The 72,089-nt window shown below is 40.2% G+C and overlaps 1 long non-coding RNA gene across 1 annotated transcript; it reads left to right on the plus strand.

Moving 5' to 3' along the window:
• The first annotated feature begins 21,684 nt into the window (after positions 1 to 21,684).
• LOC119619303 (uncharacterized) lies at positions 21,685 to 56,891 on the plus strand. The gene is made up of 3 exons (XR_005235701.2): positions 21,685 to 22,013; positions 22,705 to 23,060; positions 56,684 to 56,891. It is a non-coding gene; the product is annotated as an uncharacterized lncRNA (long non-coding RNA).
• The last annotated feature ends 15,198 nt before the right edge of the window (positions 56,892 to 72,089 follow it).

The following is a 72,089-nucleotide window of genomic DNA, read 5'->3' on the forward strand; positions in this document are numbered from 1 at the left end:
GTTAGTCTACACTCCTGGTTTATCAAAATTTCCATTTGAGTGTTCCTATGAGTTTATGCCTCATGTGGTTTCTGCTCCAGGTAAGCAAATTTGGCTATATTTCCCCAGATTTGGGGATGGCAGTTTGCCCTAAAGCCACAATTCTTTCATTGTTCCAAGAAATATAATTGATTTTCCAAGAAAAAGTCCAGCTTTTTTGTTGTAAGAATAAAACGATGATTTCCAAAGTATTTACATGTCAGAACGGGAGCCAGATGTCCCAAGTCATTTCCTTTACCCGAAAGCCGTCACCAGCTTCTAAGCAAGAAAAAGAAAAATTTATAAATAAGCCACCATCTACCTGTTGCTATTAGTAAAACCATTTTTGTGTTACTAGCAAAGAGGAAGGAAATGCCGATGTATTGACTTCTCTATCTGCCCATCCTCTATGGAGGAGGAAAGCCAGCAGAAAAGTGCTGAAAAATAGCTTTGAGGCATAAAAAGCTAAGGCATACCATGCTGCAGGAGGATAGCAATCTGTCCAGCAGAAGGCTCAGTCTGACTGTGGCCATCAGGGGTGTCTTAGGAGGGATCCAGGCCTCCAGAGATAAGGACGATGACCTCCATATATTTCCCACTTCTGGCTAGTTATTGATCTGCTGTCCACAAAATCATGGCAACTCATAAAATCACAAAAATTTGCATGTTGAAACTGGAAGATTCCCGGGGCTTGCTTTATTTATTTATTTATTTATTTATTTATTTATTTATGTTTTACAAATGAGGAAACTAAGTCCCAGAGAGTCTGGTTCAAAGCCACACAGGTAGCTCTTGACAGATTGTGGGCTGGTGGTGGGGGAGGGGGGGCAGTCTACACGTTTTTCAATGCCTTTTGCTCCTACTCTAAATTACTTTTATTTTCGTTTTATCCTACCCTTTGGAGCATAAGATTTCTATGTACTTGTATATATTCTTTTCTCCTTAGTATGCTGGCTCCCTAAGGAGGGTAGAAACTGGCCCTTTATGTTATTACTAAACTCCTCTAGGCATTTATAAAGATGAAAAATGTCAAAAAAAGAGAGAAAAATATAGCAGTGCTGAAGATGGGGAAAAAGAGGTAGGCAAGACTTATTTATTTCCCTTCCACCTTGTCATCTAGGCATTTTGCAAGCATATCACAACAGTATAAATCTGATATATCTGCTGTCACCTCCAACACCTGAGATCATGTTAGGAAAAGAAATGAGGAAGACATTTGTGTTCTTCTTGCTCATTGTTTCAAATGATGAGAAAGTCTTTGATGAGACAGAAAGAAGAATGAGGCAAAGCAAGAATAATAAACCCAAGTGCAATGATAAAACCAAGTGTGCAGTGGGAAAATATGCAAGACTAAATCTGAATCCTTCAACGTGAGTCATATGAGGATACCTTTGAAAATGGTATTTTTATTTGGTTCGTCTGAAACATTATGTAGCTTTTGTCCTGTGCTTGGTTATCTCGGAGTCTTAGCTGTCAGAGAAGGAAGGGACCTGAGAGCCTGCCTTGTTTAACGTTCCTCATGCTGCACTGGAATCCACTGAATCACCAGGGACCAGCTGACCTCTGCTGAACTCAACCCCACCCACACTCACCCCTAGTGGGGCACTCATTAATCCTCAATCCACTTACTTTACGTTCTAGGGCTTTGGATGTTAGAAAGTCCTTTGTCTTGTGGAACTGAATATGATTTCCTTATAAATCCATGAATTGGTCTTAATTACATCATAAAATAAATATGCTTGACAATTCAGCTATTAAGCAAAGTATACATTTTGTATTAATTGGATGAAGTCTTTTTGAGGAGAAATCTTGGACAAAACTTGACAATCTATTCTTTTATTTTCATGGATCTCCAAACAATATGAACCAAAATGGCTAGCCTGAGTGATTTAAGCAGTTCAGCAAATTGACCTATAAATAAAGCAGAGGCTAAAGTAGTTTGAAATACAGGACATAGAAATGTCTTTACTTCTCCCCAAGTAGTGAATGACCACATGTCCCTGTGGGGTACTCAGGGCAGGAATATGCCCCCAATTTGTGGAGATGAAGGATCACTTTCTCACCTAGAGTGGTAAATTATATTAATTGGAGAAAGTGGTGAATTATATTAAAGGAGGCATTTCCACTTCCAACTCTTCAGATACACATGGAAATGAGCAGTTCTGAGTATATTTAGAGACACCATGTTGCACTAGACGTTAGAGAATGCAAGTGTCACATTAAATGGTGATAGGTGAAATTGAAATTAGTTATCTGAACATTCTCTTTTTCAGAAAGATCCTGGACTTTGCATTAGAAAAACTTGGAAGAAGTCACAAGGTATGGAGACATTATTGATATCAAACGTGATTTCAGGTAGGCTGTTTGTTCTAACCTCAGCCAAATTCTGGCCCCACTGGGGAGGCAGCAAGCTGATAGCAGGAGGAATGTGGAAGAGACAAAGTCTTGCGGAAAATGGACCAAAGAGGAAACAAGGCAGAAGTTCTCCATCTCTTTTGATTGGGGCCAACTATGAGAAGAGACAGCCCCAGTGAGAAAAAGTGAACTCCAAGCTCCATGGATCAGCAGGGAGACATGAGGGGAAAGTCTTAGTACCTGAGCTCTGTGTATATACAAGAAAATGCAAATACAAATTAAGCACCAAGAAATTAAACATCTATATGCACAAAGGATAAGAGAAAAAGGCAAATTTACAATGTGACATCACTAATTAAAAGAACTAGGGAGGGGCAAGAGGTATCCTACTGTTGTAGATCCCAGACCCTTTGAGTTTATTAATTTGTAAAACTAGAATGTTGAGTTCATTTGTTTAAAATATTAAATGCAATTCAAATAATGATATCTTAATGATTATTCAGAATCAAAATTTTATTTGTCAAAAAGAATGCTGAAAAAGGTCACATTCAAAGAAAATAATGATTATATGACTAAAGATAGTAATTAATTTCTCAGGAAAAAAATGAACCACCCACACATAAAATCCTTCATCTTTGTAGAAACTCATTTGAAGTAAACCTATTTTACTCCTTTAAGCTCACCTTTGATTGAACAAAGTAAAAATAGTCTTTCTTTGTCTATGCATTTGCTTTAATAAATACGCATCTAGAAACATCAGAGGCAATAATATATCAAAAGCTAACTGAATTCCACCGAGTTGTTTTGAAAATAAGATTTCTCCATCTTCGAATTTTCAAAAGCAATTTATCTCCTTCATTGGCGGACAAAAAAAAAGAAAGTTTTTGATGCCTTACTTTGAAGGAAAATTTCTTGATTTCAAATATGTAAGGAAAATAATTATCTGCATATTTTATCTTATTGTATATACATACATCTATCACTTGGTTTCTTTGTCAACCTCATAGCCTGAATTACTGACATATGATCATTTGATGTACCACACTAATTTCAATGAGAGTTGTACAAATGAGTGTTTAATCTCATAAATATGTTCATAGTCTCTAATAAACTCTGTATGCAATTCCTTAGTGAATTTTCAATGGTAACGCAAAGCTAAATATCAATTAATTAACGAGTTTTGGGGGTGGAAAAGGGGACAAGGGGAAGGAACCACTCTTGGTTCTTACGGGATGGAGTCTGCAATGAGAACTTAAATTACAAAGGGAAAATGGCATTAAATTAATATCTAATTTCTAAGCTAGTTGACCAAATTATTTGAGGCTTATTGGTTTTTTCTTGCTTAATGTTGATATAGTACTTACTTAACTTTGCTATCATCATAAACAAAAACAAACAATTATGATATGCTCTTCAAATTGAAAAGTGGCAGGTAGCACTCCCCACCTTCAATAGTAGCTACCTGAATGTGTATCTCTCCATATATCCTTTGAAAGCAAACTGATCAATGAGGATATTAAGAAACATCACCCCTAACCCTCATGTACAACAAAACTAGAAGACAAAGAATAGTATAGACTATATGTGTAATGGGAAGAACCTCTCAAATCAGCAGAGTCAGTTTCAGACTCCAGACTAAAGAGAGAGATGGACAAGGATAGAAGGGGTGTGACTGCATTTAGGCTGTAGCATGGAGGAAAAGAGAAACCATCCCCCCAAGAAAATAAGAGTGTCCTGAGATGGGACATAGAGGACAGGTCTGAGGCCTCAGGGATCCACTGTCTACTGTGGAATTGAAAGAAAGGGGCTTGATGTTTCAAAGGACCAGAGGTGTAAGTCTTCTAGGAAAGAAGCAGGCAACATGGAGCCTTGCTGGTAAAGGGGAAAAGATAGCAAAAGCCAGAAGTCATAGAAAGAAGTATTACATATCAGGAAGCACTGTGGCCACCTCCACCCAGTAGAAGAAAGCAATGAAAAAATATACCCCACTTACAAGGGCAACAAAAAAATACAAAATACTTAAAATAAATGTTGTGGCCAGGTGTGATGGCTCATGCCTGTAATCCCAGCACTTTGGGAGGCCAAGACGGGTGGATCACAAAGTCAGGATATCAAGACCAGTCTGGCCAATATGGTGAAACCCTATCTCTACTAACAATAAAAAAAATTAGCCAGGCATGGTGGCATAAGCTTGTAATCCCAGCTACTCAGGAGGCTGAGACAGAAGAATCACTTGAATCACTGGCGAAGTTTCAGTGGGCCGAGATTGCGCCAGTGCACTCCAGTCTGGGCAACAGAGCAAGACTCTGTCTTAAAAAAAAAAAAAAAAGTTGCAAGAAATATGGAAAAAAACTCATGAGTAAGCCTTGAAAACGCTCCTGGAAGACCCATGATGAACCTGAACCATAAGGAAAATGCCCCTTGTTCATGGACAGAGCAAGTCAACATTATAAACTTCCCAATTTTCCCAAAATGAATGAATAAACAATACAATCACAATAAAGTTTGAGGTTTTTTTTTCCCCCTCGAGCTAGACATTTGGTTCTAAAATTCATATGAAATATAAAGATGGGATAATAGCTAAGAAACCCCTGAAAAGGAAGATAAACTGGGTGGGGGCAGCCCTAACCCTATCAGGTATTAAAATATAGCATTGAGCTGCTGCATTTAAACCATTCTGGAAATGTTCCACGAATAGACAGACCAATGAAACAGAATAGAAGGTAGATCCAAGTATATAAAAAATTTATGTTTGATAAAGAATGAATGCATCCTTTGTTATACACAAACTTTCACTTGAGAATTTATAAATTTGGGGAAATGAGGAGCTTTCATTCATTACTGTAGAAATTATGAACTTTCATTATTTATTGGGGAAATTATGAACTTTCTTGTAAATGGTGTTGAAATAATTCGTTTCATTTGTAAGAGAAAAACGTGGACCCATACTTCACACTATACCTAAGAGGAAATTCTAAAAGATCTAAGATATAAATGTAAAACTGAAACAACATAGTACTCAGATAAAACAAAACTTTGAAGGGAGGAAAATACTCAAAATCCAGAGTCAATAAAAATAAATGAAAGAACTAATAAATTCTATTCTCTGTGCGTCTGTATGTTTTAATATAACAAATAGAAAAGGAAAAATAATCAATGCTAAAATAAAAGAACATGTTTTCACCTGAATAATTTAAATCTGTGAATCAAAATACTTCATCTGTTATCAGTTGACTAAAACCATAGATCAGTACCCGGACACAGTTTTGTAAAATTTATAAATCTCAAAACAAAAGCTCACTCCCCATATATTTCAGCAGAAAAGTCAATCTACCTACAATTTAATAAAAATAATATTTGTCTCAGACTTTTCCATAGGAATGAACATCAGACATAAATAAAAGTAACATTTACAGAGATTTTAAAAAGAAAGGTTGTAACCCATGAATCTAGACTAAACAAATTTTCACTCATCTGTAAAGGTAAAAGTAAATAGTCAAGTCTTTAGGAAGTAGTTCACTTCCATGCCATTTTGGAGAAAAATAAAAAAAAAATTGAATATGTGTTGCATCAGAGTAAAGTAAAAAACTTGATAATATGAAAATTGTGGTAAATAAAGAACATTCAGTTTCATTTTTAAAAGTTGCAATTATTGAAAATACTCTTGAAACCATAGGGTAAATGTTTTGAAAATGCTCCTGAAAAAGAAAAGTCTCCAGTCTTTCCCTCTCTCACAAACACATAGCTGCAAACACACTTATTATGCACTTTTAAAATATTAGATAATTGCAACCAAAGTTAAAAATTAGATGGAGAAGAAGGGCAAGGAATGAAAAGCAGCCAGTTTCCTAATTTTCTATAAAGAAGCACCAATAGAAACTGTCTTATGTTGGCAATACTAATTAGATAAATATTGCTTCAAGGGCATGTTCTAAGATTTGAAGAAACTTACTAGATAATTAAAAACAAAATATACACCTTTCTAGTTATTAGAAGTACAAAGACATTAAAAATAACCAACTTACAAAAAGAGAAAACAAGAAGATAAAAGCACACAAGCAGGAAAAAAAAGATATGAAATGCCAACTCCCTAAAGTCTATTATTTTCTGATCTATAAGATGTGGGTTATAACAAACCTAACCATAGGTTAATTTTGAAGATTAATAAGATAATGTTTAAAGAGTATTTGGCAGTGTCTGGCTCACAATCGAAGCTCAAACAATGTTTATTATTATTACTAGTATTTATAATAAAATATGACAGTTATCAATTATAAAAGTAAATTTAAATAGTTAAAATTTAAAAAAAATGGCCAGGCACGGTGGCTCACGCCTGTAATCCCAGCACTTTGGGAGGCCGAGGTGGGTGGATCACGAGGTCAGGAGATCAAGACCATCCTGGCTAACATGGTGAAACCCCGTCTCTATTAAAAATACAAAAAAATCAGCCAGGCCTGGTGGCAGGCACCTGTAGTCCCAGCTACTTGGGAGGCTGAGGCAGGAGAATAGCATGAACCCAGGAGGCGGAGCTTGCAGTGAGCCGAGATCGCACCACTGCACTCCAGCCTGGGCGACCGAGCAAGACTCCGTCTCAGGAAAAAAATAAAAATAAATAAATAAATAAAATGTTTAACCTTTCTTATTAAAGGGAAAAATTAATACAATAAATAAAACAACCAAGAGAATTAAAAATTTAGGCATGTGAAAAGATATCTCAAACAACACAGATCAAAAGAAAGTAACAGTGTAGAATTCCAAGTAAAAAAGCATTAGATGATGCAAAGATGGTCATTTTATATGGACAGATTTTTAAAAATCACAGTGATGATAAAATTGTCAAAAAATTTAATTCATTAAACATTTATCTTTAAAATAAGTGAAAGTATTTGGAAATACAAGGGATAAGAAATAATTTTTAATGCTTTGCTCTCAGTATTTATAAATCAAGAAGACCAAAAACAGGGCAACCCTCTTTTGGGCCCCCTGTCTGTGGTGGAGAGCTTTCTTTGATTGCTCATTAAACTCTTGCTCCAACCTCAAAAAAAAAAAAAAAAAAAGAATAATAATAATAAATAAAATAAATCAAGGTGACCAAAAATATACCTAAGATAGTAGAGGACATTAATAATGTAATTAATTAGATTTAATTAGTGTACATTAAACAATATACCTTTCCAAGATTTTGGAAAACCTTAACAAAAACTGTATCTTATGTAGTCTACAGGATTTTAAAAAATTTTTATTTGTACATGACACACTCTATCATGACTATGTAATAAAAATAAAAACTAATGGGAATAAAACATTTCAGAAAATCCAGTAACTTTAGAATAAAAAGAAAACCTTGTAAATATTAGCTAAAAAGAAAAAGAAAATGAAAGTTACTACTATGAACCATTTAGAAAGTAATGACCATGTAAAAGTATATGTTAAAATTTCTGTACCAAGACAATTAAATGGTAAAAGAAAAGGCCTTTTAGTAAGTGGAGCTGGAAAAACTAGATACCCACACATGAAATAATGAGTTGAAGTCCTATCTCACATACAAAAATTAGCCAAAATGGAGGAGCTAAAACTCTAAAACTCTTAGAAGAAAATAAGCATAAATCCTCATGATCTTAGAATGGTTTCTTAAATAAGACATCGAAAGTATAATCTGCAAAAGAAAAAAATACATAAATTGGACATCATCAAAATTAAGAACTTTTGCGTTTCAAAGAATGCCATCAAGAAAGTGAAAGGAAAATCCACAGAATGGGAGAACATTTTTATAAATCATGTGTCTTATAAAGCAGGAGTCCCCAAGCCCCAGACCACAGACTGTACTGGTCCCTGGCCTGTTAGGAACCAGGCTGCACAGCAGGAGATGAGTTGAGGGAAGTAAGCATTACTGCCTGGGCTCTGCCTCCTGTCAGATCAGCAGTGGCATTAGATTCTCATGGGAGTGCAAACCCTATTGCGAACTGTGCTTGCAAGGTATATTAGTCCATTCTCATGCTGCTATGAAAAAATATCTGAGACTGGGTAATTTACAAAGTAAAGAGGTTTAATTGACTCACAGTTCAGCATGGCTTGGGAGGCCTCAGTAAACTTACAATCATAGTGGAAGGCAAAGGAGAAGCAGGTCCCTTCTTCACAGACTGGCAGGATGAAGTGAGTGCAAGTAGGGGAAATGCCAGACACTTATAAAACTATCAGATCTCGTGAGAACTCACTCACTATCACAACAACAGCTTAGGGGAAACCACCCCCATAATCCAATTACCTCCACCGGGTCTTACCCTTGACACATGGGGATTATAGGGATTATGTGAATTGTAATTCAAGATGAGATTTTGGGTGGGGACACAGCCAACCCAAACCACAGGTTGCACACTGTTTATGAGACTTCAGTGTCTGATGATCTGAGGTGCAACAGTTTCATCCTGAAACCATGCCCCTTCCCCTGCACTTCCCACCCCCAGTTCCAATTTTGTGAAAAATATCTTTCATGAAACTGGTCTCTGGTGTCAAAAATGTTGGAGACCACTCTTATAAGGGACTTGTACCTAGAATATATAAAGAATTATTACAACTCAATAACAGAAGGGCAAATAACTCACTTTTAAAAATTAACAAAGGATTTGAATAGATGGTTCTTTTAAGAGGATATACAAATGGCCAGTAAGCACATCAATGGTTGCTTGACATCATCAGCCATTTGCAAAATTGAAATCAAATCCACAATGAGATACCACACCTGTGATAATGCCTGTAACAAAAAAGATGGATAAAAACAGGTGTTGGCAAAGATAATGGATGGAGAAACTGGAATCGTACACTGCTGCTATGAATGTAAAATGGTGCAGCCACTTTGGAAAACAGGCTGGCAATTCCACTCCCAGGTATATACCCAAGAGAAACGAAAACATACATCCACATGAAACCTTGTATACAAATGGTCATAGTAGCATTGTTCATAATAGCCAAAAAGTGGAAACTACCCAAATGTTCATGAATTGATGAATGGATTAAAAAATGTGGTAATGAAACACGCTTCCATGATAAAAAAGAAATGAAGTACTGGCATGTGCTACAACTGAGACAAACCTTGAAGACATGATGCTAAGTGAAAGAAGCCAGTCACAAAGGACCCCATATGGTATGATTCTGTTTATATTAAATTTCCAAAATAAAGGAATGTATATAAGATGAAGTACATTAATGCTTGCCTTGGGCTAGAGGGGCTGGAGTAATTGAGGGTGATTTTTAAGGGGTGCAAGGTTTATTTGTAGTGTCATGAAAATGTTCTAAAATTGATTGTTGTAGTGATTGCAGAACTCTGTGGATATACTAAAAGTCATTGAATCATATACTTTAAATGGGTGGATTGTGTCACCCATTTAAAAAAAAAAAAACAACTTGTACTATGACTTCAACTTCCAAGTGGAATGTAGATGTTGTGATTGCCCAATGTTTCCAACACAATTACTGGACAAAAAGCCAGATAAATGACCAAAATCTTGTTTCAAGTCACCATAAAGTTGTAGAAACAATAATTAAATGAACTGGAATTTCACAGGAGGAGACTTCTAGGGCAGTAGGAATTTTGCTCATGTTTAATAAGGACTCATGATCAGATTTGGCCCACACCAGGGAGAGAAACCAGAGACGTTCTTGTTGGTCACTCAGGGCTGGTACGGGCACAAAAGATTATATAACTTGAGAAGAACAGACTTAACTGTTGTTTTCCCCAAGAAATTCTCTGTGTGCTGGAGATGAACATGGAGGACTCGAGAGCTAGGCTAAGGGTTCCTAGAAGACAGAGTAAAATGCTTTATTCTCCAAGTGCTTGAGAGACTGTGTTTCCCCAGAGGGACAGGGCCTGCCATTGGTCCTTCAAGATTTTTGCCACATTTAAAGCTGCAGGATATGGGAGCTAAAGATCCAAGCTCAAATCTAAAAGGTGGATTTGCCACAGTCTTCCCTGTTTGAGGGAGAGTTACCCACTAGTCTCTCAGCCCAAATCCTTGAAGGGTCTTCCTTGAGAAACAAGGAAGGACCAAAGACGGATGAGTCTTAGTAAAACTGCATATGTGTACTAGAACTAAGAGAGGAAGCGGGAGAGAGACAATGGGCCAAAAGCAACAATTGAAGATTTAATGGCAAAGCATTTGCCAAAATGGATAAAATACCAAAACATCAATTCAAAAATTCAAGCAACCCTAAGGAGCTCAGTAAACCCCAAGTAGAGATTAAGAAAAAAGAAAATCATACTAAGGTACATTACAGTTAAACCGCTAAAACTTAGCAGATGATGTCAAGTTTCTTTTCTAAAGCAAATTCACACCTTTAAATAGCATTATTAAATAACAAATATTTAAAAATTTTAAAACTACTTATTCATTATAAGAAATTAAGAAAATAACAAAACTTAAGATTCACAGGAGATTGGGTTACCAAAAATAAATGCTGAAATTAAATTATCAGAAGAAGGGAAAACAGTTAAATTGATAGATTAATAAAACTTAAAGATGGTTATTTTAATAATAAAAACCCAAAAAAAGACATGTGTTTACTTTCAATGCTTATTATTTTAATTAAATAAATTTGATTCAAATTAAAAAGCACAAATGTGAGAGTGAAAAAAGGACATGACTACAGATTCAAAGGAAACTAACTATAAAAATAAGGGAAACTGTAAAAATATGCCTTCCATAAATAAATTTGATAGCTTTAATGAAAAATATAATTTCTGGCCAAATATAAATTATAATATTTTACCTAAGAAGCAGAATATCTGAAGAAGCCTATTACTATGCATATTACTAAAAGGATTATTCAGAAATTTTAAAATTTACTCCAAGATTTTACAAGATTAGGTTGTATCATATAAAACTACTTTATGCTATATATAATAGAGTGCATATCCATAATAATTGGTTATACTTGAATCTCAATTTATTTTTGACATTAGATTAACTTGTTACCAAGCTTGAGAAAACACTACAACCATGTAACTAAAAAAAATAGCACATGCGACACTCTCACTTATGAATATAGGCGCAAAAATTCTAAAGGAAATTCTAAAAAATCAATTTCAATGCTAAATAAAAATGAGACCATACCATTTTAAGTAGAATTATTCTAGGTATACAGACTCACTTCACACTAGGCAATCTATCAGTTTAATTGATAAAGCCACAGTTCAAAGGTAAAATTACACAATTACTTCTACCCACGCTGAAAACACATTAATAATTAAGATACATTTAAAAATTAATAAGCTTTATTTTTAGAGTAGTTTTAGCTTTACAGATGTATTGAGTAGAAAATACAAAGTTCCCATATACTCCCTCTCCCTACCACAGTTTCCACTATTATCAATATCTTGCATTGATGTGGCACATTTATTATAATTGATGAACCAATATTGATACACTATTATTACTAAAATCAGTAGTCTACTTTAGGTTTCACTCTTGATATTACACATTCTAGCGGTTTTGACAAATGTATAGTGATGTGTACCCACCACTGAAGTATCTCATATAATAATAGTTTCACTGCCCTAAAAATCCCCCATGTACTACCTATTCATCTCTCCCTGTCCTCCAATCCCCAGCAACCACTCATCTTTCTACTGTCTTCAAAGTTTTGCCTTTTCCAAAATGTCATAGAGTAGGAATCATACAACATGCAGTCTTTTCAGATTGGTTTCTTTCATTTAACGACATGTGTTTAAGGCTCCTCCATGTCTTTTTGTGGCTTGATAACTCATTTCTTTTCATTCATAAATAGTATTCCATTGTATGGATGTGGATGTACCATAGTTTATTTGTCCGTTCACTTATTAAAAGACATCTGGGTTGCTTCTAAATTTTGGTAGTTAAGAGGAAAGCTGCTGTAAACATTCATGTGCAGGTTTTTGTCTGTATGTAAGTTTATAATTCACAAGGGTAAATATGAGGGAGTGTTACTACTGAGTAGGAGTATGCCTAATTTTGTCAGAAACTGCCAAAATCACTTTCCAAGTGGCCATACCATTTTGCATTCCCCCTAGCAATGAGTAAGAGGATCTGCTGCACAACATTCCAATCAGAATTCGGTGGTGTTGATGTTTGGGATTTTGGTCATTCTAATGGGTGTGTAGTAATATCTCATTTTAATTTGAAAGTCTCTAATGATGTTGAGCATCTTTCCATATGCTTATTTTCCATCTATATATCTTCTTTGGTAAGGTATCTGTTGAGATCCTTGCCTATTTTTTAATTGGACTGTTTGTTTCTTATTGTGGAGTTTTAAGAGTTCTTTGGATATCTTAAATACCAGCTTTTATCTGACATATGTTTCACAAAATCCTCCCGGTCTATGGCTTATTTTTTCATTCTCTGAACAGTGTCATTTACAGAAGTTTGAAATTTTAACAAAGTCCAACTTATCAATTTTTTAATGGACTGTGCTTTTGGATCTAAGAAGTCATTGCCAAATTCAAGGTCATTGAAATATTCTCCTACTTTATTTTCTCAGCATTTTACAAGATATATTTTTAATTAAAAACAAATAGACACTCTGAATCAGTCATGGTTCCATAAGGATTTTTAATAGAAACTGTAAGGAAAGGACAACTTAGAATGGGCATGGCAAGGTTAAGGAAATATATAAGGGATAATGCTTGCAACCATGATAAGCTGTCATCACCCAGGTCAAACGGAAAAAGGGGAGGAGCTAGTGGTGAGACCCACTGTGGAGGCTATGGTTAAGGGCTATTATTGTGAACTCCACTACTACTACAGGTTTCACACCTAGGCAAGAAGAGTGGGTAGTCCTGATAAGTTGATAGATATAAGAAAGGGGCCTGGCCAGGCGCCGTGGCTCAAGCCTGTAATCCCAGCACTTTGGGAGGCCGAGACGGGCGGATCACGAGGTCAGGAGATCAAGACCATCCTGGCTAACACGGTGAAACCCTGTCTCTACTAAAAAAATACAAAAACCTAGCTGGGCAAGGTGGCGAGCGCCTGTAGTCCCAGCTGCTCGGGAGGCTGAGGCAGGCGAATGGCATAAACCCGGGAGGCGGAGCTTGCAGTGAGCTGAGATCCGGCCACTGCACTCCAGCCTGGGCGACAAAGCGAGACTCCGTCTCAAAAAAAAAAAAAAAAAAAAAAAAAAAAGAAAGGGGCCTGGGCGCAGTGGCTCACGCCTGCAGTTCAAGCACTTTGGGAGGCCGACGCAGATGGATCACGAGGTCAGGAGATCGAGACCATCCAGGCTAATATAGTGAAACCTCGTCTATACTAAAAATACAAAAAAAAAAGAAAAAATTAGTCGGGTGTGGTGGCGGGCGCATGAGGCAGGAGAATGGCGTGAACCCGGGTGGTGGTGCTTGCAGTGAGCCGAGACAGGGCCACTGCACTCCACGCACTCCAGCCTGGGTGACGGAGTGAGACTCTGTCTCAAAAAAATAAAATAAAAATAAAATAAAATAAAAATTTAAAAAGAGGAGCCTTGGTTGGCAGGAACAGGAACAAGGATGGGGGAGAGCCATCATTCTAAGAAATAGTTGACAAGCCATTGTTCTGAGAAATGGTTAACCAAAACCAACCCACTTGCACAATACCCTGTTCCCAAACACCTTGTTTTGCACATAGACCCAGCAGCATGACCCTATCAGCAGGTGGCCTCTCCAGCACAATCCTATAAAACTTCCCTCCAGCCCCTGACTCTTCGCAGACATCCTCCTCTCCGCTGTGCTCCTCATTGTTCTCTTGCAATGTATCTTCGTACTTTGTACAATAAATCTGCCTTTCTTTACCCATTACTGTCTTGGTAAATTCTTTCACTGCCTACAAGCTGGACCCAGCCAGTCGCACCAGCAACATTTTGGTGGTCCATACAGAGACCCCTCCCCTATTCACCCCTTTTCCTCTTCTCCAACTCCAACCTCTTAGTGGACAGCATCCAAGCCTGGAGACATCTGATGGCCCCCAACTGGGGCTACTCCCTGGTGGACCAGAAGGCCCCAGTGGAAAGACATTTGACCATCACCGTCCGATCGAGTGAGAGTGTAGAGTTTCCTTTCCTTTCCCGTCTTCTGGTGGACAAACCCTAGTATCCCTCTGGCAACTGATGGTAACTGGCCAGGGCCACTCTCTGGTGTAGCCTAAAGGCCAAGGAGTAAACAGGTTTGGCTGCCTTGCTTGGAAGGGAGGATGGTCCTCTCCTAACCCTTCTGGTCAAAAGTCCCCAATCCCTACATGTAGTGCAAGAGGCAGCGGCAGCTTGACCAGAAGAAAACCCACACACATTTTGGGGAACTCAGACCCCCTCCTTCTCACTCAAAATTTCTCCTGTGAAGAAAGTCAGCCATCCTTTTCTGGACATTTTAAGCAAGATGATCCCAAACAGCACCAGAACAGTGAGTCTTCCCTCAACCTTTTCCCCTTACACCTGGATTCAGCATGCAGTATAATTCGTACCTGGACTGACCTGGGGCTGCTCACCTGGTGTTCGTCTATCCAGTGTAAGGCTCTCGTGCTGAGAGGTCCTTCCCAACAGGTGGGATGCTCCTTTGGAAAGTGCCTCTCAAGCCTCCTCAGTGGACATAAGTGGAACCACCTTTCCTTGGATGGAGGCCCCAAGAGAAATTGTGCTTTGTGTCCCTGGTAGACATTCTCTTCCAATCCCCCCATGAGACAAAGCCCTTCCATTCTCTCAGACTCAACTCTGGGCTGCATTAGAAAACATTGGATAAACTTGACCCCCAGACTCTCAAAAGGAAACATCGAATTTTCTTGTGTAATACAGCATGGCCACTACTCCTACTGGCTTCCAAATGGGACCCTTGCCCCCAGTAGTATTTTGCAGCTTGACCTCTTCTGTCATAATTCCTCTAAATGGCTTGAGATTCCTTATATCTGAGGTTGTGTAACTCTTTCTAAGTTTGCTGTCCACTCCCTTACATGGTTCCTTCCTTTACTAGGACAGCTGCATTTATACTTCTACTTCTCCTCTTCAGTCCTTTGTCTCTTTAATTTGCTGGTTAAATTTGTTTCTTCCAGAATGTAGCAACTCCACAGCAAACTCCTAATGATGCAAGGATATCAGCCAATCACCCTGAGAGAACCCCATGAATCTCTTCGAGACTCAATGGATATCAATTCCATATTAATACGCTCTTTCTTCCTCAGTTCTATCCTCCAGCAGCATCTAATAGACTAAGTCCCATAACTAGGGACAATAATCCACAGGGTCCCCTAACAGACCAACAATCATAGGTAGGGCCCACACTGTGCCCACAATCAGCAGGAAGCAGTTGAAAGATCAGACCTCCATACTAATGCCAAAGATCTGTCATCGTTGTTCTGTCAGGGTGGAACATGGAGTCCTGGTAAGTTAATACATACAAGAAAAGGGCTCTAGCTGGCAGGAACAGGAATGAGGGTTGGGGAGAGCCACTGTTCTAAGAGATGGCTGACAAGCCATTTTTCTGAGAAACAGTTAACCACAGACAACCTACTTGCACAACATCCTTTTCCCAAATACCTTGTTCCACATGTAGCCCCAGCAGCATGACCCTATCTGTGCGCAGCCTCTCCAGCATAACCTTATCAAACTTCTCTGCTATGCTGCCTGTTGCTCTCTTGTAACGTTATCTTTGTACTTTCTCTAATAAATCTGACTTTCTTAACCCACAACTGTTTTGGTAAATTCCTTTACTGCCTGTAACACCAGCCTCAGCCTATCACACCTGTGACAGATGGAGAGGATAAAGTACCTTTACTTCTCTCTCCTCACCCTCAGTAGCATGCCAGTGATCCTCGCTGGCCAAACACAACAAGAGGGCAGCCAGCAAGGGAGCCTGGGGCCTGCCATCTGCATGGGCGATAATCCTGGGGGCACAGGTAGAGCCAACATGAGTGGGCCATCCCTGTGAGAGAGGGCACATGAAGCATGATGACCACAGCTCTTTGTGTAACCAAAAATTAGTGTTCCACACTCTAGACTCTTGCAGACCAAAGGTCAAAGCTGAGTTCTAGCACTCATTGGAAAGTTGATGTCTTTAAGCCTCTGCATTTTATGTGTAATTAGGATTAATAACAGTGCTACATTATAGATATTAAGATGATTATTTATTTTAAATGTTTGTGAAGTATTAATGAGTGCTCAGTAAATGCTAGCTGCTATCACTACTGCTGCCACTACTATCAAGACAACTACTACCATTACTACTACTAATACCATAACTACTACTATCATTACTATTATGACCATTAGTACTACCATCACTACTACTACTATCATTACCACTACTATTACCATTACCACAATTATCATTACCACTACTACCACCACCATTACTATTACTACTACTGCTATCATTTACTACTACTGCTACTATAATTACTACTCCTACTCCTACCATTACTACTAGTAGTATCACCATTACTACTACTACTACTATTACTACTATTACCACCACCATTACTACTACTGCTATCATTACTACTACCACTATGTACTCTTACTCCTACCATTACTACCACCACCACCACCATTACTACTACTATAATTGCTACTATTACTACCATTACTACTACCATCATTACTACTACTACTATTAGTTTAGTCATTATTATCAGAGGTGAGGAGAAGCAGGCAGCATAACCAGGAACATAAGTATTATTTCTCAATATGAGACAGAATCTCTATATTAAATTAATAGCCAAAGCCATAACCAGCAATGAAGTATTTACATGTTCTCACTAAAACTAAGAACCAAATAACCAGAGGATTGCTACCATCATTATCATTGAACATTCTAGAAATTTTAGTCAACATATTAAGACATGCAACATTAGGAAAGAGAACAAATTTACCTTTTTTGGGTTAACATTTACAAAACATGATGGTTCTCTGCCAAGAAAATCACTCCCCCATTTAAAAATTAAGTGGCTAACCACAAAAAGAATGTATAAAATTTAATGGTTGTTCTAAAAACCAGGATAAAACTATTCATAATATTTAATGAAGATAATTTTCCACTTATAATGGCAACACAAACTATTAAGTGCCTAAATAACTTTATGTAGAATTTTGCAAACAATATAAAGGCTAGCAAAAAATAAAAACAAAAAAACTTATAACTACATTAAGAAAGCTGGGCACAGTGCCTCATGCTGGTAATCTCAGAACTTTGGGAGGCTGAGGCAGGAGGATTGTTTGAGGCCAGGAGTTGGAGACTAGCCTGGGCATCATTGCAAGATCATATTTTTACAAAAAATAAAAAAAAATTAGGCAGGCATGGTGGCATGTGCCTGCAGTTATCTACTTGGGAGGCTACAGGTAGCTAGACTGCAGTAATGGTAGTAGGAGCAATAATGACATTGGAAAAATGTCGATATTTTACAAATTCATTTATAGGGTTAACACAATTGCACTTAAACTTCCACTGAGATTTATTATTAAATGTGTTCAAGTAAAACTAAGATTCATCTAGAAGAATGAATTCACAAGTAGAGCTCAGAAAAAAACTTTTTAAATGCAAAACAGAGAAGATTAACCAGTGAGATTTGCCCTGTTATATATAGAAACATAACACTAATATAGACAAAACATGTGGTTTTGGCACAAGAATAGATTATTGGAACAATGAAATGAAATAAAAACTCTGGGAAAAGAATACATACATTAATACAATGAAGTAAACCTAGACATGTATTCTGACACATTACCCCAAAAGAAATACCAGGTTGATTAAAGATTTAAATGTCAAAAATAAGCCACTATAAAAATCTTAGAAGAATATGCAGCAGAATATTTGTGTATCTCAGAGTGGAAAAAGGGTTTTACAAGTATAAAGGCAATGCTAAATAGAACAGAAAATTGATATGACAACATGAAAGAAAATCTTTTATATTTCAAAAGTCAGCTTTTCAGTTTTTGCCAGTAACAGCCATTGTTTCTAACCATGGGGGTCTAAGTTTCCAGACTTGTATTGGAACAAGATTAGAAATGGAATTACACTACACACTGGGTGATTGTGTCAACAACCTCTAGAATGATTTCTTCTTGGAATGAGACTTAAGATACCATAGTTCTACTTCCATTGTGCATTGATACATTAAGTCATTTATAACATTTCCCAAAACTCCAATCCAGAGAAGTTTCTCTATCACCAGGGCATTGCTTCTGGAATTCAGGGAGGCCTGAGTTCCAGATGGGAATGGGAGTGAGATGGTCCAGTGAATGGTAACAGTCACTATTATTCCTTACTTTACAAAGGAGGAATATTCTGCTCCTTTATGAGCCAACATTTACTTTCTCTGAATTAAATGCTACTGGTTTCTTATTTATAGAAAGCAGAGATTGACTGGGCACACTTTCCCCCACAGTTTCCAAGACTCTGTAATTATATGCAAAATAGTAAAATTAAATTCAATCTAGATGAATCCATATTTCAATAAGGATATTAGTGACTTATGTCTAAAAATTAAAATTAGACACGTTAATCCTGTCATGCTTTCCATTCAAATGTTTGTCCTAAACAGCAACAACAACAAAAACCTGATTTCTTAATAGTCCATTTAGCTTTTATTTCATGCCATTTAGAAAGTTTAGGCAACATAAATGCACATTATGCATATCTCTGTCCCATATCTCGGTCTAGATAATTGTCTAGATAATTATCTAGACAACCTAGATAATGAGGGGAAGGTTGAATGGCAGAGCAGATAAACCATGTCTTCATGGTCTGAACTATTGAGAGTAAGTATCATCTCCATCACTTAACTATACCACTCTGGGCAGATGTGCTGCGCAAGCCCTTTCAGTCTTGCAGGCTTACCCAGTAGTCAGGATTTGTTGCAAGAATACAGTGCCAGCTGTGCTCCAGCCACTGCTCTCAGGGCACTGTTCCCTTTCTCTTTATATGTTCTGATATTTCTCCCATAGCTACCAACCAGCCCATTCTTCCAGTCTTTCCCTGTTCAGATCCTAATGGGAGAGAGTTGATGGTCTTAGATAGTCACCATAATCTCTTTTGAGCAGAGATTTGTTGGAGAAGCCAGGCCACTTTGAAGGACACAGGCTGCCTGATATTCTGGCTGCCCTTGGGTCAGATCTCATCCCTGGTCAAAGTGGTGCCACCACTTTCTCAATGATTGCTTAATTCTCCCTCCTTCATCATGCTTTAGAAGGCAGCATTTCTCTTAAAGGAGCACAGTGGCCAGGGCAGCAGCAGTGGACGATACGTTTATTACAGCAGTGCTGGGTATCATCATAACCAATGTGAACATGTGGATTGTTCTTAAAATGTGCCAGACATCTCACGAAACATTCAACGTTTCTTAATTCACTCTCACAACCAGAATGAGGTAAGTGTTGTTATTATTATTATTTGATATTTTATAGACAAAGAGAAGCTTACAGCAGGAAACAGCTTTCTGAAAATGATAAGATCAGTGGGTGGAATATTCTACTGGATTCCAGAGTTTATGCTTTTAGCTATCAAGCTGTACTCTTTTCACTATATTTCCCTGAACTTTGGTTTCCTCATCTATAAAATTGGAACTGCACTGCCTGTTTGCCTTTAGAGCTATAGGCAATAAATGTTATGCATTTATTATAGTAAATAGCATATAGTAGAGCAAAGCATGGAAATTCAGGAAGTAACAGAGCAATCGTCAGAATGTCTATGTGGTAAATCTAGGTAAACATTACTTGTATACATAATTACAGTAGTGCCTTTAAAATGCACACCAACAGCACTTTAATAAGTCAAGAATGCATGTTGCACCTATTAGAGAAAACACCAATTTTTAAACATCATATAAATAACAAGCTAATAGAAGAAGAAATGTAATTAGAAAATATTAAATAAACCCAAAAACTTTAAGGAAGGACAAAAAAAAATCATAGATCAGACAGAGAAAATAGGAATCAATAGTAAGATGGTAGATTTAACCTTGAATTGCAGTAAATATAAACAGACTAAATATTCAAATTGAAATATAAAGCTCGTCAGAGAGGGTAATACCAAACAAAGCTAAACAAGCTGCTTACTTTAAATAGAAAGATATCGACAGGTTGAAAGTAAGGGATGGTAAAACTGCTATGCAAAGCAAAAGCTACAAAATCAAAGCAAAGAGTGGCTCATTTCAGAATAATAATAGTTTCACGTTTAATACGAAATAATCGTAAATGTGTTTATACCTAATAACACAGCCACAAAATATATAAAAATTGACAGATATACAATCATGTTAAGAGACTGTATAAGTCAGATTTCTCCAGAAAAACAGAATCAAAAGGATATATACATTAAGAATTATATTAAGAAATTTATTTTAGCATATTGGCTTACATGGTTGTGGGGCTGGCAAGTCCAGAATCCGTAGGAGAAGCTGGCAGGCTGAAACTCAGGCAGGAAATGATGTTGCAGTCTTTAGGCAGAATTTTTTCTTCTCTAGGAAAATTCAGATTTTGCTCTTAAGGCTTTCAACTGATTGTATGAGGCCTACTCACAGTATGAAAAGTAATCTTTATGTGAAGTCAACTGATTGTATATGTTAACTACATCTACAAAATACCTTTACAGCACTACTTAGATTAGTGTTTGATTAAATAAATGGGCACTAACGGCCGGGTGCAGTGGCTCACGCCTGTAATCCCAGCACTTTGGGAGGCTGAGGCAGGGAGATCACCTGAGGTCAGGAGTTCAAGACCAGTCTGGTCAACATGATGAAACCCCATCTGTACTAAAAATACAAAAATTAGCCTGGCGTGGTGGAGGGCACCTGTAATCCCAGCTACTTGGGAGGCTGAGGCAGGAGAATCACTTGAACCCAGGAGGTTGCAGTGAACCGAGATCGCGCCATTGCATTCCAGTCTGGTTGACAAGAGCAAAACTCCGTCTTACCACACAGACACACATACAAAAAGGCACTAAAGCCCGGCCCCATCATGGCGCAGGAAACTAATCGTTATGGAGACTTTATCCACACTTTTGAATATATGTTACATTTCAATATTTTTAAAAAAAACACAAAATCATAAAGCGATCAACACAATTAAGCTGAATGCTTCGTAATTGCTGCATTCCCTGGGAAGCTGACTGTGAGATGGAGATTAGCGTGCAGGACATTTCTTACGGGTTGTTCTTGGGATCAACACCTGTGGAGAGGAGAAGCTGAGGCAGGATCAGGAAGCGGGTAAGTAGAGTGCAACGCTGGTGAAGCGGCATCGCTGTCTGTGGTAAATATCCGGGGTTCATCATCTCTCGTCAAGATGACTACCGACATGGACACGTATGGTTGAGTTAAGGAGCGGAAAGTTTAATAAGCAGAAGAAAACACAGAGGAGACCAGCTATCAGACATCCTTGAGGGAACGGCTGGCCCGTGACTGACTGCAGCAGGTTTTAAGGGCAGGCTTGAGGAGGCGGTGTCTGATTTATGTAGGGCCCAGCGATTGGTTAGACCAGGGGTGACGTTTACGTAGCGCGCAGGGAAGGCTGGTCACCCCACCCTAATCTTATTCAGCAACTAGGCTTTCCACTTGGCCGGCGCCATCTTGTCCAGTCGTTACTGTACGCAGGGCTGGCAAAAAGAGAAGATGGAGCCGTTCTGGGCATGTTCTAGGCATTTAGAACATGCCTAATCCCAGGTAGTGTTTTTTGTTGTTGTGTTTTGAGACGGAGTTTTGCTCTTGTTGCCCACGCTGGAGTACAATGGCGTGATCTCGGCTCACCACAACCTCCGCCTCCTGCATTCAAGCGATTCTCCTGCCTCAGCCTCCTGAGTAGCTGGGATTACAGGCGTGAGCTACCGCGCCGGCCCCAGGTAATATATTTTTATTGGCAGAACTGCCGGCATTCGCCTGTGCAAGCTTTCAGCTTTCTGTCTATGTCTGCAGCTCGATTTTCCAGGCTGCTCTTTGTTAGAAAAGAAAATGATCTGGGGGCGGCTTTTCATTAAAAGGAAAACCTTACTGAAGACTCCCATACCCTCACTATCTGCCTCAGTACTTTCTTCTTAACTCCTATATCACTGGGTCAGCAGCAACCCCAGTCAGACCTCAAGGGAGATGGGAAGATGGGACGATCTGTCAGAGCTATGCTGAGTTGAGGCAAGAGGGCGGACCTTTATGGTTTGCGAATCAGTGACTCATCGGAGGTGGGGCAACCTGGAAGGAAATGTGGCTTTGGGTGAGGCAGGTGTCTTCACAGGAGGCAGTCTCTTTGTATCTGGAGGGGCAATTGTCAGTGTTCCCCTAGACTGAAGGGTGAATTATGGAGAATGGAATAGAACGTTTTGTTATAATGATTTGGTTGATGACTTACTTCCTGTTTCCTTAGCTTCATCTTGCTGAGCAAAAATGAAGGAGCCTGGACCCAACTTTGTTACTGTGAGAAAGGGTCTTCATTCATTCAAGATGGCTTTTGTGAAGCACCTACTGTGAGTAGATGATTTCGTGTCAGAGACAGTTAACAAATCCTCAGAATATTGCATCATGTACAGTTATTGGAGATGAGTAACTCACATTCTCTTAATTGTAATGGTTCCTTGGAAAGTCATCGTGGAAGATGAAGGCTGGCTCATACATTTTCCCAGACAGGAATTTGGCTGCCAACAGGGAATTCTGAACAACTGAAAACTCCAGATGAATGCACAACATAATGATGGTTAAATTTAAAAAAAAAAAAAAAGCACGGTAATAAAATTTCCATGAAATATTTTGTGTAAGCGCAGATAACCAGTCATTTTCTTTGTAGAATTCTTATTCTTAAATAATTGAGTATACTTTGTTCTTTGTAGTATGTGATGGGCAGCTATACTGTGATTCTTCTGAGTGACTCAATTTTATTTTTTTCACATTTAATGACTTTGTTTCTCCTAAGTGAATGCACAGATAGTGTATTAATCAGGGTTCTCTGGAAAACCAAAACCAATTTATTATCAGGTACTGGTTCATGCGATTGTGGAGGCTGAGAAGCCCCATGAGCTGCTCTCTGCGAGCTGGAGACCCAGGAAAGCTGATGAAGGTCAAAGAAAGGCCTGAGAGCTGGAGGGCCGATGGTATAGATGCCAGCCCAGGTCTAAAGACGTGAGAACCAGAAGCACAGAGGGCAGAAGATCAACATCCCAGCTCAGTCAGACAAAGAGAAAAAGTCCTCCCTTCCTTTCCCTTTTTCTTCTATTCAGACCCTGGATGGATTGGATGAGGCCCAGCCACGTTGAGGAGAGCCATCTGCTTTAATCAGTCCACCAACTCAAATCCTGATCTCTTCCAGAAACACCTTCACAGATACACCCAGAAATAACATTCAACTGGTTAGGAGCATCCCATGGTGCAGTCAAGTTGACACACAAAATTAACCATCACGGATACACATCAAAGTTAAGTAATATTAACATAGACTTTGGCAAGCTGTATTTTAAAACGCAGTAGGTTAGTGAGTCTTGTTTAAGAGCACTAGATGAAAACCACAGATAAGAATGTTTTTGACGTTCTGTGTCTGACCTTTCAGATTCCCTGCCTCCCTCCCCACCATATTCAGAACCCCAGAATGCTGACCTCTATAAACAGCCTCACCTGGGCTCTGTTACCCTCTGGCTTCCCATTGGCTCATGGAGGCACAGAGGAAGTTGGGGCAGGAGGACAGAATGGTTGGGGTACCAATGCTCCTCTCAGGCCACGGGTCGGCAGGGGCTACATTCCTGTGTGAAGCTCACTGCCTCACAGTTGTCTCCTCTAGCTCTCCGTGGGGTCTGGTGACCTCTCTCCTTACAGTCCCATCAGTCCTAGGGAAGGTAATGGCTCTCCAGGGGGTGCTGCCCATGGGTGCTTCAGTGTCTCTTGTTGGTTCCCATAGCCCCACCCACACCTGTGTAAATAGCCCTCCATTAACCTCAGCTCGGTTGCCTGGTTTGAATGTACCATCTGTTTCCTTCCAGCACTCTGACTGATACAGCATTTTTGGCGTAGGTCTCCATCACATGTATTTACCTTTGTGTCCTCTGTATTCCTCGTTGATCAAGGTTGTAAATTTTCTCTTCCTGTGACACTAAATTGCCTTTAATAAAGCTTGTTGACCCTGAAAGTCAAAGAGGGCAAAATCAGAGCTAGTCTCAGTTTCTTAAAGTGGACATTATACAGAAGGTTAGGAAGTATTAAATACGAGTATTCACAGATGTGTTCCCCCCTGCGAAGCTAATAAACATACATATGTACTTTTGAAACCAGTGTAACCCCAGGTTGTTTCTGGCTCCTAGTAGGTGCTGATTAGAGCAATGAGTTCCAACTCAGCAGTTTTTGTAAGCTGAACACGAGCTGTTAACATCTCTGCATCAACTCGGGTTTCCTTTTGCTTTTGTTAAAATTGAAGTTTTTCATTTAATATAAGATTTAGAGATTTCTGTCTCAGAGCTCCCCAAGATTTGCTACTTTTGTCTACCCTTGTTTTTAATCTTAAAAATTTAGATTTACTTGTAATTCTAAGTATGAACATTAATTTTGCTTTTATTTTCCGTTTTACTGCACAGGAGGAGGGGACAGATACCAAACCACTGATTATTTTACTTCCATTGTTAATACACATGAGAATGTCAGTTGTCTTGTGTACCTGGAACTTAAAAAAAAATTGGTTTTTAAAAAACTATAGTAAAATATACGTAACATAAATTGTATCATTTTAACCATTTTTAAGTGTACAGCCAAATGGCATTAAGTACATTTGCATTGTTGTGCAACTATCCCTACCATCCACCTCCAGAACCTTTTTTTATCTTCCAAAATTGGAACTCTGTACCCATTATACAATAATGGCCCATTCTGTTTCCTGTAAGCCCCTGGCACCCACCGCTCTACTTTGCTTCTAGGAATTTGACTACTCTAGGTACCTCATATAGGTAGAATCATGCGGTATTTGTCCTTTTGTGACTGGCTTATTCCGCTTACCATAATGTCTTCAAGGTTCATCCATGTTGTATTAATAGCATGTCTTGGAATTCCTTTCCTTTCTAAGGCTAAATAATATTCCATTGTATGAACAGATCACATACTGTTTTTCTTTTCATCTGTTGGTGCAAACTTGGGTTGATTCTCCCTTTTGGCTGTTGTGAATAATACTGCTGTGAAGATAGGTGTACAAGTATTTGTTCAATCTTTGCTTGCAGTTCTTTGAGCTATATATGCAAAGAAAATGGGATCCTGGATTATACAGTAATTCTGTTTAATTTTTGTGGAGCCACCATTTTCTTTTCTGTGGTGGCTGCACCATTTTATATTCCCAATAGCAGTGCGCAAAAGTTTTTCCACATCCTTGATGGCACTTGTTACTTTCTGTTTTTTGTTTTGTTCTGATTTATCTTTTGACATGGAACATTCTTATACATGGTTACAGATCCATCGTGGTGGTCTTCATCAAGTTAGAGGCTGCAAAGCATCCATATCATTCATTCTTCTAGGGATAAAGGCATTTGTAAAATATTAAATTCAGTAACACTGTTAAGTATCTTAAACTTCGTGTATGGGAGGGAGTAACTACTGGATTTTATAAGTGCTTATTACACTTGAAGATGACACATTTCTCTTTTTTTTTGAACATGGTATATATCTTTATTTTAAAAAATTATTTTCAATATTTTGTTGCTTTCTCAATACAGATTTTTGTAATAGTTCTATATGTATTGCATTTTTGGTACTAGTATCAGTAACAGTTTTTATTTTAATTTTAAATTGTCTCTTAATATATTGAGATATTATTGAATTTTTATATAGATCTTTTATCACCTTGCTTAATTCACTTATTGATTTCAACAGTTTTTTTTATTATTTAAGTTCTAGGGTACATGTGCATAACGTGCAGGTTTGTTACATATGTATACTTGTGCCATGTGGGTGTGCTGCACCCATCAACTCGTCATTTACATCAGGTATAACTCCCAATGCAATCCCTCCCCCCTCCCTGCTCCCCATGATAGGCCCTGGTATATGATGTTCCCCTTCCCGCGTCCAAGTGATCTCATTGTTCAGTTCCCACCTATGAGTGAGAACATGCGGTGTTTGGTTTTCTGTTCTTGCGATAGTTTGCTGAGAATGATGGTTTCCAGCTGTATCCATGTCCCTACAAAGGACACAAACTCATCCATTTTTATGACTGCATAGTATTTCATGGTGTATAGACACATTTCTTTTCTATTGAACATTTTACAGAACAATTTAATTCATCCCAAGGAATATTTTCTGAAGGCCACTATGTACCAGGTTCTGTTACAGGTGAATGGGCCCATCAGTGAACAAAACCTTAAAAAAATTACAAATCATTTGAAATCCACTATTACAGTGACTTCTTTAGGGATGACACTGTTTTCCTATATGCTACCTAGGAAATGTGCTTCCTTCCGAACTCACTGTTATGTCTCAAGAGATTAGTTCATGGCTCAGAAGAGACATGAGTGAGAGGCACTCCTTCTACGGCCCTTACTTTGTGCTTGTCTCTGGCACTCACCACTTTCGACCTTGTCATTCGTGTGCTTGTTTTATTTTCTTAAAAGACTTTGAGTTTCTTGAGAGAGGATTTCATCCGTATTTGATTTTCTACAATTATCTGCAGCATTTTGCATATAAGCATTCAAAAGATCTTTATTTCATTTGCTGAATAGTAATGAATATGGCTGTTTTGTATTCTCTTTATGAGATGATCAGTCACGTGCAGCCACGGAGGAGACACAGGAAAACAGTGTATTATACTCACAGGTCCTACAAAGAGGAGGCACGCCACGCCACGCCACATAGGACCACATGGGAAAAAACACCAGAGTGGTCAGGAGGCAGGAGGCAGGTGCTCGGGAAAGCATTCAACCAAAGCCTTTCCTGAGGTTTCTCTGGGGAAAGCAGGTGAGCAGCTTAGGATGGGCTAGTTTGAATCATCCTGGTGGGCTCTAAGCTCTAGGGATAGTCCCTCGTTGTCTAGTACCCAGCTCTGGGATGGTTAAGGCAGAAATTTCAAAAAAATTAAAATTTAAAAAACGTGTACAATATCATACACATATATATGCAAAATAATATACATATATATTGTGTTCGTACACACACACACACAAGCGGCAACTCCATGCTAGGGAGAATGGTGATTCTAGACATCCTGAACTCCAGAAAGATGGTGAAATAGGTAATCTAAGTCACCTCCCCACCTGCTCCTGACTTGGGCGGCTCCCTTGGTGGGTGAGGGGGTTGTTGGTCTGCACTTTGGCGCCCTCTAGGTGAGAACACTGCATAGCCATTCTGGTCTCTGCTGCATTGCACTTTTCATAGGAAAAAATTAGCAAGCTGACCTCTGTTTTGGAATGCCTCAGACGCTAGAATAGAAGCCCACTCACTCTCCTACAGCACCGCTTTACCCCCACACACCTGTCTTTGCTAGGTAATAAGTAGACGCGGCTTGCAGACACAAAACGTGAATACTATTAGTAAATTCACCTTGTGAAAGCAGCTCCACCTTCCTCTAATTTGGCCTCGGGGGTTGTTTTGCTATTTTATGAGTCTGTATGTAATTAGTCACAATTAAAATCTGAAGTCTAAGTATATTCACAGTCCAATTTCATCTGAGGCAATGAAAAATAAATAAACCACAGTGACTTTATTACTTCTGTTTCTCAGATGTGGGGAAGCAGAACAGTGCAGTGGGTCTCTTCACGCATCCACAGGACAGGTAGGATCTGCAGGGGCTTGAAAGTCCCATAGCTCAAGTTCATTTCACCTGGACTGTCAACACTGTCTATGGGCAAGACTTAAGGCAGAAATGTCCAGCAGTTCTTTGTGTGCAAGGATCTCATTTCATCCTTCTTCCAGGGAGGAGAGGGGATGAGAAAAAATAACTCCCAAACCTCTTATTACCATTCTATCTCCACTTCTGAGCTCTGTCATTGTTTATGTCATTTGTATTCCAGATTCCAAAAGGATATGAAAGATCTGCCTGAGATCTAGTAGCATATTTCCAGCTGGCTCTTAGGAATCAAGAATATATACAAAGCATTATTGACAACGAATGTTTATTTACTCTGAAGATGGTTTCCCCTTCTGTGTGAGTCAGGGTTCTGCAGAGAAACAGAACCAATGGGATGTACATAGTGCTGTGGTTTGAATGTGTCCCCTCCAAATTTCATGTTGAAACGTAATCCATATTGAGGTGGTATTAAGACGTGGAGACTTGTGGGATGTGATTAAGCCATGATGGCTCCACCGTCATGAATGGATGAGTGCCTTATGAAAGGGCTAGAAAGAAACGGATTAGACAGCCTTCTGTCACATAAGGATACCACCAAAAACGCCACTGATGGAGCAGGCCCTCACTAGATATGGAACCAGCCAGCACCTTGATCTTGGACTTTCCGGACTCCAGATCTGTGGGAAATCATTCTGTTCTTTATAAACTACCTCGTCTTAGGTATTTTGTTGGATCAGCACAGACAGGACAGAAATACCTGTAGGAGGAGATTGGCTTATGTGATTACGGAGACTAAGGAGTCCCACCATCTGCTATCTGCAAGCTGGAGAACCAGGAAAGCTGAAGGTTCAATTTAGTTTTAGTCTGAAGGCTTGGCAACCAGGGGAGCTGCTGGTCTAAGTCCCAGAGTCCAAAGGCCCGGAACCAGTAGCTCTGATGTCTGGGGACTGAGGAAGATGGATGGACCAGTTGAAAAAGAGAGGGACAGAGAATTCCTCCTCCCTCCACCTGTTTGTTCTATTCGGACCCTCAATCGATTAGATGATGCCTGTCCACACTGATGATGGTGGATCTTCTGATTCAAATGTGAATCTCTTTAACCATCATACCTTCTAAGTTCCCATGTTTCTTCCACCCTTGCCCATCCCTTCTTCTCTAACCTCACCTTGTCCTCCCTTACCTCCATCCCTTCCTCTCTCCCCTGCATACATTTTGTGGAAAGCCTATGTATGAAGGGTAGACACAAGGCAAAATTGTTTCTGTGTTCATGGAACTTAGATACTACTGCACCAGCTACTGGAGAAAGTATTATGCACTTGCCAAGTAATGCACAGGATTTTTGTCACTTATAAACACAACAAAGCCCAAAATCTACCATCATCATTTTCTCCTTCTGGTCACTCAAAGTCACATCAAGAGAATAAATTGATTTTGTCCTCAGGACACCTTGTCATGTCTCCCAACTTTCCTGTATAGCTGATGGTTGTTACTCCAGACTTAGATTAGGTTATCTTCAGGGTTGTGGGTTATAATGCATCTTCCGAAAGATGTGTTCAAGTCCTAACCCTGAGAATGGGACCTTATTTGGAAATAGGGTCTTTGTAGATGTCATCAAGTATTGATGAGGTCTTCCTGGAGTAGGATAAGCCCTAATGCAATGACTGGTATCTTTATAAGAAGAGGAAGTTTTAGATACAGACACACAGAGGGAGAAGGCCATGTGATGATTGAAGCAGAGTTGGCGTGTCTACAAGTCAAGCAATGCCAGCAATCACCAGCAATCACCAGAAGCTAGGTGGGAGGCACACAACAGACTCTCCCTCACACCCTTAGGAGGGAACCAGCCCTGCAAACGCTTTCATGTAGAAGGCCCTTCCAGAACTGTGAGGGACTAACTTTCTCCTGTTTCAAGCCACCCAGTTTGTGGTGATTTGTTAAGGCAGCCCTAGGAAACTGGTACATCCAGTCTGTGCAATAACTTTCAAATATCTGCTTGCCTCCAACACTCACACTCCATCTGCTCCCATCCTTGATCACTGTGGCATCCTGCACATAGCACTCAAAGCTGGGTCCGTGTGAGCCAAGAGAACTAGGGAAAGGAGAGACATAAAAGAGAAGAAGACCTTGGAGAGAGAGGTTTTGAGACTGGAAAGTAATCATATAAGCCATTGGATACTTGCAGAAATCTTGGAGTGGTCTCTGAATTTCCCCCAGAGCATGGAATGGGGGAATTCGAAGGACAGAGAGGCTTCTGTTGCCTTCTGCATGGTGTATAAGAAATCTCATTGAATCCTCTCTGCCACTGCATGGGCTGGAACCACTACCTGCAAATACAGCAAGGAAACTGAGGCTCTGTGGGGTTATCTCTTGCTTAAGAATGACTGACTGGACTGACAAAGTTCAGCCATAGAATTAGAATCCAAGACATTCTGCTCTATAGTGAGTACTGTTCCTTACCACCCTTATATCTCTAAATCAACAAACTGGGTTATTTGTTTTCCTTGGCCCTAACTTGCTATTTACCTATCTGGATTTCCTTCTCTTTCCCTCTGCACATGGTCAAAAGCTGCTCATCCTTCAAAGTCCAGTTTAAATTTAATTGTCTCTGTATAAACGTTCCTGAGCACCTTAGCCTGAAGAGATATGAATCAGTCCTACTGAACAAGACTAACTGACGTGCATATAATTTAATTTGCACAATTGAACACCTCCTGAGTTATTTCTTCAGTTATTGGCTTGGTCTCTTTGCATCTTTTGTTCTGAGTTATTTTTTTCAGACTGTTGTAAGCTCCTTGGGCAGAGTCCATAATTTATACCTCTTTGTATACCTAGTGGGTCTCAGAACAGTTCCTTGCACACACAAAAAAGAGACAAAATGAAGTCAGATGTCTTGGTTCTAACTACAGTCATCTGTTCTGGAGTTGTTAAGTCTAGGATATTGAATGCTTTTCTTAAACTTCCTGGTCTCTGTCTCCTCTTCTTTGACAGTAGGGGTTTGAACCAGTGAATGTCTGTTTCCTTCAGCTCTGTTGGGCTGGGGCACTGCTCCTTTGGCTTAGGGACCTATGCCAGGAAGAGGGAATGTGGGACTCCTCTGGCCCAATTTCAAGGCCCCAGCAAGCTTACCTTGTCAGATTTACCAGATGGTTGGGCTGCAGGCATGACCTTGGTGTTCCTTGCAGGAAACAAAGGCCAGGTGTGATGCTGGCAGTGTGTCTATGTGTCTCAGGAGTCTCTCTGATGTTCTGTCTGAGATAACATGTTGGGAGATGCCAGATCTCAACAGGACAGATCAAGCCACATGTGCCCAGAAAGGCTTTTGGCAACATCACATTAACTTGGGAGCTGTGGTCCACAGGGGACTGGAGAATGATGTTCTGAATGGTGATGGAAATAAGTGTTCTTATTCTTGTTTACAGTGCCTTTTTGGGAAAATGGGTGAAATAAGGTTGTGTGTGTGTGTGTGTGTGTGTGTGTGTGTGTGTGTGTGTGTGTTGAAGTAGCGCTGGAATGGAAACTTGGGGGGCGATATTTGAAGCTCTGTAGTACCGTTCCTTATTAAAGTAACACCCCTCCCCTAAGTATAAACTTGTGGATGGCTTCCCCAGTGCAAGTTTATAAGTTTATAAACCCCAGGCTTTGCAGATTAGACGTATGGGCAACTGAATTTTTATACACCAGCAGAGAAATTTTAGGAAATTTAAAGCATAATCATGTACATCCAAATGCTGGTGGTTTGTGCTGGCTTAAGAAGCAAGAATATTCCTTTGGTTGGTGTAGCATTTCTCTTTTCTGAACAGCATTAAAATAGCAACAACCAACTATGTACTTTAGAGAGAACCATCTAGACGTAGAGAGAAAGGAATCAATTTGTCTATAGGTAGCAATGTCTGATAGTATATATAAAATATTACAGCCAAGGAAATTTCAAGGGAGTGGAGCAATGGAGGTTTTGTGCTTAAAAAGGGATCAATTAATTGGCAATCAGGTATAACTGTAGGTATAATTATATAGAAAACAGGCAACATGAGATCATTTATTTATTATTATGAGGGGATAATTTTATGCTCATTTTACTGAGGCTAATTTCTTTTTATCCTCCTGAGAAGTAAATGTGAACATGCCTATTGTGTGTATTTGCAAAGGAAATTCAAACAGTATGTCTTTGTTTCAGAAGCAAATGCTGTTAATGTTACTATTTCAGAATGACTTTTATAATAGTTATAGATGTTCTTGTTTGTTTGCAAATACATTTAAAACAACAAAAAAGGAATACTTGGGGATTTGAATAGCATGTTTTCAACTTTAATTGCATTCTGTATTTAGAATTTAAAGGGGATCCCTGATCTTTGTTTTCTCATACGTTCCACTTGAGGCCATATTATTCTAGGGCAGTGGTCCTAAGCCACAGATTTTTGTCTCTTGCCCCCACCCCTCCCAGGCACATCTGGCAGTGTCTGGGGGCATTTTGATTATCACAATAGGGAGGGTCCCCTAGTACAGGATTCTAGTACGTAAAGGCTGGGGCTGCTGCTAGACAGCCTAAAACACACAGGACGGTTCCCATCCACAAAGAATAATCCATTCCAAAATGTCAGGAGTACTGAAATGGAGAAACCCTGCTCAAAAAAAAAAAAAAAAGAAATTTTATTTCCTTCTTACAGTAATTTACAGTTAATCTCTAACCCCATTTTGTCCACAACAGCATGGTGTCGTGACCTAAAGGTATATCTCAAAAGAATCTCTCATATCAGTGCAGAATAGAGAAATTGTGTGCAGCCTACGTGTGATTTGTCACTTTAGTACTCTGTGGTAGGTTACTTGACATTTCATGCTTCATAGTCTGAAATGCCCTCTCTTAGTATACCCATCTGACATTTTTGAGAGACTAATGTTTGCCTAAGAATGCTTAAGTAATGGCCAGATTTTACTCTGAGTGATACTACCAACAGGAAGTGGGGGAAAAAAAGAAGGAGGGAAAAAAGTTAAATTTTCATTCTAAACATTTTCAAAGTTTGATTGGCAATAATTAATTCAACAGCTAAGAAGGGACTGCAATTGTTAAAAATCATAGCTATCAAATGTTATGGCATCTGGGAGCTAGTGGTTGGCTACTTAACATGATTTTTTAGGACAATTCTACTGTACTTCAGCATAATAAACTGAAAAGACATGAACAAATGTGCCAACTGCTTCCCTTTCTACTCCCATCCGCTGCTCTGGAAAGAAGCCCTAACACCTCTAATACCACACTGCTGTAAAATAAACCCAAATGTGCTTATTTTACTGCTATGCATTGAGCATTATTATTTGGGGATACTCTATGCTCCTTCATTAAGGATCTTTCGTACTGGATGGGGAAACTGAGTCACAGGGGATGATTAAAAGAAGGAAGAAGTCAGATGACTTCGGATTTTGTAGGCTCCTGCATAGAGAACACCTTAGGAAAAGCAATCCTTCATTCTCAGCACACGGAAGAAACACATTCCTGACTTCTCAGTGATGAACCCTGTTTCCTAACAGTGTGAGGTTAATGAACCTCCTTATTTTTGGCAGGATGAGGAAGTGGCAAGCAGAAAAACCTACCAAAGGGAGCCCAGTTCCAAGGCTTTAATTGCTTATGTGACTGTTAAGAGCCACCTTCTTTCACAGCAGAAGGATACAGTTCTCTATTCCCAAATCTGGCAGCTATTCCTCAATTATAGAAAGAAGAAGGAAATTAAAATGTGATGGATTAAATAAGAGGGTGAACCGGTACTTATTTCCTAACTAGAAATTACCATTTTTGTGCTTTTAAATTGATAATTATCAGCACCATACTTTATTCACTTTTGTCATAAGGTCTTTCCTTTTAATTAAAATTGAGATGCTTCACATTTCTTGCCTTCCCTTAAGAAAATCTTTCAAGCGTTTAAGTCCCTGATATTGGAAAGCTTTAATTATAGCACAGAAAAAGAAGAGTGGAAAGAGCTGGGAGCGGGGGGATGTGTCCCTTCATTTCCCATGAACACGATCACACTGAGAACTCAGGGAGGTCCAGTGCGTTTGTCAGCTTGCCAAACATTATGTTCATTAAAGGCCAGAAAGTATCCCTGGGGGGCGGATACACGTGAGCTCATTTCCAATCATTTTACCTGCTCTGCCTCATTTCAGAGCCCAGTCAGATCATCACCAGACTTCTCACATTGTCCTAAAAAAATATGCATTAAAGTCACAACACACATCCGGGTCTGCACCTGTATCTCACACCTGTGAGGAACTCTTTTATATTGAAATAAGACAAGGTTCTCCAGAGAAACAGAATAAATATATATATATGTATTCTTATACACATGTATGTATATGTGTATACATATATACAAAATGTATATATATATATTTGTATATATGTATACATATATATTTTAAATTTTATTAAAAATTTTAAAGATTTATTTTAAGAAATTGGCTTGTGTGATTGTAGAGGCTGGCAAGTTCAAAATCTTTAAGTCAGGTCAGCAGGCTGGGCTGAAAACTTAGGTAGAAGTTAATGCTACTGTCTTAAGGCAGAATTTTTTTTTTTTTTTTCCAGGAAACTTCAGTTTTTGCTCTGAAGGCCTTCAGCTGACTGAATGAGGGCCATGCACATGATCCAGTTATCAAAGAGAATCTCTTTTACGTAAAGTCAACTGACCAAATTGTCTACAAAATAGCTTCACAGCACCTAGATGATTTTGATGACATAACTGTGTATTATATAGCCTAGCCAAGTTGATACATAAAACTCATCATCACAGGCATCAAGCTCAAATGTTAGGGTTTGCAGTGGACTAATGCATACTTAAGTACCTGGATGACATCCAGAAGGTACAAAAGCCCAGAGCTTCCCCACTCAGCGTGCTGCCACCTCCATACCAATGTTGACTCTTTTTCTGTTTTCGGGGTCTAACCCATGTATTCTGGTTCTGACCTGCTCTATTTTCTCCTTATCCTCCTGGAGCAGGAGTGAATTAGCAAGTATGTTGAGTGATAGGACAGATTTCACTATTCCTTGAATACCAACGGAACTCAAAGTCTTATGTCTCATGATTTTCCACTTGATTTCCATTTTTATGCTTTGGGTAATGAGGTTTAACTTGCCTCTCCATTGGGAATATAGATTCCTGGAAGGTAGAGAATATTTCATCTCATTTTCTGTGTGTAGAGTTCACAGTTAGGGTTCAGGTGATACTCAGAAAATACATTCAGAATTTTAGAGATGTATGGAGTTGTGAAACTAGCAAAATATTAATCATTCTTTTGAGACACAGTCTCACTTTGTCACCCAGGCTGGAGTGTAGTAGCGTGATCTCCACTCACTGCAACCTCTGCCTCCCAGGTTCAAGTGATTCTCCTGCCTCAGCCTCCTGAGTAGCTGGGATTGCAGGCGCCCACTGCCACGCCTGGCTAATTTTTGTATTTGTAGTAGAGACGGGGTTTGCCATGTTGGCCAGGCTGGTCTTGAACTCCAGACCTCAAATGATCCACCCACCTTGGCCTCCCAAAGTGCTGGGATTACAGGCATGAACCACAACACTCTGCCTAATCATTCATTTTAAGTGATTAAATCATCCATTCATCATCTTTTAGTACATCCATCATCCTTTTTCCTTCCTTCCTTCCTTCCTTCCTTCCTTCCTTCCTTCCTTCCTTCCATCCATCCACTTATTAATTCAATAAATATTTACTGTTTTCCTTCTTTTGAGAGGTGTTTGACCTAAACTAAGAGGTATGGAGGTTAAATGACTTGTGGGAAATGAGAATGTTTTATTCTCTCGTTTCCCACAAGTCACTTATATTATTGCTAAAATTTAGTGACTGCAATAAAAATAGATGATTCCGGACAATGTATCTCATTTTATTTACTTCTAATATGGATATCAGATGGTTCTCCTGCCTCTGAGTCTCAGTTGAGATCACAAAGAGGTGATAGATAACAGCTCATTGGGAATTGGCCATTTGCAACCAAAGTTTGTAATATAGTTGGGACGACTAATTGAATAACTGGGTTACAACAGGAGACATCTTAAATTACTAAAGCGACATGATTTTGGAAAGTCTGGTTTCATTTGTTTCACTAAACTACCAGTAATACCTTATGTTTCCAACTTTGGTTTTTGTCAGTTAAGATCTGGCTTAATATCCCTCATGGAAAAGATGGACAATTTAGGCAAAAGGTATTTATAAAGATAAAGTTTAGGCAGGGCACAGTGGCTCACGCCTGTAATCCCATCACTTTGGAAGGCTGAGGCGGGCAGTTCACGAGGTCAGGAATTCGAGACCAGTCTGGCCAACATAGTGAAACCCTGTCTCTACTAAAAATACAAAAAATCAGCCACGTGTGGTGGTATGCACCTGTAATCCCAGCTACTCAGGAGTCTGAGGCAGGAGAATCACGTGAACCCGGGAGGCAGAGGTTGCAGTGAGCCAAGATCACACCATTGTACTCCAGTGTGAGACTCCATCTCAAAAATAAAAAATAAAAATAATAAAGTTTAAAGGAGAAGTATATATTTATGTATTATATATTTAATTAGCACATGCTCCAACCATACAACTGCCTTCAGAAAATACCTTTCTGACAAAATTAGAATAGAGTAAAGGAGACATAGGGGGTAGGGAAGAGAGGGGTTAGGTGGGTAGATTTAGGCTGTGCCAAAAAAAGTGGGGCCCCTAGGAGTGGGGTACCTGGGACTAGCATTGGCAGAAACCACTTGAGCCTCCAGCCAACATCCTTTTGCTGAGGCCTCTGCATGGTTGATAGAGCAGTCCCAAAGATGTAAATGGAGCAATTAAGCATCATTCAATTTATAGTGCTCTTGGCAAAAAAAGATCTTTCAGAATTCTTCATCTGCCCTAGGCAAACCTTTAGAGGCTCTCCTTTTGCTTATTCACACTTGTGGCAATTTTCCAAGAAGAAATTCCACTAAAAAGAGTCTGTTTTTTAATCCAAATTAAGCAAATGGGGAAGTAGTCTAGGATTATGGTAGGAGTTAAAATTCTGGTGTCAGACTGCCAGAGTGCAAAACCTGGCCCAGGTTTCCCTCCTGTCTACTAAGCAGGTAGGGGGTGGGTGTGAAGAGGTGGCGGTGGGGGGTTGGTTTACCTTGACTAAGCTGCTTCTCTGAGCTTCCACATTCCCACTTGTAAAATGGAGTAATAGCAGTCTTTACTTGGCAAAGTGGTTAGAAGGACTAGATGAGCCACTTCTGAAGAAGTGCTCAGTGCATAGTAAGCAAGAGAAATACTGACTATTGTTCACATGTGTACAGTGAATGGGACTGTTAGATGACCATCACATCAATGATAATTACATTTCCATGATTTTTCCTTTTAACTCATAATACCTTTGGGTATTTAGCTGGAACACAACATAATTTACTAAATGGATACAGTAGAATGCTCTTTAATAATGATGTCTACTTTGTTTTCTTGTCCTTAAATCAAATGGAGCCGAGTGCAGTGGTCCAGCTATTCAGGAGGCTGAGGTCAGAGGATAGTTTGAACCCAGGAATCTGAGGTTAGCCTGGGCAATATAGCAAGACGCCATCTCTAAAAAAAAAAAAAAAATCAAATGGAGAAAACTATTGGTCCATGTTCTATGTTATAGACAAGATACAAAAGACAAACTCAGATTAATGCAAGTTAACCGACTCTATAAAAATTCATAGAATTTTATTATTTCAACTGCCTTTTCTACCACTATTATATTTATTGACTCTGCCTAGGCATGCTTTAAAAATTCTATAAACATGTAAAAGTTTATTCATAACTAGATATCCATCAACATTGAAAGAGAATCTAAAACAACTTATCCCCCGTTCTTTTACCTCGGTGTATTTTCTTCAAAGCCACCTATCTGTATCTGAGATTATATTACACATTTAAAGTTTTCTAGTTTATCATCCCTTCCTAAAAGGCATACCTGAGGAGGGTGGGGACTCATTTGGTCTTGCTCACCAGTGAGCCTCTGGTGCTCTGATAACACTCCAAAAATACATGTAGAATGAATGTCATGTAAATAAATTCAGAAAATGGGCATTTATATTACTAACTTGAATATGTATTCACAATTTCAGTTAATATCCGCCTGCTTTTATTATTTGTCTTGTGAGGTATGACATTTCCAATGCAAGCCTTGCCCTACTGAAGCCATCATTTGCTGAATGTGTAATTTTCATCAAACTGTACTTTAATATTAATCAAAATGAAAAGAATCCTCTTCTAAATATTTGTTGACCTTGAGCTTGTATCATGTTTGCATAATGAGATTTAAGTAGAACATACTTTAAGGCGCACAGAGCTATTTTTTCGTATTCTATTACAGATAAGATACAGAAGACAAACTTAGATTAATCCAAGAATCAAAAATAAAAAGACAAAAGATCAAGAAAAAGCTGTTTTTTTTTTTTTAAGATTAGCAAAACGCACAAGCCCTTGGTGTGATTATCCCAGAAGAAAATAGAGAGGACATAGCGAAATAATATTAAGAATGAAAAAAGTTATCTAATACAGGATTAGTAAAGGTTTTTAATATCATGAGAAAACATAATTTCAATAAATTTAAATCTTAGTTTAGACAATTTTCTAGCAATTATAATTTTACAAAACTAACTCAAGAAGAAAAAAATGTGAATAAACCACTAATTGTCAAAGTATTATATACAAACTCATTCTAAGCCTAGAAAAAAAACTGGGAGAAGTCCTCAACTTGTTCTACATGGTTAATATAACCTAGATACCAAAGTTTACATCTCTTTTTATAAATTATATGAATTTTATGAAAAATTCTAAATAAAGCATTCATAAATTGAATATTTTAAAACCCGAAATACATCATGACTCAGGAATGAGGCCTGCCTTGACACAGAAAAACCTACTAATGCAATTCACTACATTAATAGAGTAATGTAGACACACCATAGATCACCTCAAAAAGTGCCAAAAAGGCAATAAAATTAAATAGTTATGGCTTGTAAAAACTAGAAGTAAACTAAAAACGGAGACTTTTTCATCCAATAAAAGGTATCCACCAAAAACAAAAATAAAAAACATAAAACAAGTAAACACATACAAACCTACTGTGAATTTCTCACTGTGTGGCTACAGACGAGTAATTGCAGGGTCTTTGGCGGCTAACAGATCTGGAGGAGCCCTTGACCTTTTGTAGGACTTAGAATTTTAAGTACAAAATTTCCAGATAAGTTTGACTGAATAAATTGGCACCAACTTTGGGAAAAAAAAAACTGAGCCTTCATCACAATCATCTTGGATTACTGAGCAGGAATCCTATACAAGATAATTTTTTTAAAAAGATAAAACAACAACTCATATAATGTTTAAATAAACACATATTAAAGATGTAACCCATTCATTAATGAGGGAACCAAGATCTTACCGTCAATTCAAAGAAGAATTCAAAACACATACACACATACATAGGAAATAAATGCTGAAATAAATTTATAAATAAATGTAAAAGTAGTCAGTATTTCCAGGGTAATTGTGAACTATATCTCCACTGGGTACAGTGTGTTTGAGCTTTTATTGGCAGGAACCAGTTGGATGACAGTTTTTGTGGAGGTGTGAAGTAGCTCAAAGACAACAAAAGGCAGAGCCCATGCAGAAGGTGCCACCCCACCATCCACTTGCCCATTTTAACATCTTTCACAATTTCTGTTAACAGTTTAAATTATATTTTGATGTTGGCCTCTTTTAAATACTCGATTAGGGAATAATTTTCTTTATTCTCTGATGTTTCTGATGCTCGGCGTAATAAAGAGTTTTTATTTTCTTATTTCTCTTTAAAACACGAAATCAGTGGAGCCATGTGCCAATGTCAGTTAGATATGTCTGTGGGAAGTTAGGCCACACTCCTGTTGGGCCCCAGCTGGATTACCTCAATTGCTAGCAAAATGCTTGCAAGGAAAATGTGGAGACAGCCTAAGCTACAGAAACCATCTTACTTTTTCCTGACAACATAAGTTTTCAAAGCAATATTTAAACAAAAGACAACATTTTTTTCCCCAAGTAAATATCTACAGCCTTCCTCCTAACGTATGTTACTCCCAAATCATGTCCTTGTTATTTACTGGTATCCAAATGTCTACATGTGGGAGTATTCATTGTGGATTAGGGTGTTAGTATCTAGGAGTCTCCTCTTTTATGAAATGCAAACATTCTTTGAGCACAATTGCAGCATCAGCTGTGATATTTACCTAAATGTTTGCCAAGGATAAGTGGCTTGGGTCAGAGCCCTGAGGTTACAGGATGTAGGGTTTGACCAGCAAGAGATTTGAGGGCGGGTAGCTATCCCCTGAGAAAGAAAGTATCAGACACAGCAGCATTATCCCAGGACATGGGGTCCTGGAGGTTAGAGGCAGCCCACAAGAAAGCAGGGATCCCAAAAAGAGACAGGAAGGTGCTAAGGACAAAACTCATCTCTGTGTCTACTCCCAGCCTGATCCTTGATTATCAGAATGATCCAGTTCACAATTTCCAGTGCTGAAGACAAAGAGGAAAGATTTGGGGCTGAGACTGACCTATGTTGTTTGTTTATATACAGGACATTAGGTACCCTAGGCCATTGACCTCGTAGAGAACAGGCAGCATTTGTTGTCTGCCAACTCTGGATTCTGCAGGCATCAAAGGATTAGACTCTCGTAATGAAATCAGCCCTTTAAGCTACTCGGAAGACTTACGATAGGGATCACTACCCAGATTAATTTGCTACCAAATAAAGAATGAGAGGCCAAGATAAACAAGAGAGAGCAGCCAGCTGGTAGGGTTTGAAAAAAAAAAATGCAAGCCATTCATTTTCCTTTTGTTCTTTTATTTCCAATTGAATTATGATGGCTCATCTTTTCTAACCTGATATGAGCTGAATTTTTTATGATTTAAATTTGCTCATTATATTTCTATTGCAGAGTGGTTCTCTGAAGAAGGAACCTGCTGCTGCCTGTCGTGGTGCCATGATGGTATTGTGCAAATCCTCAAGGCAGCTTTCCAGGGCTGCTGTCAGCCTGGCTCATGCCCTTTAGCCACTGGGCAGTAAATGAGGATCTCTAGGACTGAACATAATTTGAGGGGCCCAGTGCAAAATGAAAATACAAGGTACCTTGTACAAAATAAATTAAGACTTTCATCAGAGCAACAAGGGCCTTCTGAGTCCAGGGCTCAGACTACACACCCATGAAGTTGACCTTGGGGGTCTCAGTGATGGGATAAGCAAATCCTTTCCCATTAGCAATTACATAAACTGTCTTGCCAGAGACTGAAGACTTACAACTTGGGAGTCAGATACATTTCGTAGCTCAGAAAGCTGACTTTAATAAAAGTAGTGCATCTAGAAGGAAGCTGTTTATTTATAGAGGTGGCTTGATATGTTTTGAATTTGTGTCCTTACCCAAATATTGTGTCAAATTATCATCCCTAATGTTGGAGGAGGGGCCTGGTGAGAGGTGACTGGATCACAGGGAGGGACGTCCCCTTGCTTTTCTCTCAATAATGAGTTCTCTTGCGATCTGGTTGTTTAAAAGTGTGTGACACCTCCCCCTACTGTCTCTTTCTCCTTCTCCGGCCATGCAAGACATGTCTGCTTCTCCTTCACCTTCTACCATGATTGTAAGTTTCCTGAGGCCTCCCCAGCCATGCTTCTTATACAGCCTGTGGAACTGTGAATCAACTAAATCTCATTTCTTTATAAATTAGCCAGTCTCAGTTCTTTATAGCAATGCGAGAATGGACTAATACATGGCTTCACCTTAGATTTCTTGGAATCTGTAAGTTGATCCAAATTGCTTGATGAATACATTCTCTAGGGATCCATGGGAATCTCTCTTTGAGAAGATTTTTCTCTTGTGGCTTCACTTAAAATCTATCTACCTTTACATGTGTGCATTTATATTGAGGTGATTGATTATTTGGGTAACACCTCCATGTATACGATATTATAGGGCCCCCATTTATATTAGGGTTTGTAATTCTGTCAGCATGAAGCAGTCATTTCAAAGGACAGTATTTAATTTTTAATGTAGGGTTTATCTAACCAGGTTCTGCAGAGGTATTCTTGGGGTGCCCCAGTGCTCAAGTTAGGAAAACACTGCTTTCGGTCTAAGTCAAGTTCTAATCTAAAGGTTTTGAGATCTTAATGATTAATAAGTTCTATGCATGTTCTAATGACCATATGTAAAGCTAAATGCCATATGCAAACCAAATCTTTGAAAGAATTGATGGAAAATGGCGATCTTCATTCAGATAAGATTTAGCCTAGTGGTTACAAAAAATTCCAGATAACCACATATCGAGGAAGAGTAATGTAGCAACAACAACAGTTTTGAGTACTCATAGTATGACAGATACTTTTGGTGTATTTTTCCAGTCCTGTGAGATAGGTCTTTGTTGATCCTCCATTTTGCAGATGAGAAAAATAAAGCAAGAAGGATTCAGTAACTCACCCAGGTCTCCAGGCAGCGGGAGGCAGAAGTCAAATTTAATTCCCCAGAATCTGACTCTAAAGCAAGTGCTTTACCCTCTCAATTTCATTTCTCTACACACTGGTGCTGGAAAATGCATGAAAGTTTGCATCATTTCAAACTTTCGCATGAGCATGAAGATCAGCAGAATTTATGGGGATATGAGTGTTTTAAATTGTAGGTTTTATTATTATTCAGGCATAGTGAGTTCAGCAGATCAAGAGATGACTGCCATTGAAAGGATGGTTTATTACTCAAGAGTAGGAGGCCGCCACTCCATACAGGGCCCTTTGGGAAAGTGCCAGGGTTGGTCAGGAAGCAGAGGGACTGGGAGGAGAACATGGACAAGAGCCTTTATTACGGTTCCTGTGAGAAGGAACAGGTGAGGCAGGATAGACAGACTTAGGATTGTCTGGTTTAAATAATTCCAAAGGGCTCTGGGCTACAGGGGCTGTCTCTCATTGCCTGGTACCTGGCCATGGGATGATTTGGGCAGGTGAATGGTTGGGGAGGCTTGTGGGAGTCTGATGAAGAACGTCTTTGGGGCATGGGCTCTGGGTTAGTTGGTTTGCATCTGGAAGACACCCTTGTAGGCAAATAATTTATCTTTAGGAATTGGCTGTCCCTGGGAGGGGCAGTCTCTCCAGGGTCAGCAAGGCCCCAGATGTCAAAGCTTCAGAATTAGAAGATATGCTTAATGCATTGACCTGGAAGACCTGGACTGACAAGAGGGACAGGGACTGCTGCCTGGTCTAAAGAGTCACCTCTTAGGACCAGTGTCCTCCCCTTTGTTAAAAGAAGACAAAGAGTCCTTGAAGAATGATCATAAAAGGATGATGCCAGAGTGTCTTGTGGAGACAGCCACATTCATCAGAGCTACAGCCACATGTCTCAAAGATGTAGATGTGTGGGTAAATGGCACTTGAAGCAGAAAGTAAATGTGACATTTAGTGATTGTAAGTAATCAAGATGACACTTCTTGGTGATTAGGCAGAGATGATAAGTAATTTTTTAAAAGCTTAAAATGCCTATTGCTTTTGATTTTCTCTCCTCTCTTTGTTAGTCTGCTAATGTCAATAAGTAGAATTCATGCCAGTGACACCTAACATCAGTCCTTTCTCCCTGGCCCAGCAAATAAACAAAAACACAGATGAGGCTGCCTGGAGAACTGGGTGTTGCCCATCCCATGCAACACACAGGATGAGCTGGGTTCTTTGGGCTCCACATTAGGGGTCTTTCAACTAGTACCCAGACCCCAACCCACCTTCTCTTGGCTGAATTCTGGAGCAGACTTCCAAGCACTCCTTTATTTCTGTTTGGAATCTGGGAGTCTTGGTGGTTGAAGACATAAGGGACCAAGATATCTGGGCTTGGAGGGGAGGATTCTAGAGTTCTAAGAAGAGGCACTAAGCTCTAGAATTGAGAAGTAGAAAAGGAAGAGAGGAGAGGGACAAGCAGTGTGAACAAAAAGTTGGGGCGGCTGGGTTTTGTACACCCAGAGGTTCTCAATGAATGAGTCTCTATCAGCCCCTGAGGCTCCCTCTCTCTCAAGGGGCAGGAGAATACCTGGGGGAAGTGGGGTAAAGAGGTCATGGAGATTAGCAGTTTTTCACCCTTTGGAAGTGTTCGGCCATGTGATGGAGCCTCCAGACTCAGAATCTCACTTAGTCCTTATACAACCTGAAGAAGTTCCAAAACCTTAGGGGCAAACACATCCCATCTCTTTCATTTTTCCCGCCACTGAAAATGGGTTTATCCTTCAAGGGCACTCTTATTTGGAGGTCCAGTATCTCCCCTTTGATGTTCTCTCCTCCTCAAATTGTCCACAAACCTGGAGGGCTGATGTGGTCCAAATGGACCCAGGTTTAATCAAACTGTCACCCCAGTGAGAGCTGAGCTTCAGTTGGTGCTCGCTGCCACATGGCTTGAGCTGAGTGCTGGTCCTATCCACCTGGAAGATGCTGCCAGGCAGCTGCTGACCCAAGCTCTTTCCCAAGACATTGTGTTTTTTTAAGAGTGGCCAATGATACTCGGAGCTAAACTCAGCTAATAGGATGCTGTGATCTGAGGGCCTCTGCTTTTAGAGCTCAGCCACTAGAACAAAAGGTCTCTCCCCGCCCCTTCCTTCTAAAGGTGGACTCCTTACTACTAGCAGGTAGCCAGACAGTCTTCTTAGACGTTCCCCTGAAAGTAAAGCTGCTACCTGCTCACCCTTAGGCAGCTGCACTTGACTCCAAGCTCTTTCAGTATCTTGAAATTGCTTGATTCTCTTTCTTTTTTCATTTTTCAATATATTTTATTTTTAGAGCAGTTTATGTTCACAACAAAATTGAGAAGAAAGTACAGAAAGTTTCTGTACATCCCCTGACTCCATACATGATTGCATCACCCTAGTCAACAGTCCACACCAGAGTGGTACATTTGTTACAACTGATGAATCTGCATGGACAACTCATAATCACCCAAAGCCCATAGTCTAAGTTAGGGTCACTCTCAATGCCATATATTTAGTGTGATTTGACTATGTGTAATAATGTACAGAGATACCTATATGACAGAGTGTCATACAGAACAGTTTCACTGCACTGAAAATCCTCTGTGATCCTCCCATTAATCCCTTCCTCCCGCAAACCTCTTTTCACTGTCTTCATAGTTGTGCCCTTTTACAGAATGCCAGACCATTGTAATAACACAGTATGGGGCCTTTTTAGATTGGCAACCTTCCGAGTTTTGGAAATTATGTAAAAATCTGCTATACATATCCCTGAGAAGGTTTTGATTGGATTTAAGTTTTCAACTGGCTTGTGAAAATACCAAGAAGTATGCTTGATGAATTGTATGGTAGGAATCTGTTTAGTTTTGTAAGTAACAGCCAAATTGTCTTCTGAAATGCTAGTAACATTTTTCATAATCACCAGCAATGAATGAGAGTTCCTGCTCCCCAACATCCTCACCAGCATTTGGTGTTGTCAGGGTTTTATATCTTGTCTGTTCTAATAAAAGTGTAGTGCCATCTCATTGTTGCTTTGACTTGCAATCTCCTAATGACATATGATGTTGAGAGTTTTTTCATTTGCTTATTTACCATCTGTATATCTTTTTTGACAGAGTGTCTGTTCAAGCCTTTTGCCCATTCTTTAATTAGGTTGTTCATTTCTTTTTGTTGAGTTGCAAGTATTCTTTGAATATCTTGAATAATACTTCTTTCCAGATATGTACTATGAAAATATTTTTCTCCCAGTCCATGGCTTGTCTTCTCATTCTCTTAACAATGTCTTTCACAGAATTTTGGGTCCTTTTTGTTTGTTTTTAAATTTCAGTGAAGGTCAGCATATTATCACTGTACTCACGGTAAATTAGATTTTCTCCTGTCTTCTAGGGGTTTTACAGTTTTGTGTTTACATTTAGGTCTGTGACCCATTGTGAGTTAATTTTTGAAAGGGGTGTAAGGGCTAGGCCTATAGTCATTTTTTTTTCCGCATGTGGATGTTTAGTTGTTACAACACCGTTTCTTGAACAGATTATCTTTTCTCCATTGTATTGCCTTTAATTATTTGTAAAAAATCATCAGTTAACTATATTTGTGTGGATCTATATCTGAGGTGTGTATTTTGTTCCTTTGGTCTATTTGCCTATTATTTTGCCAATACAACACTCTCCTGATGATTATGGCATTGTAATAAATATGGAAGGTGAATAATATCAGTCCTTTTACTCTTACTCTGTTATTCTTTAATATTGTATTGATTATTTTGAGTCTTTTTCTCCTCATATAAATTTTAGAAACAGCTTCTCAAAATCCACAAAATAATTTCCCGGGGTTTAGATTGGGATTGTGTTGAGTCTATAGGTCAACTTGAACAGAAATGACATCTAGACATTGAGTCTTTATATAAATAAAAATAAAATATTTCTCCATTTATTTAGCTGTTTGATTTCTTTCATCAGAATTTTGTAGTTTTCATCTTGTACTTATTTTGTGAGATTCATAAGTATTTCATTTCAGAAAGTGCTAATTTTAATGGAAAACAATTTATTTTTCATTAAAATTTATTTTTAATTATAATTTAATTTGTAAGAAAACAGTTTAATTGTGTTAACCTTATATCCTGCACCTTATTATAATCACTTACTAGTTGCAGAAATTATTTTTGGTTATTTTGGATTTTCTACATAGACAAACTGTCATTTGTTAAAAAGAGCAGCCTATTTCATTCTTCACCAGCAATATACCCCCTTTTCTCATATCACTGCATTAAGACTCCCAGTAAAATGTTAAGAAGGAGTGCTGATAGAGAACATCCTTGCCTTGGTCTTGACGTTAGCAGGGTAATTTCTAGTTTCTCACCATGTTGGTTATGATGGTAGCTCTACATTTTTAAATAATACTCATTATCAAGTTAAGGAAGTTCTCCTCTATTCTTTGTTGAGCTGGTTTTTACCATGAAAGGGTATTCGATTTTCTCAAGTGCTTTCCTGTCTGTTGATAGGGTCATGCTATTTTTCTTCTTCATATATAGGATGGATTGCATTACTTTCTTTTTATTTATTCATTTATTTTCTTTTCAACTTATTTTAGGTTGAAAGGGCACGTGCAACAGGTTTGTTACATGGGTAAATTGTATGTCACGGGGGCTTTGTGTACAGATAATTTTGTCACCCAGGTAATCGGCCTAATACCTGATAGGTAGTTTTTCAATCCTCACCATCCTCCCACTCTCATTTGTGGACCGGATAAAGAAAATGTGGTATATATACACCATGGAATACTATACAGTTGTTAAAAAATGACATCATGTCCTTTGCAGCAACATAGATAGAGCTGGAGGTCATAATCCTAAGTGAATTAATGCAGGAATAGAAACGAAATAAATACTTCATGCTCTCACTTATAAGTGGGAGCTAAACAATAAGTACACATGGACATAAAGAAGGGAACGATAGACACTGGAGTCTACTCTCTTAAGAAAAGGCAAGATGACATTCTGGTGTCCACCTGGCTAGAACAGAGAAAGGAAAAAAAAAAAAGAAGAAGATTGACTCGTCCCCAGGGCGTCTTCCTACTCTAGATTCTGAATGATACTGTGCTTTCCATCACTCCTTTCCTTTCTACTCTTAGTACAAATATCCTTAAAGAGACTTTTAGGGCCGAAGTCAAAGTCACTTTGTTTCACATACATACCCCAACATCTGCTACTTCTTTTCTTGATACTTAAATTCACTTAACAGGAGATCTGGCCTTTCTTTCCAGCCTTTAATTGATGGTTAAAGCTTTCTGAAAGTCTAGCAGAAGTAATCTGTTAGTGCAATTGGGTTTCACTCCTAATTCTTAGTGTCATTCTACAGTTCTTTCTGAACCGTGACCTGTGATCATCTTGATCAGGGATGATCAACCTACAGCTCATGGGTCAAACTCAGTGAGCTGCTTGTTTTGTATGAGCTGTGAGTGTCCACAAAAGTTTTATTGGAACATAGCCGTGCTTCTTCCTTGTCCCTGTTTTCAAAGACCAATTTTATTCTATGACAGCAGAGTGGAGTAGTTGCAACAGAGACTCTATTTCCTGCAAAATCTAAACTATTTACTCTTTGACTCTTTACCAAAAAAAAAAAAAAAACCCAAAAACAAACCAAAAAAAATTGCTAACTCCTGGTCTAGGTAGCATGAGGTTCACTTTCTGGCTCCAACAGTCACTACTGGGGAGGTATTGAGCCAGTGCCATTCTCCTAGGAAGTGCTCCACATAGCAGCTATTGGCACACAAGTCATATAGAGATGGGGAATCCTAAGGAAAATAATGGTCGACTTTGGATAAACTTATTGAACGTTTGAATTCTCACAATATCCTGGTTGTATAATTTCTGCACATATGGGATCTGCATCCTGAGTTTTTTTCTATCCAGTTCATGTTTGTAGAAGTATCTCACGTGTGCAGATGATGAAGCAATGCCTTTAAGCAAATGCCTTTAAATAATGCCTTGAGCAAAATGACGTATTTGAGTGTCTGAGTTTATTGTCAGTATTACCAAGTACAATGCTTGACTCCTGCTTTGGTAATGTCAGGAAGTGTGGCAGATGGTGGGGAGACAAGAGGAATCATTCAGGAAGAAGCCAGGGAGCTCCCAGGGTAAAAGAAGCAATTAAAATGCAACCCTTGGATGGGCTCAAATGCAGTCTGCCTCCTCTTCCTTACCACGGGCCAGATCCAGTCTTTCTTAATCGAAGGGGTCAAGCTAAAGTTCTTATCAACAAAAGTGGTGTCGCTTAGGAAAATCATATTCCTTAGCTAATTTTAGATGCTGTTTTGTGCTTCCTGTGTTACCAACCTTCTAAACAGTAAATAAGAGAACATTGCTGTCTATAAAAAATCTTTTAGTTGTAGTGTCAACTTACAAAAGAATTGACAAAAAGGAGTAGAAGTTCTTTTAAGTCAGAGTAGAGCTAGAAGAACATAAAGTCTTAATCCTTTCCCTGCTTACCTTAGGGGTGGTGGATGTTTTTCAGGGCTCCATGGGGGGCTGGCGTGGTGTTTGGTCATGCTGACTGGGGAGCCAGATGATCTATCTGAGCTCTGGTGTTGGCTTTGCCATGTAACCCTGAACTGTCGAATCAACCAGTATTCCAGGATAGTTGATTTTATGTGTCAACTTGGAGATGTTTTGGGATGAGATTAATATTTAAATTGATAGACTAAGTAAAGTGCATTGCTCTTCATAATGTGGGTGGGCCTCATCTAATCAGTTGAAGGCCTGAGTACAACAAAAAGACCGCCTTCCGGAGTAAGAGGAAATTCTCAAGCAATTGCCTTTGGATTTCATCTGCACCATTGGCTCTCCTGGGTCTCCAGCCTGCTGGTCCACACTGAGACTTGGACTTGCCAACCTCCATAATCACATGAGCCAATTCCTTATAATAAATTTCTTTGAATACACACACACACACACACACACGTTTGATTTCTCTGGAGAATCCTGACAAATTTAATTCTATGAATAGAATAAAAGTCTCTGTTAACTTAAAGTTCCTGTTCAGTTTAAAATTAAAAAGGTACTAATGGCTCCTGGGTTGAGTCCTTGACCATCATATGCACACATGCTTTAACCCCAAACAGACAGCTTCATCTTTCTTTCTTGCACAGGCAAAATGGCTTCTCATCTTTGGAGTGGTTGAGAGCCTAGGTGTGGGATCCAGACTCCCTAGGTTCAAATCCGAGCTCTGTCACTTGGTAGTTTTGTGACCTTGTGTAAGCCACTTACCTACTCTAGGCGTCAATTCCCTCATCTGTAAAATGGCAAAATAATACTCACCTCATAGGATTAGTGTGAAAAGTAATGACTTAATGCAAGTAAAGAGCTTAATGAATTATCTGGCACTCAGTAAATGCTTGTCCCAGTTAGAATAGATCTGGTTCGTCTGCAGTGATGAAACATCAGTCTGCTCAGAATTTGGCTAGAAATGCTTAAGCAGTTGAGTGGAGCCTTAAAAGAAGCAAGTAGAAAAAAAAAATTCTGCTATGTGCCTGAAGGAGGGAGAAATGAAATCCTTGACAAATAGAATGAATAATTTCCCCAGTTACTATTATTAATATGTATTATGTGGCTAGATTCACCTTGTTTTCTTGCTCACGGAAAATAATTTCTGTGAATATTGGATTGACGCTTCTATCAAAAAGCATCTTCTCTGTCCTGTTTAACAGAGAAAACGTGGTTCCCCTCCTCCAGTAGTTAAAGCCCTGAGCTGTGTCCTCCAGTGCCCAAGCAGAGAGCATTTAGTATCTTGGGCTGTTATCAAGGAGCTTCTTTATAGAAGCACTGACACCTTTGGTGGTTGGGGGTGGGGGAAATAGTTAAAATGCAAATGTGCCAGTATTTACTAGTTTTTGGAGCTCATGCCTCGTGCATTTCATTCTGAACTTGTTACTCAATGCCTCTGAAATCACCCTTGCTAATTTAGGCCCCTCGGAAATAATTCCACCAAGGCAGAAAATTAGCAACCAAAGAAGTTTCGTTGGCCTTTAGATCATTTTCTTTCATAACTTGTAATTTTCTGTAAAATTGTAAATTTTCCGTTAAATTGTAAATTTAACTTTCTGTTCTCCATTGACTTTTCATTTGCCCATTATATTACATGTGTAGTGGCAACCTTGATTTTTACACATGATCCACATTCACTTAGCAAGGGTTGATCCATTATGTGGACCCCTTCTGGGGATGTGTGGACTATGTCTATCAATTTAAGAATGTTACATATGGACACATAATGGGTATTATGAATAAGTTTTAAAAACCTGTGCACAGAAATAATGCACTTCAGGGACATTTTAAATGGATATTCCTTATTTTTAGCTGAATCCCCACAAAGAGTCTAGGTGTATTATAGGTGAGTGATCTGTGCCCTTGATAACCTTAAAATTTGGAATTTCTCTACTGAGTAAGATTCATGCTAAGCATTTAAGGATGGTCTGTTGGATTCATGGCAAGTGTTAGCTACTGGATTCATAAGATGGATCTTGGAGAACTTTTTATAAATAGATAATACCATGTGCTATAGCTATGAGATTCCTAGAGCACAGAGATAATCGCTCTTTCATCATTGCCTTTTATAAATTTGAAAAAGTCAGAAAACTCAGTGAGGAACCCTAAAGAATGTCTGGGCACCCAACTCTTGATGCATACAAGCTACTCAATGTAAGAATGTGCATCTTATGAATATTGAATATTCAACATTGGTTGAAAGGTGTGTGGGATAATCGTGTGATAGTGGGAGGAGGATGGCCTTTATTATTTGTAAATATGATATTTAATGCAAACCAAGTTTAAGTTTTAAACCATTTCTCATTAGTGCATTTTCATTTGAAATTTGAATAGTATGAAATCAATTATGCAAAGGAAAAGTACTTGACTGTTGATAAGAAAAAGGAATGCTGTATTAGGAGTCAGGAGACGTAGCTCAGTACACACTCAATCTGTGACTTTCAACAAACAATTGCTCCCTTCAAAGCCTCAGTCTCCTGAATTGCAGAATGAAAGAATGACACTGGATCCTGTTTCTAGGTTCCTTTGTACTTTCAAAATCTTTAAGAATCTTTTGTTGTTGTTGTTGACAAAAGGATTTAAAGAGTAGGGACAAGTGACCATCCCTAAGTGGTGAAAAGAGAAGTTAACCCAAGAGATACATAAAGTGGGGAAGCAGCAGAGTTAGAATTGGAGAAAGCAGGGAGTGAGGCTGAGGGGTGCCACGTTCCCTATAGATAACTCTTGAAGGGTCGGTTTCTCTTCTGTAAAATAGAGACCATAGCTCAGAGGTTTGTCATAAGGGTTAAATGAGATAATGCATAAAACATGCTTCCAGGAATAAAGAATCATGGAAGTGAATAAGGAAGAAAGGAGATGGAGGAAGTGGAGGGAGAGAAAATGACTTAGAAAATGTGTGATTAATTAAGTAATTAATCCTCCCAAAGCTTTCACATTCAGCCAAAGCACATTTGTGCATACAAGTCTCATTTGTCTACCTTGGAATAATCCATTTTGTGAGTTATTCATAGAAGATGAGTGAACTCAGCCCGGCTTTCTAATACTCTGCTGCCTTCTTGTTCACCTGTTTTCTGACCAGGAGGCATATAACTCAAGTTTTCATCAGCCTAAGCCCAACCACATTTTGGAGGTATATCTGCATCACAAATTATCTTGGGTTTTCAAAAATCAAAAATAAACCACTTTACCAAAAATTCAATCCCACTCCATCACTTTGGTTTCTCTGTGCCTTGTGCACCATTATTGGCATGAGGTGTTGTGAGCTAACTGTGCCACATTTTCAGGAGCCTTCATGTCATCCTGTTTCAGCCCTTGACAGGTGCTCCTGCCGGGTTCTCCAGCTTTCCTTTTGATTTCCCCAGGATATTATCATTGTGGCTGGTCAAGGGAGGGGACATCCTGAGAAAATCAGCTAACAGTTCCTCCTGGAAAATTCAAGCTCTCTGATTAGAGGGGCAAGAAATCAAATTAATATGTATTTAAGCACTTTTTATAGAATTCCCGCTATGTGCTAGGTGCACATAGTTCCTAGGTAATGGTATTCAGCAGCCAACTAGCTGACTAAGTCATTTTGGAGCTAACATTTTAGTGGAGAATGTAGATAACCCCCCCAAAATTAATAAAGAAGAAATAAAATTTTCGATAATGAGATGTATCATGAAGAAAAATAAAAGCAGGGTAGAAGGGGCAGTGAAAGTGATAGGGTGGTCTGGAAAGGTTGATCTGAGGAGGTGATTTTTGAGATCTGAATGAAGTGGGAGAACAAGCCATGGGGAGGGATAGAGAAAGAGCAATGCAGGCACAGAAAATATTAAATACACAGTGGGTGGGAACTAACAATTAACTTGGCAAATGCAGCTGGAACAGGGTAACGGGTGAAGGACAGAGCCCATTCAGATAGGCAAAGGTTGGAGTTTCAAGACCTTGTAGGCTAAAGTAAGGGGTTTGGATCTTATCAGAATTGAGATGGTAATCTATTGAATGGTTTTGAGTTGGAGAATGATGCAACTTATTTGCATATTAAAAAGATTACTCTGACTAATATATTGATAGCAGACTGTCATGGGACCAGAGTGGAAGCTGGTTATAGTAAATAACTGGAACTGTTTAGGAGAGAGAAGACCGTGCATTTCACTAGAGTAATTATAGCACGGGTAGCTTAGAAGAATGGGATTCAATACATATTGTGGAGAAAAATCCAGCCTGACTTTTTGCTGTGTTTAATGTGGGACGTAAAGGGAAAGAAGGAGTCAAGGATGACTGCTAGGTTTCAGTTTTTAGCAACTGGGTAAATGGTTAACTGAGGAGATGAGGTACTGTATCAGTGAGAACTCATGCAGAAAAAAGGAACCACTCCAAGTATGTTAAGTATGAAGAGGTTTCATACAGGGAATCAAGTACTTTCAAAAGCATTGGATTAGCTGAGGAAACACAGGTAAGAGAAGGTGCCCAGTAGTACTTAGTTCTGCTGTCACTACTTGGGCCAGTGAATTCAGAAGTTGTTGCTGCCACTCAGGTTAGGAAAGTGAAGGAAACTAGTGGTGCCCTACAGCACTGAGAAGAGTAACTGGAATGGATCACCCAGAGGCCACCGCAAAAACTCATGTCTGCCAAAGCTTTCATGTCCTACATTGATGCATGGGGAAGAAGAGTATGTTCTACGCTCTTTCATCTTTGAAATCTCTCACTAGTGCACCTCATTAGCAGAATACAGCTGCAGCCAGAAACTGAAAGGCAGAAGAGTCTGACAGATAAAGTTTCCAGCCTTTCAGCTGACTGTTGCGAAAGAAAGCATATAACGCAGGACAGAGGAGAGCAACAGAATCTTGTAGGCTAAGGAGAAGATAATGAAATATTTGGATTGTCATGTCATAAATCTGTGTGTCTATCGGACACCCAGGCAGAAGTGTCAAGAAGGAAGTAGAATACACAAGTCTAGGAATCATAGGAAAGGTCAAGGATGGAAATATAAATTGGGGAGCCATTAGAACATAAATGGTAATTAAAGGCATGCAACTGGAGAGTATTACCTAAGGAATAAGTGTAGATAGAGAAAGGTCCTAGAACTGAGCCCTGTATGCTTCTGGAAAAACTTGGACATTGGGGAAATCAGGAAGCGCTTCTAGGGTTAAAAGGATTGAAGGCGGCACACGGTGGCTCATGCCTGTAATACCAGCACTTTGGGAGGCTGAGGTGGGTGGATTACTGGAGATCAGGAGTTCAAGACCAGCAGCCTGGCCAGCATGGTGAAACCCCATCTCTACTAAATACAAAATTAGCCAGGCATGGTGGCATACACCTATAATCCCTGTTACTTGGGAGGCTGAGGCAGGAGAATGACTTGAACCCTGGAGGCGGAGGTTGCAGTGAGCCGAGATCGTGCCATTGCACTCCAGCCTGGGAAAAAAAGAACAAAACTCCATCTGAAAAAAAAAAAAAAAAAAAGATTGAGGTTGGGACTGGGACCTGACAGAAGCTCAGACAAATGGCTTACATATTGCAGTCAAGACTACAAGAAGGCTTAGAGGTCAGGAAGAAGGGGAGATGATGCCAGCCAATGCAACTGACAAGGTAGGAGAATAATCTACACAGTATGGTCCTCTGAAAGTCAAATGTCAAATACTGATGAGAGTTGTGTTTTGTTTTGTTTTTGTTTTTGCTTTTGCTTTTGTTTTTGTTTTTGTTGTTTTGAGACAGTCTCTTTCTGTCACCTAGGCTGGAGTGCAGTGGTGTAATCACGGATCACTGCAGCCTCCACCTCCCAGTTCAAGAAATTCTCATGCCTCAGCCTCCTGAGCAGCTGAGATGACAGATGTGTGCCACTATGCCTGGCCTGATGAGAGTTTTTGTTTTTGTTTTTAAAATCAAATTAAATTTTACGTTCTGGGATACATGTGAAGGATGTGCAGGTTTGTTACATAGGTAAATGTGTGCCATGGTGGTTTGCTACACCTATCAACCCATCACCTAGGTATTAAGCCCAGTATGCATTAACTATTTATCCTGATGCTCTCGTGCCTTTCAGCCCCTCGTTGACAGACCCCAGTGTGTGTTGTTCCCCTCCCTGCGTCCATATATTCTCATTGTTTAGTTCCCACTTATAAGTGAGAACATATGGTGTTTGGTTTTCTGTTCTTGTATTAGTTTTCTGAGGATGATGGCGTCCAGCTGCATCCATGTCCCTACAAGGGACGTGATCTCATTCCTTTATATGGCTTCATAATATTCCATGGTATATATGTACCACACTTTCTTTATCTAGTCTGTCACTGATGGGCATTTGGGTTGATTCCATGTCTTTGCTGTTGTGAATAGTGCTGCAGCGTACATACACATGCATGTATCTTTATAATAGATTAATTTCTGTTCCTTTGGGTACATACTCAGTAATGGGATTGCTGGGTCAAATGGTATTTCTGGTTCTAGGTCTTGGAGGAATTGCCACACTGTCTTCCACAATGGTTGAACTAATTTACATTCCCACCAACAGTGTAAAAGCATTCCTATTTCTCCACAGCCTTGCCAGCATCTGTTGTTTCTTGACTTTTTAATAATCATCATTCTGACTGGCATGCGATGGTGTCTCATTGTGGTTTTGCTTTGCATGTCTCTAATGATCAGTGATGAGAGTTTTTAACAAGATGGAGTATGAGAGTTCAACACTGTATTTGGCCAGATGGAAGCTGTAGGAAACCTTAAGCAGAGTCGTCTTCAAAATCTTGAATGAAGTAGATGGAGGTAGGGATAGAGAATGTACAGTGAGCAAATAAAGAGAGAATTTACAGAATTATTTGGACTCATTGTGATGTAATATAAGGAGAGCAGAAAAAAAGAGCAGCAGTTGGAAATGATGTAGAATCTGGGGAGAGACCTTTTAAAGAAATGTGATATCAAGGCTTGTCTGTGTGCTGAGAATGATGTGTGATCTTGGAAGTCAGCTTGAGAATGGAGCAGTCAAAACACAAATTGGTTGGCAGGTCATGATCAACATGAGAGGAATCTCTATCCTGCTTCCAGGCTATCCTTGGCACTGTTATTTTTTAAAAAATAATGCACTGACTTTGCTTTCAAAGAAATTACTGGACAGTCAAAATATACACACGTGCAAAAATTGAGGAGCAATTTCCCATAAAATGTAAGCAAGAATAATAGTTATTTTACGTTATTTCTGTAAGTGTTAGTGGCAGTAAGTAAAGAATGAATCGTAAAATTGTGACAGGGAAGGTAGAGGAGTGCTTTTTGAAACCTGTTTTCCATTAGATCTTAAGGAAAGTTGAGAACATAAATTTGTGGAGAAGTGAGGGTGATTATTCTTAAGGGAGGCGGAAGCAAGATTTAATAACAGTGCAGAACAAGGAATCAGCAAAGCCTGTTGAAAATGTCAGAAAACGTAGGGGAGGCTGGAGCGGAGGGTTAGAGTTGGGAGACCTGAGTGAGGGTCTTGTCTTCCACTCAGTGGGCAGTTGGGACCCACCTAATGTTGAATAACCATGGGGTTCTGGAATGGGCTGATACAGTGACATATCGCCCATATTAGTGGATCCATGAATCATTTTCTACAAAGTCATCTTGTTTGGTTTTCAGACAAACCTTGGAAATCAAGAAAGTTCTGGAATGATGAAGCTGTTCATGCCGAGACCTAAAGCGCTGGCCCAGTATGAGTCCTTTCAGTTCATGCCATGGCAATTTTCTTGGAGCTCCTTTTTATTGTTAGTTCTCATTTGTTTCCATATTTAGTGAACATACACTTAATTGCAAAGCTGTCATTAATAAAAATTCTTACAGTACCTCACTGCACAAACATCTTTCATGTGTGCTAGGCATTTTCAAAAGTGGAATCATTCTGCATCTGATTTGTATCATCTTATTTAAACCAAGACAATATTGGCCATACTGTCTACCAAAACAGGCTGTAAGAAATTATAGTAATTTTTGCAGCTATAGAGTAATTTTTGTAGCTATAGAGTAATTTTTGCAGCTATAGCTGCAAAATTTACTATATAGAGCTATAGCTCTATAGAGTATATAGAGTATATAGCAATAGAGCTATCTCTTCTGGGTTTCCAGAAAGTGTTCTGCTCTATGTGATTTTAAGAAAACTGGCACATTGGTGGGAGGATAGTAGTTGGGAAATGCTTCTAGGATTAAGAGGATTGAGGTTGAGACTGTAGGTAAGCTTAAAGGAATGGCTGAAGTATCCCATCAAGACGTCATAGTGTCATTAGAATGACCATGTTCTCTTGTGAATCCTCCCCAATGGTATAGAATCCTTTGATTTCAATTCCTACCACTCTGGGAAACCCCAAGGCTTGTGCTCCTGGTGCACAGCTCATTTCAAGTATGTTGAAGCATGCCTCCTTGTGGGAATGCTGGATTCCCAGCCCAGTGAGGTAATGACCAAGCAGCATCTTCAGAGGAAGGATGGCTGTGCAGCGTGGTGAAGGACTCAATGAGAAGGTAATTGATGCTTCACCTTTTCTTGTTTTCTGTAAAGTAGGGGAATATGACTCCTCCACCCGGGTTTTTTTTTTTTTTCTTTCAAGCAATCAAAATTCTTTAAGCTTCTTGGAGGATGGGATTTTCTAGAAACTGTGAAATTTTTAGGGGTGGTTGGGGTCTGAGCAATCCAGAGAAATATAGATGCAAGCTCAGGGGAAAAGATGAAAGGTGCTAAGGAAGAGGCAGAATAGTCCTATAGAGAAAAGGCACACACATACATGCATACACACACTGAGACTCACACAAGTCTTGTTAAAAAACATTACAGCAAACTGGAGTTCTTAAATCCCCAGTGCATGGAGCTTTGGGAGGGTAATTCTGTTAACTTAAAGAGAAAGGGTAGTCCCTCTGTAATGAATACAGTTCTTGTGCATACTCAGCTACTGTGCTCTAATGATGTTTTACTGAGCTTGAGGATCTGTTAGACAAAATATGCTGATCTTCTGTACCCTGGGAACTTTCTCCAAGTGAGGTCACACTGCTGCCCAACTCAGTTCTATAACTGCTCTGATGATGCGATTTTATTCCATGTCCAGTGATTTAGAAAACACAGAGTTCTGAGTTTGAGTTCTTTCTCATGAATCCGTTAGTGATTGTGGTGGGTTTCATTGATTTCTTCCTAATGATTTGTCTTCTCTTTAAGACTGGTGCTATTTGCAGTTTAGTGATATGTACTTGTAAGGATTTGGGTCTGATGTTTGACCCATCAGCCAGGTCGTCTGCAGTTTGGGATTCTTAGTAATCTAAGGTCCAATGTCTGATCCCTTCTCCTTCTTGCCTTATTCTGTACATGCTGTTTAGTTACAGGATGAACTTGGTCCCTAAACATTCCAACAGCCACTGGGCTTTCAACAAATGTAACTGAATGAAAGACAAATCTTTCATGTGCAGATTTGCCTGCTCTAGAACACAGAGTTGAAAATACCTCTCATTACCTCCTTAAAATTATATGCTTGGCCTCCTTTGAAGCCAAGGTATAGCTTTTCAAGCCAGTTGCCCTGTGCTGTGAGAGGGTCAGCACCTTTCTGAAGACGGTTCTCACTACTGCTGTACCTCGTGCTGTTGAAAGCAACAGGAGCTCTGCGGGTGTGTGCAATTTCTCTGTAGCTGCCCGAGGCAGGGCCCTGTATCCTGTGGTTGCTCAGGGGGACTCTTGGGCAGGAGATGCCTGCAGGTCAACTTTGTAGTGACCTTCACCATCCTGGTTCCAGCCATTTTTCCTTGGCACCATCCAGGCCAAGCTTAATGCAGCAAGGACCAAGATGTCCTCATCCTCAAGCATGCCTGCCTCATGCGAATAGAGTGAAGCTGGCTCATTTCCAGCATTTTCTTTCTGAAATTAAATTTTCTTATGGCAGTAGGTTTAATATGACTAGGCAAAACCCTAGGGTTTTACACAAATCATTTATCATTTGGACGTAATTCTCACCATTTAAGCCCCTCTGGAGTCTACATTACTGAATGAGACATTGTGGCCTTCACCCTTCCATCAGGATGGATTGGGTGAAGGGTCTTATCTAAAATTCCCAGTGTGCTCTAATTGTCAATCAACCATTCAAAACAAACAAGTGACCTCCACTACCTACAGGATAGACTTGGTGCAAGTCTAGTTTTAGTGTGAAAAGCAATTTCCATATAAACATAGATTATAAAGGGGGCTTCTGTAAGGGTCTGAGCAATAGCTCATTGTATGTGACTACCAAAGTGGGGAGAAAAAACAAAGAAATCTCCCTATGGGTGCAGTGTTTTTGGTTTTATAGAAAGAGAGAAAAACAACTCTTTTTGAATCAAATCATCAGGCACAAAAAACAAATGCTGCCAGAGTAATTACCCTGAAAAAAACTCAGTCCTGAGGGCTCTCCACGCCATAGGTTTCCTGGTGCCACCTGCAGCTCATCCCAAGAAGGGGTTGGAGACGCATCAGGAGCCTTCGGCAAAGGGGAAACACCCTGCAGTGGGGCTGACTTGGCAAAGAAGCACCCTCAGAGGAATGAGAGGTGCAGCTTCTCTCCCTTTCCTCCTTGCCATGTGCTGAGAGCCCCTGACTCCAGGATCTTTCTGCAGTCCTTCCCCTCAGGTTGCTTAGACAAGGAATTTAACTGCACTTCAACCACTGAACAGTAGAATGGGGTCCTAATTGTAACCCTGTCATGGATTTTGAAGGATTTAATGAGACAATCCATGGGAAATGCTAAGCACTCAGTATGCCCCCAAGTCAGTGGAGTTGCTTCCATTCCCAACCTCGGTCTTCAGTCCCTGGTCACTTCACAAGCAACTAGGGACTCAACACTAATTCAAGGCACAAATCTGATTGCAGGGACCTCCCAGACGCGGGAAGGTCCTCTTGGCCACTAGGGGGCACCAACTACATGGAAAAAAAGGATGGAATTTCGAGGACTCAGTCCACTGCCCTGCAATGTAAATCCTGTAACTCATTTAATTTTCTTGGAGCAAAGTTTGGGAATGGTTGATGCAGATGGTGCTATTTCTACTTGGGAAGGTGGTTACACTTACATGTCAAATGAAACTTTTCTTAGCTCCTCCCTGTGACTCACCAGCTCCAGCTATTATGCACTCATACTTTTAAAAAAAGTTTTCGGCTCAACCCCTTTTACTTTCAGTCCTCTTTCTTCTGTATTCTCCAATGCCTGGGAAAATAGGCAATATCTTCCGTCATGTGGAAGAGGAAGAAGAGTTATGTAGAAGAAAGAAGCGTCCTTACTATGAAATGTTTCTGACTTTTTGAGCCAACTACATCTGGATCAGATTTTTCCATCTATAGTCATATCTTTTCATAGCCTTTTAAACCTGGCTCATGAGAGGACAGAGAGAGTGCAATGTCCCTGAGATATCTAGGAAATCATGGAGAATTTCTGATCAGAATTAACCTTTATTGTATTTGAAAGTAACCTAGATCCTAGGAAGCATGAGATGCCATGGGCTTCCCAGAACCCATAGCAGGTGAGAAAGAACTGGAATACAGGGTGAGGTGTGATGAATTGAACTGCTTTTCCTGGAACACAGAATACAGCCAAGGTATGAAAGCTGTTCCCCAGAGGGGAAAAATGTACGTTGGCCAGTGAGGGTGCATCCAGGAGCCTGTGGGCTTTCTTGGGCATTGATGAAACCAATATGCCAGGCATCACCTGCTTGAGAATTACTAGAGATGTTTGTCAAACCCCCAGGTTTTGAGCCCTAGCTCAGAGCTCTGGAATTAGACTATCTTGATGTACATCTCAGAAATATGCAACTACTTTGAGGTGGTTTTACACTTCCTAAAATTTAAGAACAATTGTTCTAGAAGATAATTCTACCTCCACTGACATTGGAAATACATGTAAGGATGGCTCTGCATGTACTTTGTCACAGCAAGTTGACATTTTCTTGAATCACTGAAATGAATTACTGCTATAAAAAATCCAATCCAACGATAAAGCCCGAGATGATCAGAACTGTTCATCCCGAAACTCTTCATGTCCCAGAATCACACACGGTGTCTGGCACACCTGCTGGAGTGGATTCCTGTGGTCGGTGACCCCCCAGTTTGTGTGCCAACAGGGCTTAGAGCTGCAGGCAATGCAGTTGCCACATGGTATCTCAATGTCAAGAATCAACAGTTCCAAGAAGCCAAGAGGGTGCAGGTTGGCAGTAGTGGGGTGGGGGGATCTGGTTGCAAGATGGTGTCATGGAGCCTTTCTGTGGCATTGAAGGAACAAAGACACAAGAGCATAAAACACATGGCACTTTTGTGCTGCTGGCACTGTTTCTACATTGAATGACCTTCCCAGGAAATCCCCACTGAAACACAAGGTGAGTTCTGCCAGATTAAAACGAGATAATTCCAATGAGTTTATCAGGAAGTGGAAGTGGAGAGCTACGTTGGAAATCTGTTTTCAGACATCCTGTGTTCATTTCTGTTTCTGGAAACCACTTCTAGATGAACCTTGGACTCAGTTCATCTTCCTTTTGCTCTACATTCTCTGATTTCCAAGCAATAAAACAAACAGGCCTACATGGGTTCATTTGATAGACATGGTGCCTTGCTCACCCATCTCTTCAGCCTCTCTCTCCAGTCATGCAGACAGTGCTTTCCTGAGGAGTAGCAATGAGGAGATAGGAGAAAGTAGATTATCTGGTTCTTAACTGGCTCTTTACTTCTCAAATAACCTTCCTCTTTGGGGCATTTTTGCACAATTCTCTCTAGATTGAATGCATTGAGGGCAAAATAACCCCAAACTGATTGCTGCAGTTATTATTATTGTTCTCCTCCTCCTCGTCCTCCTCATTTTCTCCTCCTCCGCCTCCTCCACCTTCTCCTTCTACTCCTCCTCCTCCTTCTCCTTCTTCTTCATCTCTGTCTTTTTCTTCTCTTCTTCCTCCTGATTCTTTTTTTTAACTCAACTGTGTGATGATTTCTTCTTTTACAACAATTTTATTGTCATAGTTTACAAATTTTCAATGAAATATAAACCCTAAAATTTAAAATATTGCTCTAATAATTTTTAAAAAGAGTCATTTTTAAGTGCAAAGGGCCATGTTATTCAAATTCAATTTTGAAGTTTATGTTTATACCTTTCCTGGGTTTAGGGGCCATTTTAAAATGTGGTAATTATGACAATATCTGATGGTACCAGTGGCCACTTCAATAGCTGTTAGCTGCAAATTCAAGAAGTATAGGATATCTCTCTCCTTCTTGGGACTTTCATGGCATAACCCTTTTCCCAATAATGCTGTGTGGTTAAAAAAAAAATAATAATGCTGTGAGGTTCAGAGAGACTGAATAACTATCAAAAATCATGTAAAAAAGATATATTTGAACAAAGTTTTCAAACTCCCAGGTATTCCCTGCAAAGAGAAGGTATGAGGAATAACACTCTTTGTCTCTGTGACCCCACAGCAGCCTCTGGGCCCCCATTTTCTGATTCTTCCTCCTGTTCCTTTTTGTCTTTGATCTGCTTCTATTTCTCCTCTCCTTTTTCCTCTTGTGTTTTGTCTGGTCCATGCCAATCATGCTCTCCGAGATGAAGAACCTGTGATCCCTTGATTGTTGACAACCTGAGAACATTTCTTGCCCCACCCAAGGCAGAAGGAAATGACACAAAGAAAAACATTTTATTCATTGGGTGAAATGGTTTTGAGCTGCTTTGTTCAACATCAGAGAAGCTGCTCAATAAAGAGAAGAGGAAACCTGGCATAAAAGAAGAAACTGGGCTTCAGCTTTGCATGCATATGCATGTTTATTTCAGCACTATTCACAGTAGCAAAGACATAGAATAAACCTAGATGCCCATCAATGGTGGATTGGATAAAGAGAATGTGGTACAATACACCATGGAATACTATGAAGCCATGAAAAAAGAACAAAATTATGTTCTTTGCACCAACATGGGTGCAGCTGGAGGCTATTCTCCTAAGTGAATTAGTGCAGAAATAGAAAACCAAATACCACATGTTCTTACTTATAAATGAGAGCTAAACATTGGGTACACATGGATATAATGACAGGAAAAACAGACACTGGGGACTCCAAACATGGGGAGGGAGGGAGGAGAGTAAGGACTGATAAACTACCAATTGACTACTGTGTTTACTTTGTGGGTGACTGTTCAATTGAAGCCAAAACCTTAGCATCATGCAATATATCCATGTAACAAATCTGCACATGTACCCCCAGAACTAAGATTTAAAAAAATAAGAAATATTTCCTCCCAGAGACAATGTCCTAACTTGGTTTTATCAGAGTCAATTCTTCCTGATGGGAGATAATAAATAATGGCATCTTATCCAGAAGACTTCATCGAGTACCTGAAGTTTACTGTGGGAACATCTGGGCTGTAGGCCCTCCTTCCAAGGAGCTCTGGGATCAACTTCTGATACTGAGAAGCATGAAGTTCGGATTCAGCTTTAGCCTTGTTATGCTTGTGTGTGCGCTTCCACACTTACTGTTAAGGGATTCGCGAGTGGCTAAGGAGAGGAGACACAGAAGACTCCCTTTCTTTGTAATGTACAAAAAACCATAGAGAATCAGTAAATGCAGATGAACGGGAATATGAAGCACTTACTGTCCTTATGGTTCAGAGGTTTTAGAACAGGCACATCCACCTTTACTCAGCCACAACCCAGAAGACTGGAATTCAGAGGCACACTCGACCTCTAAGCCTGCCTTTCTCATCATGCTGTCTCACACTTCTCCCTGGATAAATAAAGGCAACCTGTGCCCTGGCCTTGATAATGACGCTGGGGACAAAGTCAAGCTCCGACAGTGTTGGGACAGTCTCCGGAGTCTGCCTGGGCCCTGGCGCCTGTAACAAATGGCCTGGCTGGTCCTTAGGCCAGGCCACCTTGCCTGACTGCTTTCTGGTTTCTTTCCCTCCTGGGCCATCTGTTTTTCACCTGCCTGATGGCTGCAGTCTGCTTTCCATCTGGTCATCATTTCAAAAACATGGGAAGCAGAATATGACAAATGGTGATAAATGGAAAGCAAAGAGTCACAAAGGTTTCAGCGTTGATCATCAACAGATTTACCAGCAATTATAAAATTTGGCTCCTCCTTATTCATTTTCATCTGCATGCCAAAAGGAATCGATTGTAGTAAAGACCCGCATTCTTTGTATATTTTACTTGCCAAGTCAGTTGGAGTCCAGATGGTGACACTGACCTTTGCAGAGTTCCTCATTCTTCCCAGGAAATGTATATTCGAGGAAAAGTCAAGCCTCTTACCACTTTAGTGGCACCACTAAGAGGGCAGTTGGGGAACTTGGATTCTTTTAAATGCATACACATACACACACACACATACACACACACACATACACACACACACACACACACACTCCCACACCAAGCCTGGAACATGCTGCTTGCTCTTATCATCAGAGTGTTATAATTTTGGGCTGACTGGAAAACAAAAGCTCCAAGTTAGAAAGCAATCTGTTCCACCCCTGCCCCCTCACCCTCCCTGAAGCCAGACGGCTGTAGTGCCGCTTTCTCCCCTTCAGACACACACCAGGTTGGAGCCCATTAAATTGCGTTGGCACTGACTGGACCTCACAGAGGTCTGTGTTCTGTGCCCCTCCAGGCACCTTATTGGCTTTTGCATACTTTCCTTGCTGCTCCGAGTTCACCAAATGCTGTGATAAATCCTTGTAAGGTCACAAGAGTGCAACAATGAGAAAAAAAAAAAGCCATGATCCTAAAACTGAACCACACTCCTACATTATCAGGATTTTTCCATTTTCCAGTGAGAGTGGAATAGTGAAGACTTTCTGCTCCAGAGCCTGGTTCCTTTCCATGGATCTTAACAACAGGGGAAACAGCAGACCCTGCACCTGCAGGAGGAAGAGGGTCTGGGGAAAGATAAAGCTGGAATTAACCTCATGCTACTAATTATAAAGAATGATTGGAAGGATCAACAACACCCAAATTAGCTATTTGCCAAACACTGCATATCTATCAACTGATAACCACGCTCTTATTATTGAAATAATTTGTGTTTTCATAAATCCAGTTCTAATTCAAGAAGACGCCATTTCATGTGAACTCCGTCGGATTACAGCTCTCCAGGCACAAGGGGTCACTGGCTAAGAATCAAAGCACATGTCCAGATTTCCTCCTTCTCACTTTTCTTCTTGGTTGCTTATGGATGCAAAATGCTCTTTCCTTGCTTCTCCATTCTGTGGCTTTGGGGATTTAGAAGAACAAGAGTTAAATCCTTACTTTGTGTCAGGGTCCGTAACAAAGGCTTCACACATCTTAACATGTTGAATCCTCAGACCAAAGGCATGAAGATGGATATACTATTATCATCCCCATTTTACAGATGAGGACATCGAGGCATAGATAGGTTAACTTACCCAATGTCACAGGCTAGTATGTATGGATTTGAACCAAGGCCATGGAGCTCCGGGATTTGTGCTCCTAAACATGTTGCTGTGGTCCCCCTCAGAATGTAGAGCAAAGTCAACCCCTCAGCTGGGGGTGACTTTGCATTTGGCAGGGGCCTCTACTTTAGCACTGTCTGGAGACATTGTTGGTTGTCACAGGTGGAGAAGCACTCCTGGAATCTCGTGAGTGGAGGCCAGGCTGGAGATGCTGCTCAACATCCTCTAATGTACAGGGCAACTCCCCTCAGCATAGAACTCTCCTCCCTCAAATATCAATAATGCTGACATTGAAAAAACCCTGATGAAAAGAAAACACCGGACACATACACACAAATGTATACAGATGTATAAATAGTAAATCAATCAATCAATCAATCAATCTCTGTTGATCCACCTATCTAGCTAGCTACCTGTGTCTTCTTCCAGCTCCCAGAACACAGCTAGAAGGTTTACTCTTTTGAAAGGGCCTTTAAAGTATTCACTATTTTGAAAGCTTTTAGTAGTAATTTTCATATAAGAGTTATAGAGCAGGCCGGGCGTGGTGGCTCAAGCCTGTAATCCCAGCACTCTGGGAGGCTGAGGTGGGCGGATCATGAGGTCAGGAGATCGAGACCATCCTGGCTAACATGGTGAAACCCTGTCTCTACTAAAAAATACAAAAAAAAAAAAAACTAGCCGGGCGCGGTGACGGGCGCCTGTAGTCCTAGCTACTCGGGAGGCTGAGACAGGAGAATGGCGTGAACCCGGGAGGCAGAGCTTGTAGTGAGCCGAGATCACGCCACTGCACTCTAGCCTAGGTGACAGAGCAAGACTCCGTCTCAAAAAAAAAAAAAAAAAAAAAAGTTATAGAGCAAAGTGATTTACAAGTTATTGTTCCTTGGAAATATAATGGTGTATGTGTGTGGTGGGAGTGGCTCCAACTTTAGTTCCTGTGGACTTTCCCTTTGGCTGTGGAAAGTCCAGGTCATTCCCTAAGACCTTGTACCTGTGATTTTGTCTCCACTTGGCCTTTGAGAAAAAATCTGGGTCAGGACAGGTCATCTGGCCAAGGCCAAGTTCTCATAGTCATTCTAATTGTAATTACATCCAGCTTACATTATATATTGTGTTAATATCACACTCCATCATGTTACAGCAATATACATTATGTAATATATTAATAGACATTACCTATTCTGTTATTAGCACATTACATTAATACACCTTATATTAACACACATTAAATATTACATCAATACACATTACATGCTACATTGACAGCACATTACAAATTACATTAATAACACATTGCAAATTACACTAGTACATACTACATATCACAGTAATGCATACTACCTGTCACATTAGTAACACCTTCCATATTACATGATGAACACATTGCATCTTATATTTATACATATTGTATGTTATATTCATAATGCACTTGATATTATATAACACATTACATCCATAACATATTACATATTATATGTGCATAATACATATTGCATACATATTAAATATTATATATTATGTGTTACATATTGTATTAATAACACATTCCATATTACATGTTTAACACATTACACATTATGTTAATATGTACATCCTGATGCCTGGTTGAAGGAAGCTCATTCTTTCTGGAGTCCCCAACTCTAATATTCCTGCTCACCTCCAATCCTAGTTGTCACCTGCAGCTGGTCTAGACAACGCTGGTTTCTCAAAGAGCTGACAGTTCCTGGCCAGGCGCGGTGGCTCACGCCTGTAATCCCAGCACTTTGGGAGGCCGAGGAGGGCGGATCACGAGGTCAGGAGATCGAGACCATCCTGGCTGACACAGTGAAACCCCGTCTCTACTAAAAATACAAAAATATTAGTCAGGCGTGGTGGTGGGTGCCTATAGTCCCAGCTGAGGCCGAGGCAGGAGAATGGCGTGAACCCAGGAGGCAGAGCTTGCAGTGAGTGGGGATCGTGCCACTGCACTCCAGCCTGGGCGACAGAGTGAGACTCTGCCTCAAAAAAAAAAAAAAAAAACAACTGACAGTTCCCCCAAGGGCAGCTCCCTCCCAGGCCAGCACAGGCCCCTTGGCTGCCTGGAAAGTTCTCCATGTTCTTCACCCCAGCTTGCTTCATGGCCCACAGACATCCCCTTTGTGCTGTGCCTACCCAGTGGGGTCCTGGTTCTTTGGGGTCACCCCCACAGCTGCTCTACTGCAGCCCACGCGGCTGACCAGGGAGATGGGTGAAGCGATGTTGGTGCTTGACAACTCACAGGGCCCAGCGAGTCATTCCTCAATGCTCATCAGCACCCACAAGTAACAGGCTCTGGCTGGGTGAAGGAGACGGTGCAGGTGAAGATCAAGACAGGGTCCCTGCTCTCCTGGAGCTTGGCTCTAGCAGGAGAGCAGAGTAGAGGTAAGACTTTAAGTAAAAGACCCATTGAAAACTTGGAATTAAGGATGATGTGCTGTTATATCTAGCTGTGAGGAAAAAGATCATTTGGTTTCAGTTCTTAGACCTGGGTGCTGGGCTTGGCGAAGCTTGCCCAACTCCTCTTTCCCTCCGGGTGAGTTCTGTCTTCAGGCCTCTCTTTCATTTGTTCCCCCTGCTGTGTGGTTTCTAGATGCGTTGCCATCCTTCGGAGAGCTCTGTGTGAATCCATAAAAGGTGCTTAAAGCTTTTCACTCCATGAAGCCTCATCTGTCTCATGAAAGCAATAAATATAAGTGGACATTTGGGAGGAGATGTTTGCTTTGCATGCTCAAAGCTGGATGGCTCATTTGGATGGAGACTGCCCCAGACATCCATGTAAATCCCCCACCTTAGCAGACAGCAAATTTCTGCAGCACAAACCATATTAACGTTAATAACACATTACAAATTATACTGATACATACTACATATCACAATAATTCACATTACATTTTATATTAGTAACATCCTCCATATTACACGATTAACTCATTACACCTTATATGAACTGGTTTGTGCTTCTTCCTATGTAAGCACCCTCTGTAATTCCATCAGGATCTCAAAGGTCTGGAGCTCAGGTTCAGCCACAGTACGTGCAATGCAATGAAATTAATGGTATTATGATAGTAATGATATGATATTATTAATGCAGGCTGTTGGGCAGTACACCTACTAAGGCTCTGGGAGGTAGAATCCACAAGATATGATATACACCTTATCCTTTATTTTCCTCCAAAACACTGCCAAGTTCTATCATCACCATCATTTAACAGATGGTGAAAGAAAGACTCTAAAAAATAACTTGCCCCACTTTGGGAGGCTGAGGCGGGCAGATCGCGAGTTCAGGAGATTGAGACCATCCTGGCTAACACAGTGAAACCCCGTCTCTACTAAAAATACAAAAAATTAGCTGGGCGTGGTGGCGGGCTCCTGTGGTCCCAGCTACTCAGGAGGCTCAGGCAGGAGAATGGCGTGAACCCGGGAGGCGGAGCTGGCAGTGAGCCGAGATCATGCCACTGCACTCCAGCCTGGGAGACAGAGCGAGACTCCACCTTAAAATAAATAAATAAATAAATAAATAAATAAATAAAATAACTTGCCCAAGGCCAGTCAGTGAATTTGCTGCAAACTCTCGGTTTTTCCCCATGTCTTCCTTTTATCTACTCCACATAGTATTTAAGTCATTGCCTCCTGTTCACCCCACAATGCTCAGCTTTGCCACCCTTCACTCACTGGAACACCAGTGCTGAGGTCACCCACTATGCCTACCTTGCACATCCCACCTGTGGCTGCACCCACAGGCTCGTACTGGGCAGGGAAGGGCATCAGGCATTGTGCCCTTCCACAGCCAGGCTCATGGAGGGCTTTCTGAGCAGAGACTCTAATTCTGCCAACAGACCTGGTAGAAGCCCCCAGGCTGCAGCCCTGCTCTGCCCACTTCCACTCCCGTGCATGTGGATATCCACAACATCCACAGTCCGGGTGACTGAATCCGCCTCCCAACTGCAGCATTTCAGAAGATGCTAAGTGCAGGACGAACCACACCCTTCCTTCTCCAGACTGGGCCACTTTTGAGAGTAAAAGAAGCATTATTAATAACTGAGACAACAGGTGGATGCTGGACATATGTCATCCTCCCTCTTTGACAAACTCCTGTCACCTCTCACCAGCAGAGGAGGCTATGAGACCAGAAGACTTGGAAAGAAGCAGCAGGCACTAATTGTTTCTAAGGGAGCTGGGTTGGATCCTGGTTTTGTGTGGTTGGGAGGCTGGCACCTGGCAGTCCCCTCAGGCCAAGCGTGATGTAGTGGGGGCAGGTTATCTTTCTTCTCACTGCCTTAATGTCCTCAGGGTTCTCTTGGGGCCGCTCTTCTTTTCATCAGGAAGGGAACAGGACCACAGCTGGAAGGGTGCCTGTCATTTTGGTGCAATCCATGGTTTGACTGGCAAGGGAGTAAAGGGGACTGTTGCACCATTCTAGGCTGCCTGAGCCTTGTATCTCATCTCCTCACGTCTCTGTATCCATGGGGCTAAATGGAGTTGTTTTCATGCTCCTTCTAGAAGCTTCTCCAGCACCAGCCTTCCCCCAAACCAGAACAAGAGCATTGATCTATACCCAAGAGGAGCAGGAATCCGCAGAAACACAGTGGAAGAAACTGACATGCCATCTAGTGGAAACAGAGAAAGCCTCAAATGAAAACCTCGGCCAGAATGATGCCACTCAACCAGTGTTCAGTGAATCCAGTTTCTGACAAAAGTCAGCTAAATCAAACACCTCTGTGTTTCACCCTTATTGATGGTAACCTGTTAAATGTGACTGCTGCTCAGAAAGCCAAGTAGAGGAAATATAATGGGGCTGCTACCGGCTCATTCCGAAGCAAGCATTTCCTCCCAGGTCAGCATTTGGGGTCAGAATGTTGATTACATAATATTGTCGAAGGCAACAGAAAAGAACCATTGACTCACAGGGTGTTACAGCTGATAAAGGACTTCAGAATTAATCAACAAACATTTAGGCAACATTAACTAAAGGTCAAGAACTATTCTAACCACCTTATAAATATTTATTCACTTAATTCTCACAGCAGCCCTGTATATAAGCACTAACATTATCTCCACTTGACAGATAAGGAAACTGAGGCATGAAAAAGTTAAGAAACATACTCAATGACACACAGCTGATAAGGCTTCACACCCATTTGGTCAGGCTCAGAAGCCACTGCACCATGCCCAGGATCACAGAGCAAGGAGTCCAAGCAGCATTTCCCTTACTGAGAGATGTAAATAACCACAAACACTTAGGATGTTTAGTTTTATGACCCACAACCTCCTCCGCCACCTTCCCCAAAAGGTAAACTATTTTCTTTTTTTCTGGAACTTATCTAACATAAACCTACAAAATAATGTTGTTTATGGGAAAGGCACATTCGATTCAAGCTTATCCGCCTTAAATTGCTTCTGCATAACAACCCTAGACGTATAGTTTCTTTCCTTTTACAGAATCACTTCTATTAGTTTTTTAGATGGATTTTTGCTTTTTTTTCTCCTGAAAGTAAAAAGCAGGAACATATACTGTGATTTATTAGGTTTTGCGTCTGTGACAAGGAATGCAGTCCTGGAGAGGGTGGTAATTAGCTAATGCTCCTGGAATGCTGCTTACTTCCCACCAGTCCCTGGAGGTCAGCAGGCCAGGGGCGAAGGCAGCTTTGTCCTGCCCCTATGGGAGGTTGTGTTTCTAGACCCAGTGTCTTGAGTTTGCTTCAGGGCCGGCGTCTATGGGGAGCAGGGAGCATTGGCACTCCTTGGGGAAGAGGCCTGAAGAGGGGCAGTGGTGTCCTAAGCTCCTAGAGACTCAGTCTATTCTTGACCTGCCATCACAGGGATGAGTTTGGCCTGAGTGACAGTCACACACCCTGAGCAGGCTCTGAGATTTGGTTTAGGCCACAGTTTTTCAACCTCAGGACTATTGACATTTTGTCGTGGGGGCTACTGGATGCACTGTGGAATGTTAGCAGCATTCCTGGCCCTTCACCACTAGATGCCAGTAATGGCTATAATTGTAATAGGTTCGCTGCCTGATGGGCAGCCAGCGAGTCAATACACCGAGACAGCCAGTTGCAGCAGAGAAAGAGGTTTAATTGCAGGGCTGCTGAATAAGATGGGAGGAAACCTCGAATTTTTCTCCCCAAGGAGTTTTAGGGTTAGGGTTTTTAAGGGTTTTAGAGTGGACCAAAGTGTGGAGATCAGTGGTTAGTCGAAGAGTGCAGGGTGAAGACATTGGACAAGAAGATGAAGATGCTGTGTTCTCATACTGATGTGGTTCCTCTGGGTCTTCTAACTGGTTGATGTCAGCTCTTCCACTGGAATTCAGGATCTGAAAAGCATCTTAAGCAGTTTTTTTTTTCTTTCTTTCTTTCTTTTTTTTTTGAGATGGAGTCTTGCTCTGTCACCCAGGCTAGAGTGCAGTGGCACGATCTCGGCTCACTGCCACCTCTGCGTCCCAAGTTCATGCCATTCTCCTGCCTCAGCCTCCTGAGTAGCTGGGACTACAGGCACCCGCCACCACGCCTGGCTAATTTTTTGTATTTTTAGTAGAGACGGTTTCACCGTGTTAGCCAGGATGGTCTCGATCTCCTGACCTCGTGATCTGCCTGACT

Source organism: Chlorocebus sabaeus, chromosome 2 (genome assembly GCF_047675955.1).
Source record: "Chlorocebus sabaeus isolate Y175 chromosome 2, mChlSab1.0.hap1, whole genome shotgun sequence".
Classification (NCBI taxonomy): Eukaryota; Metazoa; Chordata; class Mammalia; order Primates; family Cercopithecidae; genus Chlorocebus; species Chlorocebus sabaeus.